The 53,110-nt window shown below is 41.7% G+C and overlaps 3 protein-coding genes across 4 annotated transcripts; 1 reads left to right on the forward strand and 2 right to left on the reverse strand.

Annotated features, from left to right (window-relative positions):
• Positions 1-5,966: 5,966 nt before the first annotated feature.
• On the reverse strand, positions 5,967-15,444 carry nfxl1 (nuclear transcription factor, X-box binding-like 1; the record flags this gene model as incomplete). The annotated part of the gene is made up of 13 exons (XM_034080271.1): positions 15,378-15,444; positions 13,520-13,719; positions 13,248-13,433; positions 12,541-12,650; positions 12,117-12,247; positions 11,992-12,036; positions 10,169-10,302; positions 9,748-9,833; positions 9,591-9,666; positions 9,101-9,198; positions 6,741-6,855; positions 6,379-6,503; positions 5,967-6,089 (listed from the first exon to the last, which is right to left on the reverse strand). Coding segments are annotated over exons 2-13 (1,410 nt in total), but the record flags the coding sequence as incomplete, so codon positions are not given.
• Positions 15,445-16,162: 718 nt separating this feature from the next.
• On the reverse strand, positions 16,163-28,968 carry cnga1b (cyclic nucleotide gated channel subunit alpha 1b). 2 transcript variants are annotated; one of them, XM_071202807.1, is made up of 15 exons: positions 28,884-28,968; positions 26,729-26,850; positions 21,844-21,912; positions 21,699-21,761; positions 21,481-21,600; positions 21,262-21,366; positions 21,021-21,127; positions 20,673-20,847; positions 19,439-19,575; positions 19,184-19,356; positions 18,952-19,077; positions 18,032-18,184; positions 17,725-17,956; positions 17,165-17,340; positions 16,163-16,470 (listed from the first exon to the last, which is right to left on the reverse strand). In XM_071202807.1, the coding sequence occupies exons 2-15, from the start codon at positions 26,824-26,826 to the stop codon at positions 16,261-16,263; spliced, it is 1,944 nt and encodes a 647-aa protein (XP_071058908.1). In that variant the 5' UTR covers positions 26,827-26,850; positions 28,884-28,968; the 3' UTR covers positions 16,163-16,260. The 2 variants fall into 2 exon arrangements, with proteins under 2 accessions (XP_071058908.1, XP_071058909.1); XM_071202808.1 differs by lacking the exon at positions 28,884-28,968 and adding an exon at positions 26,933-26,996 and having other exon boundaries at positions 26,729-26,846.
• On the forward strand, positions 28,927-50,289 carry LOC117444891 (mucin-2-like). The gene is made up of 5 exons (XM_034080272.2): positions 28,927-29,111; positions 31,281-31,955; positions 36,261-36,422; positions 42,253-42,457; positions 43,839-50,289. Exons 2-5 carry the CDS (start codon positions 31,811-31,813, stop codon positions 46,066-46,068), a joined length of 2,742 nt encoding a protein of 913 aa, XP_033936163.1. The 5' UTR covers positions 28,927-29,111; positions 31,281-31,810; the 3' UTR covers positions 46,069-50,289.
• The last annotated feature ends 2,821 nt before the right edge of the window (positions 50,290-53,110 follow it).

Here is a 53,110-nt window from a genome sequence, read left to right on the forward strand (position 1 = left end):
AATATAGGTGATGGTGCGTTCACTGACCCTCTACTGTAGAGTTAATATAGGTGATGGTGCGTTCACTGACCCTCTACTGTAGAGTTAATATAGGTGATGGTGCGTTCACTGACCCTCTACTGTAGAGTTAATATAGGTGATGGTGCGTTCACTGACCCTCTACTGTAGAGTTAATATAGGTGATGGTGCGTTCACTGACCCTCTACTGTAGAGTTAATATAGGTGATGGTGCGTTCACTGACCCTCTACTGTAGAGTTAATATAGGTGATGGTGCGTTCACTGACCCTCTACTGTAGAGTTAATATAGGTGATGGTGCGTTCACTGACCCTCTACCGTAGAGTTAATATAGGTGATGGTGCGTTCACTGACCCTCTACTGTAGAGTTAATATAGGTGACGGTGCGTTCAATGACCCTCTACTGTAGAGTTAATATAGGTGACGGTGCGTTCACTGACCCTCTACTGTAGAGTTAATATAGGTGATGGTGCGTTCAATGACCCTCTACTGTAGAGTTAATATAGGTGATGGTGCGTTCACTGACCCTCTACTGTAGAGTTAATATAGGTGATGGTGCGTTCACTGACCCTCTACTGTAGAGTTAATATAGGTGACGGTGCGTTCACTGACCCTCTACTGTAGAGTTAATATAGGTGACGGTGCGACTGACCCTCTACTGTAGAGTTAATATAGGTGATGGTGCGTTCAATGACCCTCTACTGTAGAGTTAACATAGGTGATGGTGCGTTCACTGACCCTCTACTGTAGAGTTAATATAGGTGATGGTGCGTTCAATGACCCTCTACTGTAGAGTTAATATAGGTGATGGTGCGTTCACTGACCCTCTACTGTAGAGTTAATATAGGTGATGGTGCGTTCACTGACCCTCTACTGTAGAGTTAATATAGGTGATGGTGCGTTCACTGACCCTCTACTGTAGAGTTAACATAGGTGATGGTGCGTTCACTGACCCTCTACTGTAGAGTTAATATAGGTGATGGTGCGTTCAATGACCCTCTACTGTAGAGTTAATATAGGTGATGGTACGTTCAATGACCCTCTACTGTAGAGTTAATATAGGTGATGGTGCGTTCAATGACCCTCTACTGTAGAGTTAATATAGGTGATGGTGCGTTCACTGACCCTCTACTGTAGAGTTAATATAGGTGATGGTGCGTTCACTGACCCTCTACTGTAGAGTTAATATAGGTGATGGTGCGTTCACTGACCCTCTACTGCAGAGTTAATATAGGTGATGGTGCGTTCACTGACCCTCTACTGTAGAGTTAATATAGGTGACGGTGCGTTCACTGACCCTCTACTGTAGAGTTAATATAGGTGATGGTGCGTTCACTGACCCTCTACTGCAGAGTTAATATAGGTGATGGTGCGTTCACTGACCCTCTACTGTAGAGTTAATATAGGTGATGGTGCGTTCACTGACCCTCTACTGTAGAGTTAATATAGGTGATGGTGCGTTCACTGACCCTCTACTGTAGAGTTAATATAGGTGATGGTGCGTTCACTGACCCTCTACTGTAGAGTTAATATAGGTGATGGTGCGTTCACTGACCCTCTACCGTAGAGTTAATATAGGTGATGGTGCGTTCACTGACCCTCTACTGTAGAGTTAATATAGGTGATGGTGCGTTCACTGACCCTCTACTGCAGAGTTAATATAGGTGATGGTGCGTTCACTGACCCTCTACTGTAGAGTTAATATAGGTGACGGTGCGTTCACTGACCCTCTACTGTAGAGTTAATATAGGTGATGGTGCGTTCACTGACCCTCTACCGTAGAGTTAATATAGGTGATGGTGCGTTCAATGACCCTCTACTGTAGAGTTAATATAGGTGATGGTGCGTTCACTGACCCTCTACTGTAGAGTTAATATAGGTGACGGTGCGTTCAATGACCCTCTACTGTAGAGTTAATATAGGTGATGGTGCGTTCACTGACCCTCTACTGTAGAGTTAATATAGGTGACGGTGCGTTCAATGACCCTCTACTGTAGAGTTAATATAGGTGACGGTGCGTTCACTGACCCTCTACTGTAGAGTTAATATAGGTGATGGTGCGTTCAATGACCCTCTACTGTAGAGTTAATATAGGTGACGGTGCGTTCACTGACCCTCTACTGTAGAGTTAATATAGGTGATGGTGCGTTCACTGACCCTCTACTGTAGAGTTAATATAGGTGATGGTGCGTTCACTGACCCTCTACCGTAGAGTTAATATAGGTGATGCGTTCACTGACCCTCTACTGTAGAGTTAATATAGGTGATGGTGCGTTCAATGACCCTCTACTGTAGAGTTAATATAGGTGATGGTGCGTTCAATGACCCTCTACTGTAGAGTTAATATAGGTGATGGTGCGTTCAATGACCCTCTACTGTAGAGTTAATATAGGTGATGCGTTCACTGACCCTCTACCGTAGAGTTAATATAGGTGATGGTGCGTTCACTGACCCTCTACTGTAGAGTTAATATAGGTGATGCGTTCACTGACCCTCTACTGTAGAGTTAATATAGGTGATGGTGCGTTCACTGACCCTCTACTGTAGAGTTAATATAGGTGATGGTGCGTTCACTGACCCTCTACTGTAGAGTTAATATAGGTGATGGTGCGTTCACTGACCCTCTACTGTAGAGTTAATATAGGTGATGGTGCGTTCACTGACCCTCTACTGTAGAGTTAATATAGGTGATGGTGCGTTCACTGACCCTCTACCGTAGAGTTAATATAGGTGATGGTGCGTTCACTGACCCTCTACTGTAGAGTTAATATAGGTGATGGTGCGTTCACTGACCCTCTACTGTAGAGTTAATATAGGTGATGGTGCGTTCACTGACCCTCTACCGTAGAGTTAATATAGGTGATGGTGCGTTCACTGACCCTCTACTGTAGAGTTAATATAGGTGACGGTGCGTTCAATGACCCTCTACTGTAGAGTTAATATAGGTGACGGTGCGTTCACTGACCCTCTACTGTAGAGTTAATATAGGTGATGGTGCGTTCAATGACCCTCTACTGTAGAGTTAATATAGGTGACGGTGCGTTCACTGACCCTCTACTGTAGAGTTAATATAGGTGATGGTGCGTTCACTGACCCTCTACTGTAGAGTTAATATAGGTGATGGTGCGTTCACTGACCCTCTACCGTAGAGTTAATATAGGTGATGCGTTCACTGACCCTCTACTGTAGAGTTAATATAGGTGATGGTGCGTTCAATGACCCTCTACTGTAGAGTTAATATAGGTGATGGTGCGTTCAATGACCCTCTACTGTAGAGTTAATATAGGTGATGGTGCGTTCAATGACCCTCTACTGTAGAGTTAATATAGGTGATGCGTTCACTGACCCTCTACCGTAGAGTTAATATAGGTGATGGTGCGTTCACTGACCCTCTACTGTAGAGTTAATATAGGTGATGGTGCGTTCAATGACCCTCTACTGTAGAGTTAATATAGGTGACGGTGCGTTCACTGACCCTCTACCGTAGAGTTAATATAGGTGATGGTGCGTTCACTGACCCTCTACTGTAGAGTTAATATAGGTGATGGCGTTCACTGACCCTCTACTGTAGAGTTAATATAGGTGATGGTGCGTTCACTGACCCTCTACTGTAGAGTTAATATAGGTGATGGTGCGTTCAATGACCCTCTACTGTAGAGTTAATATAGGTGATGGTGCGTTCACTGACCCTCTACCGTAGAGTTAATATAGGTGATGGTGCGTTCACTGACCCTCTACCGTAGAGTTAATATAGGTGACGGTGCGTTCACTGACCCTCTACCGTAGAGTTAATATAGGTGACGGTGCGTTCACTGACCCTCTACCGTAGAGTTAATATAGGTGATGGTGCGTTCACTGACCCTCTACTGTAGAGTTAATATAGGTGATGGTGCGTTCACTGACCCTCTACCGTAGAGTTAATATAGGTGACGGTGCGTTCACTGACCCTCTACCGTAGAGTTAATATAGGTGATGGTGCGTTCACTGACCCTCTACTGTAGAGTTAATATAGGTGATGGTGCGTTCACTGACCCTCTACTGTAGAGTTAATATAGGTGATGGTGCGTTCACTGACCCTCTACTGTAGAGTTAATATAGGTGATGGTGCGTTCACTGACCCTCTACTGTAGAGTTAATATAGGTGATGGTGCGTTCAATGACCCTCTACTGTAGAGTTAATATAGGTGATGGTGCGTTCACTGACCCTCTACTGTAGAGTTAATATAGGTGATGGTGCGTTCACTGACCCTCTACTGTAGAGTTAATATAGGTGATGGTGCGTTCAATGACCCTCTACTGTAGAGTTAATATAGGTGATGGTGCGTTCACTGACCCTCTACTGTAGAGTTAATATAGGTGATGGTGCGTTCACTGACCCTCTACTGTAGAGTTAATATAGGTGATGGTGCGTTCAATGACCCTCTACTGTAGAGTTAATATAGGTGATGGTGCGTTCACTGACCCTCTACTGTAGAGTTAATATAGGTGATGGTGCGTTCACTGACCCTCTACTGTAGAGTTAATATAGGTGATGGTGCGTTCACTGACCCTCTACTGTAGAGTTAATATAGGTGATGGTGCGTTCACTGACCCTCTACTGTAGAGTTAATATAGGTGATGGTGCGTTCACTGACCCTCTACTGTAGAGTTAATATAGGTGATGGTGCGTTCACTGACCCTCTACTGCAGAGTTAATATAGGTGATGGTGCGTTCACTGACCCTCTACTAGAGTAATAGGTGGGGTGCGTTCACTGACCCTCTACTGTAGAGTTAATATAGGTGATGGTGCGTTCACTGACCCTCTACTGTAGAGTTAATATAGGTGATGGTGCGTTCACTGACCCTCTACTGTAGAGTTAATATAGGTGATGGTGCGTTCACTGACCCTCTACTGTAGAGTTAATATAGGTGATGGTGCGTTCACTGACCCTCTACCGTAGAGTTAATATAGGTGATGGTGCGTTCACTGACCCTCTACCGTAGAGTTAATATAGGTGATGGTGCGTTCACTGACCCTCTACCGTAGAGTTAATATAGGTGATGGTGCGTTCACTGACCCTCTACTGTAGAGTTAATATAGGTGATGGTGCGTTCACTGACCCTCTACCGTAGAGTTAATATAGGTGATGGTGCGTTCACTGACCCTCTACTGTAGAGTTAATATAGGTGACGGTGCGTTCAATGACCCTCTACTGTAGAGTTAATATAGGTGATGGTGCGTTCACTGACCCTCTACTGTAGAGTTAATATAGGTGATGGTGCGTTCACTGACCCTCTACTGTAGAGTTAATATAGGTGATGCGTTCACTGACCCTCTACTGTAGAGTTAATATAGGTGACGGTGCGTTCAATGACCCTCTACTGCAGAGTTAATATAGGTGACGGTGCGTTCACTGACCCTCTACTGTAGAGTTAATATAGGTGACGGTGCGTTCACTGACCCTCTACCGTAGAGTTAATATAGGTGACGGTGCGTTCAATGACCCTCTACTGTAGAGTTAATATAGGTGATGGTGCGTTCACTGACCCTCTACTGTAGAGTTAATATAGGTGACGGTGCGTTCACTGACCCTCTACCGTAGAGTTAATATAGGTGATGGTGCGTTCACTGACCCTCTACTGTAGAGTTAATATAGGTGATGGTGCGTTCAATGACCCTCTACTGTAGAGTTAATATAGGTGACGGTGCGTTCACTGACCCTCTACCGTAGAGTTAATATAGGTGATGGTGCGTTCACTGACCCTCTACTGTAGAGTTAATATAGGTGATGCGTTCAATGACCCTCTACTGTAGAGTTAATATAGGTGATGGTGCGTTCACTGACCCTCTACTGTAGAGTTAATATAGGTGATGCGTTCACTGACCCTCTACCGTAGAGTTAATATAGGTGATGGTGCGTTCACTGACCCTCTACCGTAGAGTTAATATAGGTGATGCGTTCACTGACCTTTCTTCTGCACTGGTGCCTCTGGCAGCTCCTGGTTTTCGGACACTTCGAGTCACACAGGAAGTCTCTGTGACACGGCATCAACTTCCTGTATTTTCCACACCTGCACTCCTTCTCCACTTCCTGACACACACACACACACACACACACACACACACACACACACACACACACACACACACACACACACACACACACACACACACACACACACACACACACACACACACACACACACACACACACACACACACACACACACACACACACACACACACACACACACACACACACACACACACACAGGTCAGAGTGTGTTCAGCGTGTTCAGAATGTGTGTGTGTGTGTGTGTGTGTGTGTGTGTGTGTGTGTGTGTGTGTGTGTGTGTGTGTGTGTGTGTGTGTGTGTGTACCTGTCTGCAGGTCTCACAGCCCCCCCGATGGCACCTCATAGAGCAGGTGTGTTTCCCGCAGGAGAGACGGCGGTCACATGTGTCGCCGCACGGCAACACTTCCTCTGTACAGGGGAGAGTGGACTCTACACACACACACACACACACACACACACAGATTATTTGATTTATTTAGAGAAAGAACATCGCTATATTTTAAAGAATTCGGATGTAAAATCTTCAGATAAAGTCATTATATTGTGAGTGAGTGAGTGTGTGTGTATGTATGTATGTATGTGTGTGTGAATGTGAGTGAGTGAGTGAGTGAGTGAGTGAGTGAGTGAGTGAGTGAGTGAGTGAGTGTGTGTGTGTGTGTGTCTCACTGCTCTTTCCACAGGGACAGGACCTGCTGACGGAGCGAGGACAAGGAGGACATCTTCCAGTGTGACACAGAACCTCACAGGTGTGATTCCCGCAGGAGAGGGCGGAGCCACACGCCTGTGGGAGGGGCATAGGAAGCACGTTCAGGAGAGACACCACATCGTGTCCCTAAAGAGCAGAGCCTGAACGCACCGTACCTCCGGATGCTAAGCGCTAACAGCTAACGTCAACAACCTCTCCTAAAGATTCACATTTTAAAAGTGTGTGTGTCCAACATGGTTTACTTTGACACACACACATTCCTTCATCCAACAAGACGACCTTAGTTACCGTACACCAGGGGTCTTCAACTAAAATTCAACGAGGTCCAGTTAGAGAAAATGTCCCCATGCAAAGCTCCGGAACTTCAAAATGTCTAAGTTGCTTTATGAATTAGTGTGATATTGAAGTAGCTGCAGCTTTATCAACGTCTGCATGTAATCAACAACTGACTGCCAATCAAGTAAAGAAAGTACAATTCATAAACAACAATATTTATTGTCTATTAACATTAAATACTGTGGATGTGTGTAATATTCCTCTCGGGCTGCATTTACAAATAAAATAGAGAAAATAAATAAAATAGCTTTTGAAAATGTGTGCATCTTAAAAGTGCTTAATTTTAGATAAATAAATAAAGTGTAGCAGCAGCTTGAGTTTCCCTTTCTCTTTGTAACCGTTTCACATCATGACTCAACAGTTTCAGACGATTATAGAAGAATATCAGTCTTTACATCATAACGACTGAACAGTTTAAAGTTTCTCTTTCTGTCCCTCTTACATTGCAGTCCCTCTCTCACTTTGTTCTGTTCAGTGTGAGAATTGAGCTCGAGCTTGTCCTGCCAGGAGTTTAGATCTGGGCCGAAATGGAGTCAGGGCCGTTCTCACACACATGCAGGTGCTCATTGGTTACAGGGATGCAACACAGGGAAAAAAGAGAGAACTATTCGAAGCAGAAAGAACCAGCGTAATATACCATCTGACAAAGGCCTGCGCTATAACGCTTCAATTAACTGGCTGTTCTATAATATACTCAGATCAATAGGAGACAGAGGTGTTAAGTTAAAAATCAAGGGTTTTTATTATTATTTACAACATCCTCCGAGGGTCGTACAAATTATTGAACTCAACCTCTGCTTAAAAAAACTAAAATCACAGCCCATTCATTTGGCCTTTCTTGCATGCTGTGCAAAGAAAAAGCAACCAATCCAGATATCTCACCATGACTCACGCATACACGTGCACGGTGTGGCATGACCACCAACACAGAAAGATATGGACACAAGATGTGTGCAAATGCATTTAGTTTCCTATCCATGTGAACATGATTTAAGTGGGGGAGACCTAACCTCCTCTAGGGGGGTCCGGGGGCATGCTCGCCCGGGAAGATTTTTTTTTTTTTAAATATTGAAGTTAAAAGCATCAATCTGGTGCACTTTGAGAGCAACATGAGGAGATCTATGGAAACATCTCAAATGAAACAGAACTGTAAGCATATTTTCCTTTTTGGATATTTTACAAATCACACCCCTTTTAAACTCTATTCTTGTTGTTTTTAACAACTTTTTTGTTGCTGTCATATAGTATTTTATACCTGTTTTTCATTTGGTCTCATTAATAACTATAATGATCATATCAAGGTGTGCCTTAACCTCACTGAGCTGAGGTTATCTGAGCATCTCAGGAGAGAGCTCTCTTCCACCTGGTTGTAGAAAAGCTCTTTAAATTCGTTAGCATAGCTAGCTAACCAGATGCTAACAACAACAGATCGCCACTGTGCTTACATCTAAAGACACAGCCACGCAAACACTGCGGCATGTGTACGGCTCCTTATGGGTATTGCAATATTTGAAGGGCTGGAGCGGCGTTCCGGTGCTCAGCACTCCTTTCAGACGAGACATACCACGTGAAGACACCTTACGCTCTTGTTGTGTTCATGAACCTGTCCTTGGCCAGGAAAAACAGGTACTCGCTTGTTTAATTATTTTTGCGGTCTAGATTTCTTCTTCTTTTTTTAAGTGAGAAGTTGTCCGTCTGTCGGACTGACTCCCTCCCCCCCCCCCCCCCCACCCCCAAAACGAAAACTCTTCGGTTCTCCACGAATTACACCAAGTCAACCAAATCAGCGTTAAAAAAGCGGGAGGCGCCGAAAAATCCCCTTTTAATGTATTGATTATAGCTCCGGGTCCGTATAGGTCGGCGTCTGGGTCCGGATCCGGACCGCGGTTGCCGACCCCTGCCGTACAGTTTCTTTTTCAGAGTTTTGCTAATAATGATATATTTAATAATACACAACAATGAGTGTGTTGTTGTTGTTGTTTACCTGCTTGCAGTTCCACGTTGGGCTGGCACACGGTCTCTCTGCTTCCTCTCTGCCACACACACACCTCTGAACACTGACCCGGGGGCAGGGGGAGCACTCTGACACACACACACACACACACACAAACACACACACACACACACACACACACACACACACACACACACACACACACACACACACACACACACACACACACACACACACACACACACACACACACACACACACACACACACACACACACACACACACACACACACACACACACACACACACACACACACACACACACACACACACACACACACACACACACACACACACACACACACACACACACACACACACACACACACACACACACACAGATTACAGATACATGATTGCTAACTGAGAATATTAACAAGTGTTAATATTATGTGTGTGTGTGTGTGTGTGTGTGTGTGTGTGTGTGTGTGTGTGTGTGTGTGTGTGTGTGTGTGTTTACCTGTGTGGCAGGTGTGTGTGCAGGTGTGTTGTCTGCAGGGCAGCAGCTTGTTGCATTGCTTCTGACACGACCACGCCTGCAGACACACACACACGAAAAACATATTTATATTTCATTATGTTTTTTATGTTTTTTAATATATGCGTAAAGGTCGTACCTTGTTGCTACAGCGACGGGGGAGGGGCTTAGCTTTGCCGCACAAACAGGAAACAGAAACCATCTTCGGACACGGAGGACAGGGACCTGAAAACACACACACACACACACACACACACACACACACACACACACACACACACACACACACACACACACACACACACACACACACACACACACACACACACACACACACACACACACACACACACACACACACACACACACACACACACACACACACACACACACACAAGTTACATCTACACCTTGTATGAAATATAAAATTAATGCATGAGGATAAGCACTTTAAAAATCCCATGTGTGTGTGTGTGTGTGTGTGTTTCTGTGTGTGTGTGTGTGTGTGTGTGTGTGTGTGTGTGTGTGTGTGTGTGTGTGTGTGTGTGTGTGTGTGTTACCTGGGTGACAGAGCAGCAGACAGGTGTGTCCACAGGAAGGTTTGATGTCTTTCTGACACACGGAGCCGCAGGAGTGAGGAGCCAACCAGGGGTCAGGGGGCGGGTCCTGCTGTTTCCCACAGTAACACATGTACCTGAACACAACACAAACATTAATAAACCAGGGGGAGTCCTGCTGTTTCCCACAGTAACAGATGTACCTGAACACAACACACACCCTGGATTAAATGTCCCCATCACTAGTTTGACTCTGAAAAGACTCTTATTTTGAAAAACCCTGGAGTGTGGCGCCCTCTGCTGGCAGCCTGTACTTGTACAGGGTAGTAACGGGTGTTTCTGTGTACTTGTACATAGTAACAAGTGTTTCTGTGTACTTGTACAGGGTAGTAAAAGGTGTTTCAGTGTACTTGTACAGGGTAGTAACAGGTGTTTCAGTGTACTTGTACAGGGTAGTAACAGGTGTTTCTGTGTACTTGTACATAGTAACAAGTGTTTCTGTGTACTTGTACAGGGTAGTAAAAGGTGTTTCAGTGTACTTGTACAGGGTAGTAACAGGTGTTTCTGTGTACTTGTACAGGGTAGTAACAGGTGTTTCTGTGTACTTGTACAAGCTAGTAACAGGTGTGTCTGTGTACTTGTACAGGGTAGTAACAGGTGTTTCTGTGTACTTGTACAGGGTAGTAACAGGTGTTTCTGTGTACTTGTACAGAGTAGTAACAGGCGTTTCTGTGTACTTGTACAGGGTAGTAACAGGTGTTTCTGTGTACTTGTACAGGGTAGTAACAGGTGTGTCTGTGTACTTGTACAGGGTAGTAACAGGTGTTTCTGTGTACTTGTACAGGGTAGTAACAGGTGTTTCTGTGTACTTGTACAGGGTAGTAACAGGTGTTTCTGTGTACTAGTACAGAGTAGTAAAAGGTGTTTCTGTGTACTTGTACAGGGTAGTAACAGGTGTTTCTGTGTACTTGTACAGGGTAGTAACAGGTGTTTCTGTGTACTAGTACAGAGTAGTAAAAGGTGTTTCTGTGTACTTGTACAGGGTAGTAACAGGTGTTTCTGTGTACTTGTACAGAGTAGTAACAGGTGTTTCTGTGTACTAGTACAGAGTAGTAAAAGGTGTTTCTGTGTACTTGTACAGGGTAGTAACAGGTGTTTCTGTGTACTTGTACAGAGTAGTAAAAGGTGTTTCTGTGTACTTGTACAGGGTAGTAACAGGTGTTTCTGTGTACTAGTACAGAGTAGTAAAAGGTGTTTCTGTGTACTTGTACAGGGTAGTAACAGGTGTTTCTGTGTACTTGTACAGAGTAGTAAAAGGTGTTTCTGTGTACTTGTACAGGGTAGTAACAGGTGTTTCTGTGTACTTGTACAGGGTAGTAACAGGCGTTTCTGTGTACTTGTACAGGGGAGTAACAGGTGTTTCTGTGTACTTGTACAGGGTAGTAACAGGTGTGTCTGTGTACTTGTACAGGGTAGTAACAGGTGTTTCTGTGTACTTGTACAGGGTAGTAACAGGTGTTTCTGTGTACTTGTACAGGGTAGTAACAGGTGTTTCTGTGTACTAGTACAGAGTAGTAAAAGGTGTTTCTGTGTACTTGTACAGGGTAGTAACAGGTGTTTCTGTGTACTTGTACAGAGTAGTAAAAGGTGTTTCTGTGTACTTGTACAGGGTAGTAACAGGTGTTTCTGTGTACTTGTACAGGGTAGTAACAGGTGTTTCTGTGTACTTGTACAGGGTAGTAACAGGTGTGTCTGTGTACTTGTACAGGGTAGTAACAGGTGTGTCTGTGTACTTGTACAGGGTAGTAACAGGTGTGTCTGTGTACCTGTTGGGCGTCTCGCTCGGCTGATACTCGGCTCGACACTTCGGGCTGCGGAGAGGAAATGAGTATTTACTAAAGTATATATTATGGGATGTATGTTTGTTTGAAGGTGCGCTCGTTTTGCTCACCAGGGCCAGGGGTGCTGCTTCTGCCCGAAGTCTTCGTCGGTGACGGAGGAGACGAGGAAGACGGAGTCTCTCGCCCACTTCTGGATGCACGGCAGGTGGAAGAGAGAGAAACAGCTGCTGCAGCTCCACACCTGCACACACACACACACACACACACACACACACAGAGGTAATTATGAATAAAGATTAGCATTAGCATGAGTGTGTGTGTGAGAGAGAGAGAGAGAGAGAGAGAGAGAGAGAGAGAGAGAGAGAGAGAGAGAGAGAGAGTGTGTGTGTGTGTGTGTGTGTGTGTGTGTGTGTGTGTGTGTGTGTGTGTGCGTGCGCGTGTGCGTGCGCGTGTGTGCGCGCGTGTGTGTGTGCGTGTGTGTGTGTGTGTGTGTGTGTGTGTGCGCGTGCGTGTGAGTGTGTGTGTGTGTCTCACAGCTTGCACCCTCTTCACGGAGGCGATGCAGATCAGACAGGTCAGAGCTCCGGACTGAAACAGCTCGTTCACGTAGTGGCCGGTCCGCAGCAGAGCCGACGCGTCGCCTCCTAAAGACAGGAGCTACATTTCAATCCATACGTTTTTAAAAAGCGATACATAATGTAGGTATTAAAATAAAAATACGTACAACAAATATATTTATATAAAATCATTTCATTAATCTTCCAATTAAATGACTTTATATAAACATGTTTTTTTTATTTAGGGTTAAAATAAATAACTAAAATGTATCATTAAGGTATTTAAATACGTGGAAATACTTTTTTTTAAATAAAGACACATTTCAAGTAATTATTAGGAAACGCTAGTAGTACAAGTATGACTAAAAGTACATCGTAAATATGAAATATATATATATTAATTTAAAGTAGATATTTGAATAAATAAAAAAATACTTGTAGTATTAAAATAACGGGAAGTAAAAAATATATAATGAATGAATAGTAATTTAAATAAAGAGAAGTCATTATATTTAAATATTTAAAAAATAAGACATGGATAAATGACAAGTTATCGATTTTTTAATTATTAAATAAAAGTTTAAAAATAATAATAAATAAATAAAAATGTGTGTGGTGTAAAAAATAGCTTCTTCAGGGTATGACGTAACTGCTGCACTCGGGACCTCCAGGTGTGCGCCTCACCTGTCTGGTCGGTGTAGGTGGTGAAGGTCGAGGCCAGGATCTTCCCTCTCTTGCCATCTTTATTATCCACCTCCACACCTTCATCATCATCTTCATCCTCAGAGGAGGAACTGAGCTCCACCAATCGCTGAGCAGCAGCCTGGTTGGCCTTCTTGATCTCCTCGAACTTTGATTGGACCGTCGCACCTGTCAATCAAACACAGGGAGCGTGTGTCAGCCAATAGGAACGCTTCTTTTATTTTATTTCAAATGTGTTTTAATAGTTTTCTCACTTTGTGGAGGTTCAGGTGTCGCAGCGGTCTTCATCTTCCCTCCTCCTCCTCCTCTTCCTCCTCCTGCTCCTCCACCTCCTCCCGACCCCGGCCTCTCCCTCTCTTTTTCGGGGGGGCGGGGCCTATCTCCCTCCTGACCTCGGCCACGCCCCCTTCCCTGCTGTCGCCATGCAGGCTCCATGGCAACCGCCTCCCAAACTCTACGGGTGAGGAGACACAGACAGGAAGTAGGGATTAATGATTATGACAGGTTAGTAGATTTCTGAAAGAAACAACAATAAAGAGGTGAAGTCAATCAGGCCACATTTAAAAAGTGATATTTTTGTTGTATTTATATAATTTTCACTTTATTACTAAGTTTACTAGCATTTGTTGTGTCTTATTTTATGCTGTTATATATGTGAAATGTGGCATTTTATTTGTTTAACAAGTGCTAAGATATCAAGTTCTGTCTCATCATCACTTATTCTACTTTCAGGCACAATTTATATTTCATTTAATATTCCCTACACTCCCGTCAGGTGGTCAAGAGCAGGACGCGTTGTCTCGTGTGAACTAGTAGATTTCTGAATGAAGTCTGGTTTCCCAAAGCGGAGGAAGGTCCTTTAGTTCGTAGCTATCTGTCAGTCATTGAAGCACAGCAGCTACACTTCAGGAGGATGTGTTCTGTTGTAGTCAGAGCAGCAGAGCAACGGCAAATAAGCATGTTATGAATGGAGTCTGGTGGGCATGAAGGAGATACGGAAGTGTGTTAAAAAGAAAGCAAGCCAGATGCTTTTGGACTGAAGTCTGAACCAGAAAGCAGCTGCCTGACACTGAGGTTCGCTGACTGGAGGCGATGACATGTTTCTATCTGGGAGAAGATACTTCAGAAACATTGAACTCAATTCTGCGGACAGAGATGAAATCAGCAGTTCTTATTAATGCAGTCCGGCGTGGTTTCACCGGTTAGCTTTCTTTAGCACGGACCAGGCAACGAGCAGGGATCCGGCTGGAGGAGAACACAGCAGACATGTGTTGTACCCGGGAGGAGGGCTGTTGCTGCGCACTGACGTGAGCAGACCGTAGCTGACCTGGAGCTCGCTGTCGGGTCAGGAGGCGCTACTATAGCACAACATGCAGATTTATGAATGGGGTTTGCAGGTAAACATGTTTGTTATTGGAGCAGATCACTAAATCATCAGCTTTGTGTTTGAAATGTGCCTCTCTCTTCACAAGCCTGGAAATATACAATTACTGCTGATTGACGCAAAACAGACGGCACAGAGTTATTTGATATTGGTGTGTGTGCGTGTGTGTGGAACTAGCACAAACTGTACTTCCACTTTGTAAAGGTGGAGAACAGGAAGATAGCATTAAGTAGAAACATGTTTCTTTCGGCTCGGTGTAATCCCACAGCAGCCTGTAGATGATCGGGTTGCACCCTGCTGTGTGTTCATATATGGACTCTGAGCCACACACTGTATATACAGATCTGTGCATGGACAGCATGATTTTAACCCTTTAACACACGCTTTAAAATGTCACTTTGAGGCTTTAATGCTGATGTAGCAGCTCATAGCAACACACAGTAACACACAGCCGTATTATGCGCGTGATAATTTAACACACGATCTTCACTTTTAACCCTTTTTCAGGCAGAAATAAGCGATATCTGCAGAGCTAGCTGTTAGCCGGTTAGCTCCTGTAAGCTAACTGTCATTACATTAGCAGTACAAAAGAGGCGTAAACAGACGTCACATCCGGTCAGTAACACTTATTAGAATACAAAACATCACCTCAGTTGGTGTTAGTATAAGTTTCATAATGAAGTTCATACAGAAAAGTAATTTTAAAAGCTTTTATGTGTGAAACAAACCTCAGTAGTGTGAAGCTGCAGCAGTGGAGTCTGTTGCCTGGTTGTCATGCGCAGACCCGCCGCGGTGCATGCCGGTAATTGTAGTCTTTGATACGAATGCGTCTGAAGGTGGCTGATTTGGGTTTTGAGGGGATTAGAACTACAACTCCCAGAAAGCATTGGAGAGGCGCAGCAGTGCGACGTGTCAACGACAACAGCTGGACGTTTCATTCAAATTCTGGACTGAAAATAGAATATTATTTATTTGTACTCACATTTTTTATTTTTTAAATTCACAGTAAAATATTTATCACAAACTATAAAAATTAAGAAAAAAGCGTTGTATTTTACAGCTCATTAATTAAATGCAGTAAATGTTATATTTGTATTTAAAAATAATTGTGGTGATAAAATATATACAATGAAATAAATATATAAATACAATTAAATTAAAGTTTTAAAAATAGTTATTAAAGGTATTAAAATAAAAAAACGTTAAATTAGAAAAACTCCTAGTATATATACACATTTAAAAAAATAGATGGATAAATTGCAAGCAGTTATTTAAATTAGAAATACTTAATGAATTAAACATAGTAAATTAATAAAAGTAGTTTTTCATAGCTTTAATTTTGCAGCTAAAAATGTAGCTATTCTTATTTCTTTGATGCTAACTTGTGATTCCTCCCGTACCTTATTATTTTATCTAATAATAAACAATGCATTTTGTTTTTTTGATGATTTGGAATAAAAGAAGCCTTTTTGCGTTTTACTTTAAAAATATGTTTATTTCAGCGCAGTGCTTCCAGAATGAATTGCTTTCTAATTTGTGGCTTTAATGACTTTCTTACACAAAATATACATCTAATTTCTTTTGGAACATTTGAGTTTCTTCTTCGGTTCTTTAGGCGGTTCCAGCTCCTTCTTCTTCTGTGGTTCTCTCGGTTGTCACCAGCTTGCTCTCCAGGCGGTGGACTCGGTGCTTCAGTTTGCTCTGCGTGGCTTCGTGTTCGGCTAACAGTCGAGCGTATCGAGTCTGCAGGGCGTCCAGCGAGGTCGTCATCCTCTCCACCTTCTCCTCCATCTCCTTGGGATCCGGACCCTGTGCCGCCACCTGCAGGACAACAACAGGTATTACACCTTTGTGGTTTTATTAAAGCTCTCCTCTCATGCTATTTTTAGGCATATATTATGGGTCTCAGATATATACAAATATATAATTGTTCATGTTGGTGATCATCGAACTAACTGACGATGGTGGCAAAGATCAACACACCCACCTGGAGGACAATAAAACAACAAGTTCATCCATCAAAATATCAAAATATCTCTCCAACCTTGGGACACAGACTTGGTAGTCCGTTGAATCCTTTAAAGGTCTCCTATTAAACTATTTGTAGGCTTAAATTATAGGTCTCGGATATATAAAAAATATGTCTATGATGTGTTTTCCTCAAAATACCAAACAGATCATGCATTTTAGACAACCCTCATATCCCTCTATTTCAGCCCTGTTAGAGAAGTGCTGATTCTGGGTCTAAAGCTTAAAAAAAAAAAAAGAGTTTCTGATTGGCCCGTGGGTGTAAAGCCCGCCCACATTTCCAATATAACTTCATATCGGCAGCAAATCTGGATCAGCTCCGTCGTTCCCCCGTTTTTAGAGATGTGGGTACGGAGGAAAAGAGAGAGGGTTTTACTATCACTCTGTGAGTCTCCTGACACACCGGGGGTATTTATATATAAAATACATCAACAATGTTTATGTATAAAATACATACAAAAAAGTGCATTTTGCACGACAGGATTACCTCCAGGTCCAGCAGCCCGTCCTTCATCAGGATCTGCCGTCCCTTCTCCTCCAGTAGAGCTTTAGCGTCGGGGTACTCTGTTAGCGCCTCCATCAGGTCGTCTTTGGAGAGGCAGAAGAGGTCAGAGTACCCGATGCTCCGGATGTTCGCCGTCCTACGATTTCCTGCCTTACTGCCTGTGGAAGAACAACACTCGGGAATACAAACGATCTATATATCTAATATACAATGGCAAATAGCATTGCTCTTAGTTTTAGAGTTGTACGTTTTTTAATTGCCATATCTGCGCTGTAGCTAATGTGCTAATGACAATAAATACAACTACAATAAACGAGATGCTGTCTCTATTTGTATGTTTATTTACATTTTATTAGGTGAGAATAAAGTCAAAAGTTTGAATAAAGTCGACCTTTTGAGGATATCATTTTCATGTTGGGAATATGAAGGTGAAGAACATGACCAAAATGTTGAGAATAAAGTAAGACATTTGGGTAAAAAAGGCAAATGTCTTCCTCTCACTTTTCCCTAAACTCGGTACAGTTAAACCACTACTCTCTTACCTTTAATAGCCAGGATGCTGATCTCTCCGAAGTAGCTCCCATCGCTCAGAACCACAAACTGCTTGATGCCGTCGTCAGCGACCACAGCCAGCTTCCCCTCCTTGATGATGTACATCTCCCTGCCGATGTCGCCCTTCTTACAGATGTAATCTCCGGGACTGTAGACCTGAGGCTGCAGCTTCAGCACCAGCTCCACCAGCAGACCTGCCTCGCAGTCCGCAAAGATACGAACCTGACCAAAGAAACACGAGAAGATTATGTTTTTTGATACTTAGAGGGTTTTTAAGGTGCTGTTTGATGTGCCCACCTTCTTCAGGGTGTCCAGGTGGACGTTGATGGCGATTTCAGCTCTCAGTTTGTCTGGCAGGTACTTCAACACCTCCCTCTCATCCACTGCTTTCTTATTGGTCCACAGGAAATCAAACCATTTGATCACTCGCTTCTCCAGGTCCTTAGTTACCTGGAAGACAAGTCAAAGATAAAGGCCCTGACACACCAACCCGATTTTGGGAGTCAGAGGCCGTCAGAGGCTGTCGGGCATTCGCGGCGCCGTAGTCAGGTTGGTGTGTCCCGCACCGTCGACCGTGACACGCCTTATTTGGACTGCCAGACCCGATGCATGGCCGATTCAACATGTTGAATCGGCCATGCATCGGGTCTGGCAGTCAGACCAAATAATCACTCTGATTGGCTGTTCAGCTAGCGAATCAGTGCGATGAGAAGCGAAGCGGAAGTGAGGGACGTAAACAAACGATTTAAGAAGGCACACACAGACTGCTATTCATTTCATCTCATCATGGCGATCTGGAATGATGCAAACGAAGACCTGCTCATCACCTTGATCCAGGAGAGGCCAGCTCTGTATGATATTACGGAGAAAAGACACTCTTCTTCTTCTCTGTCTTCCGGTTGTTGCCTCTTTTGAATGACGAATACACACTACCGCCGCCTGCTGGTAAGGAGAGTTATTGCCACTCACGCACTGAAGTCGGTGCGGTGTGTTCCCGTGCGACACATGGCCAAAACGCAGGAGAACACGGCCAGGCAACAGCCGACTTCAGCGTCGGCTAGTCCTCTGGTGACTGCTTGGTGTGTCAGGGCCTTAAGACCCAAACTTACCAACCAACCATACAACCAAGCAAACAACTACACAACCAACTACCACAACATTCAACCAAATTACCGATCAAACAACCAACTACCCAACAAACCAACTTGCATACTAACCTTTCTGAAGGTCATGTACTGTTTGATTGCGTCGATGCGAGCCTGGAAGTTGGCTCTGGCAGCGTTCATGTTGGTGATCATCGAACCAACGTTACCGACGATGGTGGCAAAGATCAACACACCCACCTGGAGGACAATAAAACAACAAGTTCATCCATCAAAATATCAAGATATCTCTCCAACCCTAGGACACAAACGTGGTGGTCCATTGAACCCTTTAGGCCACATTTACCAGGAAGTCAGTGACGACGAAAAAGTACTCTGAGTTCTCCACAGGGGGCGGGGTCTCTCCTATGGTGGTGAGCGTTAGTGTGGACCAGTACATACTGTATGCGTACTTCCTTATCAGACGACCAAACTCTGGATTTGCCGTGTCGGGATACACAAATCTGTCGGCCCCGAAACCTGAAGGAAAAAAGAGGATGAGTCAGATGTTTCTATATGAACCAATCAAACAACCACTGGAGATTCGAACCAGCAACCGTACCGATAGCCTTGGAGAAGGAGTAGTAGAGGCAGGCGTTCCAGTGGATGATGATGACGATGTACATGACGAGGTTGAAGATTCGGAGAGCGTTTGGGTAGTTAGTCCTGGTCTCCGTCCTCTGGAAGAACTCTAGCATCCTGAAACAAAGAAAAACATTTGAATCTAACTTGCAGAAATCAGGAAGTTGTCAGCATTGATGTTTAAAGAAATACTTTTGATACACAAATATAATTTGTGTATCAAAAGTCACCTTGTGTTAACTTGAATTTGTGAGAAAAGCATTTTCAAGTAATTTTTTTAAGTACTTTTATGCTGCCTTTTACTTAAACTTCTACTCTACTTCTACAATATTATCCAACCAACACACTAACTTACCAACCACCAACCAACCAACTAACCATCCATCCAACCATCCATCCATCCAACCAACCAACCAACCAACAAACCATCCAACCAACCAACCAATCATCCAACCAACCAACCAATCATCCAACCAACCAACCAACAAACCATCCAACCAACCAACCAACAAACCATCCAACCAACCAACCAATCATCCAACCAACCTACCATTCAACCGTCCAACCAACCAACCAACCAACCAACCAACCAACCAACCAACCAACCAACTATCCATCCATCCGTCCAACCATCACCAACCAACCAACCAACCAACCAACCAACCACCAACCAACCAACCAACCAACCAACTATCCGTCCAACCAACCAACCAACCAACCAACCAACCAACCAACCAACCAACCAACCAACCAACCAACCAACCACCAACCAACCAATCATCCACCAACCCAACCACCAACCAACCACCAACCAACCAACCCAACCACCAACCAACCAACCAACCAACCATTCAGACCGTCCAACCAACCAACCAACCAACCACCAACCAACCAACCAACCAACCAACCAACCAACCAACCGTCCGTCCGTCCGTCCAACCAACCAACCAACCAACCAACCAACCAACCATCAACAACCAACCAACCAACCAACCAACCAACCAACCAACCAACCAACCACCAACCAACCAACCACCAACCAACCAACCAACCAACCAACCAACCAACCAACCAACCATCCACCAACCAACCAACCCAACCAACCAACCAACCAACCAACCAATCATCCAACCAACCAACCAACCAACCAACCAACCAACCAACCAACCAACCAACCAACCAATCATCCAACCAACTACCAATGTTGTGTGTACCTGTTGAATCGTAACAGCTTGTTGAGGCGTATCTCAGGGTATCTCAGTCCAAAGACGAAGTACAGGAGGTCGGTGGGGATCATGGAGACCATGTCCAGTTTGTACTGTAAGCTAACCAAGTAGCGCTCACGCAACTTCGGAACGTCCTTCACCAGCAGACCCTGCTCCAGGTAACCTGCAGGAACATGTCGTATCAAAGTTTAGTGTCATATTTCAGTGTGTGTGTGTGTGTGTGTGTGTGTGTGTGTGTGTGTGTGTGTGTGTGTGTGTGTGTGTGTGTGTGTGTGTGTGTGTGTGTGTGTGTGTGTGTGTGTGTGTGTGTGTGTGTGTGTGTGTGTGTGATCTGACCGGTCCTTGTTCTGAATATCATGTCAGCGATGTACAGGAGGTCGCATAGAAAATCCACGAAGAACCAAAAATACAAATAATCAGACTGTAGCTCCTCTAAGCACGCCCTGAAACACACAACGTTGGGGTTAGTCACTTTTAAACATGGTAAAATCTGTGTGTGTGTGTGTGTGTGTGTGTGTGTGTGTGTGTGTGTGTGTGTGTGTGTGTGTGTGTGTGTGTGTGTGTGTGTGTGTGTTACCTGGCTATGATCAAGGTCCAGTTGTACATGACAGGGATGGTGATGAGACCCAGCCAGTGGTAGTAGAGGTTACTCGCCGGGTCGATGACTGTGAGCTCTTTAGGACTGAAACATATATGAATTAGAAGAACTCACATTTTAAGATCAATGCTAAGTTTTTTCAGAAAAATCAAAGCCTTGTATTTTGTGATTCGGTGGATAATAAACAACCAAACCTACGCCTCGTCTTTGGCCTTCTTCTCTTTCTCCTTTTCCTCTTTCTCCTTCTTCTCCTTCTCCTTTTCCTCTTTCTCCTTTAGCTTGTTCTCCTTCCTCTCCTTTCTCTCCTGCCTCTCCTTCCTGAGAATAAAGACCAACGTCGCATTGAGGAAAACTCATAATATAGTGATCTCGGTGGGTTTTGTATCCGGTAAGGCCTCAGAAAGCTTTTAACGTACTCCTTCTTCTCCTTCTTCTCCTTCCTCTCCTTCTTGTCTTTCTTCTTCTTTGTCTTTTCCTTCCTAGAAGACAAAAGGGAATCCATCAGTAAACACCGTGTGAGTAATTATGTTGATGTTCTGTGTGCTGAAGAAAAAAACATACTCTTCTTCTTCGTTGTTGTTGCTGTTGTTGGCGTTAAACAGAACTCCTGGTCCGGCTTGTTGATCGGTTCTGAAACGATGACAGGACTGGTTTACCAAGATCATCAGTTCTAGTTGGGAACTCTCACAAGGATCCCTAATATATGTTTAAAGGATCTTCACAGGGCCCTTAGATCTCTTTACAGACTCCTCGATCCTTGAGAAAAACCAGGACCAGTGAAATCTCTTTAAGTAACTCAAGAAATGGACCTTCTTGCGTATCGGTTGAACCTGCCCATGGACTCCAGGAACCTTTTTAAAGGACCATTAGAACATCTTAAAGGCACTATATAACATCCTTAAGGAAGCTTAGAGTCTTTAGAACTGCCTCAAAACCACATTAAACCTTGTCAAGCAACAAGGACCTCAAGAACTTCCTAAATCAACCATCGATCCTTAAGAGGACTCCTAAAACCTACAACAACATTTTAAAGGACCATTAGAACATCTTTAAGACTCCTTAGAACTGCCACAAAACCCCATTAAACTTCATCAAGCAACTTTGAGACCACCTAAAGGACCTCAAGAACTTCCTAAATCAACCATCGATCCTTAAGAGGACCCCTATAACCTACAACAACATTTTAAAGGACCAGTAGAACATCTTTAAGACTCTTTAGAACCGCCTCAACACCCCATTAAACTTCATCAAGCACCGTTGAGACCTCCTAAAGGACCTCAAGAACTTCCTAAAGAAACCATCGATCCTTAAGAGGACCCCTAAAACCTGCAGAAACATTTTAAAGGACCATTAGAACATCTTTAAGACTCTTTAGAACCGCCACAACACCCCATTAAACTTCATCAAGCACCGTTGAGACCTCCTAAAGGACCTCTAGAACTTCCTAAAGAAACCATCGATCCTTAAGAGGAACCCTAAAACCTGCAGAAACATTTTAAAGGACCATTAGAACATCTTTAAGGCTCTTTAGAACCACCTCAACACCCCATTAAACTTCATCAAGCACCGTTGAGACCTCCTAAAGGACCTCTAGAACTTCCTAAAGAAACCATCGATCCTTAAGAGGAACCCTAAAACTACAAAAACATTTTAAAGGACCATTAGAACATCGTTAAGACTCTTTAGAACCGCCTCAACACCCCATTAAACTTCATCAAGCACCGTTGAGACCTCCTAAAGGACCTCAAGAACTTCCTAAAGAAACCATCGATCCTTAAGAGGAACCCTAAAACCTGCAGAAACATTTTAAAGGACCATTAGAACATCGTTAAGACTCTTTAGAACCGCCTCAACACCCCATTAAACTTCATCAAGCAACTTTGAGACCTCCTAAACGACCTCAAGAACTTCCTAAAGAAACCATCGATCCTTAAGAGGAACCCTAAAACCTACAAAAACATTTTAAAGGACCATTAGAACATCTTTAAGACTCTTTAGAACCGCCTCAACACCCCATTAAACTTCATCAAGCACCGTTGAGACCTCCTAAAGGACCTCAAGAACTTCCTAAAGAAACCATCGATCCTTAAGAGGAACCCTAGAACTACAAAAACATTTTAAAGGACCATTAGAACATCTTTAAGACTCTTTAGAACCGCCACAACACCCCATTAAACTTCATCAAGCAACTTTGAGACCTCCTAAAGGACCTCTAGAACTTCCTAAAGAAACCATCGATCCTTAAGAGGAACCCTAAAACTACAAAAACATTTTAAAGGACCAGTAGAACATCTTTAAGACTCTTTAGAACCGCCTCAACACCCCATTAAACTTCATCAAGCACCGTTGAGACCTCCTAAAGGACCTCAAGAACTTCCTAAAGAAACCATCGATCCTTAAGAGGCACCCTATAACCTACAAAAACATTTTAAAGGACCATTAGAACATCTTTAAGACTCTTTAGAACCGCCTCAACACCCCATTAAACTTCATCAAGCAACTTTGAGACCACCTAAAGGACCTCAAGAACTTCCTAAAGAAACCATCGATCCTTAAGAGGAACCCTAAAACCTGCAGAAACATTTTAAAGGACCATTAGAACATCTTTAAGACTCTTTAGAACCGCCTCAACACCCCATTAAACTTCATCAAGCACCGTTGAGACCTCCTAAAGGACCTCAAGAACTTCCTAAAGAAACCATCGATCCTTAAGAGGAACCCTAAAACCTACAAAAACATTTTAAAGGACCATTAGAACATCTTTAAGACTCTTTAGAACCGCCTCAACACCCCATTAAACTTCATCAAGCACCGTTGAGACCTCCTAAAGGACCTCAAGAACTTCCTAAAGAAACCATCGATCCTTAAGAGGAACCCTAGAACTACAAAACATTTTAAAGGACCATTAGAACATCTTTAAGACTCTTTAGAACCGCCACAACACCCCATTAAACTTCATCAAGCAACTTTGAGACCTCCTAAAGGACCTCTAGAACTTCCTAAAGAAACCATCGATCCTTAAGAGGAACCCTAGAACTACAAAAACATTTTAAAGGACCAGTAGAACATCTTTAAGACTCTTTAGAACCGCCTCAACACCCCATTAAACTTCATCAAGCACCGTTGAGACCTCCTAAAGGACCTCAAGAACTTCCTAAAGAAACCATCGATCCTTAAGAGGAACCCTATAACCTACAAAAACATTTTAAAGGACCATTAGAACATCTTTAAGACTCTTTAGAACCGCCTCAACACCCCATTAAACTTCATCAAGCAACTTTGAGACCACCTAAAGGACCTCAAGAACTTCCTAAAGAAACCATCGATCCTTAAGAGGAACCCTAAAACCTGCAGAAACATTTTAAAGGACCATTAGAACATCGTTAAGACTCTTTAGAACCGCCTCAACACCCCATTAAACTTCATCAAGCACCGTTGAGACCTCCTAAAGGACCTCAAGAACTTCCTAAAGAAACCATCGATCCTTAAGAGGAACCCTAAAACCTACAAAAACATTTTAAAGGACCATTAGAACATTTTAAGACTCCTTAGAACCGCCTCAACACCCCATTAAACTTCATCAAGCAACTTTGAGACCTCCTAAAGGACCTCAAGAACTTCCTAAAGAAACCATCGATCCTTAAGAGGAACCCTATAACCTGCAGAAACATTTTAAAGGACCATTAGAACATCTTTAAGACTCTTTAGAACCGCCTCAACACCCCATTAAATGTCATCAAGCACCGTTGAGACCTCCTAAAGGACCTCAAGAACTTCCTAAAGAAACCATCGATCCTTAAGAGGAACCCTAAAACCTACAAAAACATTTTAAAGGACCATTAGAACATTTTAAGACTCCTTAGAACCGCCTCAACACCCCATTAAACTTCATCAAGCAACTTTGAGACCTCCTAAAGGACCTCAAGAACTTCCTAAAGAAACCATCGATCCTTAAGAGGAACCCTATAACCTGCAGAAACATTTTAAAGGACCATTAGAACATCTTTAAGACTCTTTAGAACCGCCTCAACACCCCATTAAACTTCATCAAGCAACTTTGAGACCACCTAAAGGACCTCGAGAACTTCCTAAAGAAACGATCGATCCTTAAGAGGAACCCTAAAACCTACAACAACATTTTAAAGGACCATTAGAACATCTTTAAGACTCTTTAGAACCGCCTCAACACCCCATTAAACTTCATCAAGCACCGTTGAGACCTCCTAAAGGACCTCAAGAACTTCCTAAAGAAACCATCGATCCTTAAGAGGACCCCTAAAACCTACAAAAACATTTTAAAGGACCATTAGAACATCTTAAAGGCACTATATAACATCCTTAAGGAAGCTTAGCGTCTTTAGAACTGCCTCAAAACCACATTAAACCTTATCAAGTAACAAGGACCTCAAGAACTTCCTAAAGAAACCATCGATCCTTAAGAGGACCCCTATAAACTACAAAAACATTTTAAAGGACCATTAGAACATCTTTAAGACTCTTTAGAACCGCCTCAACACCCCATTAAACTTCATCAAGCAACTTTGAGACCTCCTAAAGGACCTCAAGAACTTCCTAAAGAAACCATCGATCCTTAAGAGGAACCCTAAAACCTACAAAAACATTTTAAAGGACCATTAGAACATCTTTAAGACTCCTTAGAACCGCCTCAACACCCCATTAAACTTCATCAAGCACAGTTGAGACCTCCTAAAGGACCTCAAGAACTTCCTAAAGAAACCATCGATCCTTAAGAGGACTCCTAAAACCTACAAAAACATTTTAAAGGACCAGTAGAACATCTTTAAGACTCTTTAGAACCGCCTCAACACCCCATTAAACTTCATCAAGCACCGCTGAGACCTCCTAAAGGACCTCTAGAACTTCCTAAAGAAACCATCGATCCTTAAGAGGAACCCTAAAACTACAAAAACATTTTAAAGGACCATTAGAACATCTTTAAGACTCTTTAGAACCGCCTCAACACCCCATTAAACTTCATCAAGCACCGCTGAGACCTCCTAAAGGACCTCTAGAACTTCCTAAAGAAACCATCGATCCTTAAGAGGAACCCTAAAACTACAAAAACATTTTAAAGGACCATTAGAACATCTTTAAGACTCTTTAGAACCGCCTCTACACCGCATTAAACTTCATCGAGCACCGTTGAGACCTCCTAAAGGACCTCAAGAACTTCCTAAAGAAACCATCGATCCTTAAGAGGAACCCTATAACCTACAAAAACATTTTAAAGGACCATTAGAACATCTTTAAGACTCTTTAGAACCGCCTCAACACCCCATTAAACTTCATCAAGCAACTTTGAGACCTCCTAAAGGACCTCAAGGACTTCCTGAAAGACCCCTTGACGTTCCCCCTGGATTGTTGGACTCATTCAATCATCTTTTGCATTGATCGTTCGTTAGCCTTTGAGTGTTGGCCCTCTCACCTGTCCCTCTCCATGTCTTCACCTGGATCGTCCTGCAGAGCGACGGTGGGCGATGTCGACCTGTTTGGAGACCGGACTGACGGAGCTACTTTGGCCATGCAGGTATCCTTTCCTCGGACTTCCTGGTGACAAAGAGAAAGAGTTCTAGTAATAGTCCTGAAGTTTTGGTTTGACTAAACTCAACTCTGAATATTAAAACGTTACCCTGGTTAAATCCTTTATAGTTTGCAAAGAGAGAGAGAGAGTAATACACGCAGAAGAGGTGAGGTGTGTGTAGACGGAGAGATTGACCCTGATGGGGATTAAGAGATTACAGGAGATGATACTGTCTCTCACACACACACACACACACACACACACACACACACACACACACACACACACACACACACACACACACACACACACACACACACACACACACACACACACACACACACACACACACACTTATACGATATTAGGAATTGCACATCAGTGTGTGTGTGTGTGTGTGTGTGTGTGTGTGTGTGTGTGTGTGTGTGTGTGTGTGTGTGTGTGTGTGTGTGTGTGTGTGTGTGTGTGTGTGTGTGTGTGTGTGTGTGTGTGTGTGTGTGTGTGTGTGCATGTGTGTGAACATGATAACACTAAGCAGGTATGGCTTTATACATTTGAGAAACACGGTTGCATTTGAATAAATACATGGTCATTAAAAATCTAATTTAAGTGGATTTAATGTAAAGAAAGATTAAGTGACAATCTTGTAAATTATTTTATATATTTATTTGTATTTATTTAAATCAAATATTTGAGAAATAAACTACATTAAAAAATATGTATCTTATGCATTGGATATTCTTCTTAAATAATGAAATAAACAATAATTTCCTCCATTTATTCTGGGCTAGAATTACTTAATGAATTACTTATTAATATTTTTCAAATTGCTTTATTATTTAATTAATAATTGTATTTACTTTGTTTTGTTTATTTGTTTAACTACTTATTTCTGTTTTTTTCAATTAATAATATGATTTAAATATTTTTTTTTTGAAGGTATTATTTTCTTTACTCATTCATTTAATCATTCAATTAAAATATAATTTAACTTACTTTATTGTTCATTTGTAAAGTATTAATTGACATAGCACTATTTAATATTTACTTTATATTAAAAAATATTAAAACAAATATTTCAAATCCTCGCTTCTCTCCTAAGAATAATAATTGGATCCATCATAGCCCTCTCTTACAGGCTCATAAATCCCGTAAACAACATATAAATTAATACAAATATGTATAAAATAAGGCCTATATTTAAAGGCAATCCCTCGTGAGTTATGTTAATATGACATGTGGGGGTTAAAGTGTTGAAACCCAGATCTACAGCATTACAGCAGCTGTTGTAATAAAATAAATAAATAATCCCTCTTGTTGCTAGGAGCGGCAGCCTCCCGCAGCGCGTCTTCTGATTGGCCCGCAGCTCGTCCCCGCGGGCCAATCAGAAGCGAGTGCGTCCGCCATGAGAATCCATAATCCCCATTCTTCTTTATTATCATCAATACTACGATTTATAACCGACAGGACGTCAAAATAAACGCCTCTGTGTCACTAAGTCTTCCTTTTGTCGATCTTTCCACGCAGGAATGTGGAGATACATGAGTGTTTTTGTCACATTTTGCTAAATAAACATGTTTTTTTTACAAAATGGATGTAACATTGGAATACAATAGGAAATGTTGTGTTGTTTTGTGGTTTATTTAGTGTGTTCCTCCCCTGGTTTCTCCACACACAGATGACCCTAAACCGCTGCTGCTGTTACCGGCTGCTGCTGTAATGGCGGGGCTGTCAATGGTACCAAAACAAGTACACACTCTTCTTCCGGTTTGAGTACAGGCCTACAAAATAAAAGCTTTGCAATCTGCTAATTATTTTTTCTATATTTATATATTAGTTGTATGCTTTGTATAAAAACGAACCTATGCTGTATTTTATATAATTTTAGATTAACTTCTGGTCTATTTCATTGTTTAGATTATTAAAGTGCATTTAGTTGGGTTTTTCAAGCATATGTATTACATCTATACACATAACTAAATCGAAGGTTTTGTATGGGGGAAATAGCACCCATCTTTCACATCGATCCTGCTTTTATTTTGAATTCCCCCCCTCTCACCAGGGCGGAAGTGAGTGCTGCGGCTTTGCTTGCTTCACGAGCCGCTGGAGCTGATGGCGGCTGGCGGAGGGAGAGGAGGGAGAAAGAGAGAAAGAGAGAGAGGAGAACCGAGAGGAGAGAGAGAGGAGGCCGACCACCGAGCACTGAACACCGACCCCTGCTCCCTCACCAGGCCGACCACCGAGCACCGCAGCCCGGCACACAGACGCGCAACACCCCGGTGCAGCGGTGCGTTGTTTTTGTTTATTATCGCTGCCAAAAAGGGGGTGGGATTTCACCGGAGGGTCGGTGTGCAGGTTGTGCATGTACACACTGTTAATAGACTGCATCTCGGGTGCTGCAATGTGTGTATTTGTATCATAATGTGTGTTATTATACATGTGAAGTGTACATATGTGTTTTTTTGTTATCAGACGCGTGTATTTTGGGGGGTTTGAGGGGGGCTAGGGCCCGGATTCAACAACAGTCCTTATTAGGATTGCACCGTACTTCCTACTATAATTAAATACCACTGGTGTATCTGACTGCTGCGATGGCGTTTTAGGGCCAATGGAGAGTTAACAAATGAAGTAGAATTGGAGCCACATTGTAATATCATGAGAAAAAACTACATAGTTGTGATTTTATTGAATTATTTTCAGATATAAAATCTATAATTCATCAGGATTATATTAAAAAAAAGGGATATTCTTGTATACTTAAATGGTAAATCAACGATAAAAAACCATTACAAAATATTCTATAATGTATTTATATCTGAGATGACAAAATATTACACGTACCATCAACGAACACAATCTGATATATTTTGGTTTTAAACTCATTTATTTTTAAAAATGATTTGAAATGTGCACGAAATAAGAAAAAAAAATATGAACCAATTCAACATAAAATAAAATATGGTCTGAGATGACAAAATAATACATTTGCAAGAAAAAAACCTGACATTTCTCCGTATTAAAGCCATAGTTTACAAGAAAAAGTGGATATTTACAGAAATAAAACACATTCCCTCGACATTATGAGTTGATTACTTTGAGAGTAAAAAAAGGAGAATCCAACGTTATTAAAGTCGTAATTTAACAAAAATAAACTCTGATATTATCTGAAAAGTGGCGAATTCTTGCCTGTTTTCGACTCACTTTTGGATATTCTTTGAGGTTGAAATAACACATTTTCAAATGAAAAACAAATTCTCCAAGATTAGGAATTTAATTAGCGAGAATGAAATCGGGAAATATCTTCAGAGATTAAAGTGGAAAATTCGCTAATTTAGTAAAATAAAAGCCAAACATTTGCTCAAAAAATCTCTAAATATTATGAATTAATCTCACTAATTTACTAGATATATTTTCTTAAATTGGATCAACGACACCACAGCAACCACCTGTGCATTCAGATAAAAGTTGATAAACTAATCAAATAATACTTTCTAAAGGGGTTTTCAATCCTGGTCATTTTAGCCTAAAATCGATTCATTACATATAAGCTACTAAGATGCAAAGGGGTATAATAGGAATATTGTAGGTATGGTTATTTCTATTATATGTATATTTGAGGTATTAGTGTTATATGTGTGTGTGTGTGTGCGTGTGCGTGTGTGTGTGTGTGTGTGTGTGTGTGTGTGTGTGTACTGACCCTCACACCGTCCTTTAATAGTGTTTCCCCAGTATGTGTGCAGGAACTCTTTACATACCACCTACATTTCCTGCAGTGTGTGTGTGTGTGTGCGTGTGCGTGTGTGGCCTTGGGATTAAGGACATCTCTGCAAAGTGAGGGTCGTTCCTCTTGTTGGTTTAATGTTCAGGGTTTCCCTTACTAGTCAATACTGGCTTTAAAAAATAACATGTTTTTTAAACGGGTAATTATTTGTGTTTAAAGAACTGCACTGATTTAATGGTGAACATAAGAAAGGTATTTGAGTTGTTTATTTGTTGAGTAATTCTCTCTATGTGGATGCAGATGATGCCAATCTTTGAATATTTCTTTACCTTTAAAAAAATATTTCAAACCTTTTTCCTGACAAACAGCTGTGTGCAATTCAAATGCAAATTAATAAGTATAAATTAAAGAATTCCAGAAAAGGGATCTTTCTTTCTGAGAGGACCTTCAGTACGCAAGGACAGGGACGTGTTTGTTTTTTATGTCGGACTGGAATTTGTTTTTGACCCTCTTTAAGGTCAGGGTCCTTGGATTGCACCCTGTCGTTAACAGTTCTCAGAAGTACACAAAAACAAGCGTGTGTGTGTGTTGTGGATAGAGAGGCAGCTTTGTGTCGGGTTGTGGTTTGAGTTCTGCGGGGATGAATATCAAACAGGCCTGTAGTAGTGTGTGTGTGACGTGCTGTCTTGTTGTCTGTCAATAAACTATTGTCTTTTCTCTCTCTCTCCGGTGCAGGACCTCGTATCGGCCGTCATCCCGTCTCGCTCGGAAACTACAGCTGCAGTTCTTGTAGTATTTAGTTGCAGTAGTCAGCACTTCTACCTGTGAAACATCAGAGGGGTTTTAGTCAGAGAGGTGACCTCTAAAGTGGATTACAGCAGCTTTAAAGTCTTTTAATTGAAGCATTTTGATGCTAATGAGCCTGGAAAGACTAGCTTAGCTTGTTAGCTTGCAGGGGGTTCTACTTTGTTGTCTGAAATCTGACAAAACTGGCAGGGTAGCAGCTCCTTCACTGTGAAAATAAAAAAAAGGCTCTTAAAAATGTAGATTATCTTAATTATTAAGATACTTGCAGTTATCAGATAACAGCTAGTGCAGCAGTTCCAAACCAAACACTCTTCAGAAAACAAATTCAGATTTTGAAAGGAAAATGTAGTTGGGACTTGGACCACAGTGAAGTGTTTGGCAAGCTAACGGCTTGTTAGCGGCTAGTGGTGAGCGTGCAGCGGTGGCGCGGGGCTAGCTCCGGGCAGAGCGGGGGTGCGATGGAGTACCACTCTAGTGGCAGCCTGCCCCTGCTGGGGAGACCGCGGTACTGCCCCGGAGCTAACGCTAATGGAGGCTACCTGTGTGAGACGGGACACTGCTGCGGGGAGACCGGATGCTGCACCTACTACTACGAACTTTGGTGTAAGTGGGTTTTACTGTGTTTCAAGTCAAGTAAAGGAACTACATTAAAGTAAAAAGCTAATGTTAGGCTATAAAGGAACTACAGCAAGGTCACATGACTTCACGTCACCACCGCTAAGCTAAAGGCGGCTAATGTTGAGCTATAAAGGAACTACAGCAAGGTCACATGACTTCACGTCACTACCGCTAAGCTAAAGGTGGCTAATGTTGGTCTATAAAGGAACTACAGCACGGTCACATGACTTCACGTCACCACCGCTAAGCTAAAGGTGGCTAATGTTGGGCTATAAAAGAACTACAGCATGGTCACATGACTTCACGTCACCACCGCTAAGCTAAAGGTGGCTAATGTTGGGCTATAAAAGAACTACAGCACGGTCACATGACTTCACGTCACCACCGCTAAGCTAAAGGTGGCTAATGTTGGGCTATAAAGGAACTACAGCACGGTCACATGACTTCACGTCACCACCGCTAAGCTAAAGGCAGCTAATGTTGTGCTATAAAGGAACTACAGCACGGTCACATGACTTCACGTCACCACCGCTAAGCTAAAGGTGGCTAATGTTGGGCTATAAAAGAACTACAGCACGGTCACATGACTTCACGTCACCACCGCTAAGCTAAAGGTGGCTAATGTTGGGCTATAAAAGAACTACAGCACGGTAGTGTTGCACGGTGTACCGATACTTGAAAGGTACCGCGATACCCTTTCGTTAAAAACGGTACGATTCCTCCGTTTCATTAGTATCGGTACTTTAAGAATGACGAGGAAAAGTACTCCCGTGAAAAAGCGCCGTTTTAATAAGAGCCGCGTGTGTTCAGCGCTCTGCTTCCACTCCCTGCTCTGCAGCCGTGCCTGCAGTCCCGCTTCTCTCAAGCACGTTCTAAGTCCCTCCCCTCTCTTGTGCACGCGGCCACGCGCTAGCTGCCAGAGCATGTGAGAAAACGAGAAGCATGGCTGCAAGTGGGAGTGCAACTGCCGCTGCGCCTCGGCTTGTTGACAAAAAAGACGCCAGAAGTCTGTGAACGGGCCGTTCAGGTGTTCAGAGCAGAGCTCCCTGTCGGAGCGCAGAGCGTGATGTGCACTGAAAAGTGTTTCTGTCGCAATATTATCGTTGAGCAAACTTAACTAGCAAACTAGCATTACTATCTGCTAACGTTAGCTTTAGCCTTCGTTTTCTATTAGTTTTTTTCATAGGCTATAAACGGAGGTGGTATAAGTATATATCTTGTACTTGAGTAAAAGTAGAAGTACCCGGGTCTTGTACTTGAGTTAAAGTAGAAGTACCAGAATGTACGAACAATCCTGCAATCAAAATGTTCCTCAAATAAAAGTACAAAAGTATTATCATCAAAATATAGTTAAAGTAGCGACAGTAAAAGTAGAAGTACTCGGGTCTTGTACTAGAAGCACCAGAGTGTAGGAATACTCTGTTACAGTAAAAGTACTGCATTCAAAATGTTCCTCAAGTAAAAGTATTAAAGTAGCGACAGTAAAAGTAGTCATTGTGCAGATTGGTCCATTTCAGAATAATATATATGATGTGTTTTATAATGATTGATCATGAAAGTGTTCTCAAAGCTGGTGAAGGTGCAGCTAGTTTGAATCTTGTGGATTTACTCCAAGTGGAACTAAAGTCTGATTTAACACTTGATTATATTTCACATCATTCATCTGTGAAGTAACTAAAGGGATTAATACATGTAGTGGAGTAAAAGTACACCATGTACCTCTGAACTGTAGTGGATTAGAAGTACAAAGTAGCAAAAGAAACATTGAAATACTTAAATAAAGTACAAGTATCTCAAAATTGTACCCAAGTAGTACTTGAGTTTATGAATTTAGTTACTTTACACCAGTGGCTATAAAGATAGAAAGACTAAGCCTTGCACAGAGGCATGAAAATACATTTTCAAAATGCTCAACAGTGCTGCCAAAATGTTAAACTCACTGCTACACAATTAAAATAAATGCTTTTATATATATTTATATTAGATGTGACTCTTTGGCGTTTCTGTTCTTAGTAACACTGCTGCTTTAGTTGTTCTGACTGCTAAAATCATCTGTTATTCCTAATTTTAAAGCCGATATTCCGTGTTTCCCTTTTTTTAAGAAAAGTATCGAAAAAGAATCGGAATCGCAATTCTTGACTTGGTATCGGTATCGAAAACAAAATGTTGGTATCGTGACAACACTACAGCACGGTCACATGACTTCACGTCACCACCGCTAAGCTAAAGGAGGCTAATATTGGGCTATAAAAGAACTACAGCACGGTCACATGACTTCACGTCACCACCGCTAAGCTAAAGGTGGCTAATGTTGGGCTATAAAAGAACTACAGCACGGTCACATGACTTCACGTCACCACCGCTAAGCTAAAGGCAGCTAATGTTGTGCTATAAAGGAACTACAGCACGGTCACATGACTTCACGTCACCACCGCTAAGCTAAAGGTGGCTAATGTTGGGCTATAAAAGAACTACAGCACGGTCACATGACTTCACGTCACCACCGCTAAGCTAAAGGTGGCTAATGTTGGGCTATAAAAGAACTACAGCACGGTCACATGACTTCACGTCACCACCGCTAAGCTAAAGGTGGCTAATGTTGGGCTATAAAGGAACTACAGCACGGTCACATGACTTCACGTCACCACCGCTAAGCTAAAGGAAGCTAATGTTGGGCTATAAAGGAACTACAGCACGGTCACATGACTTCACGTCACCACCGCTAAGCTAAAGGCGGCTAATGTTGGGCTATAAAGGAACTACAGCACGGTCACATGACTTCACGTCACCACCGCTAAGCTAAAGGAGGCTAATGTTGGGCTATAAAGGAACTACAGCACGGTCACATGACTTCACGTCACCACCGCTAAGCTAAAGGAGGCTAATGTTGGGCTATAAAGGAACTACAGCACGGTCACATGACTTCACGTCACCACCGCTAAGCTAAAGGTGGCTAATGTTGGGCTATAAAGGAACTACAGCACGGTCACATGACTTCACGTCACCACCGCTAAGCTAAAGGTGGCTAATGTTGGGCTATAAAGGAACTACAGCACGGTCACATGACTTCACGTCACCACCGCTAAGCTAAAGGTGGCTAATGTTGGGCTATAAAGGAACTACAGCACGGTCACATGACTTCACGTCACCACCGCTAAGCTAAAGGCTAAAGGTGGCTAATGTTGGGCTATAAAGGAACTACAGCACGGTCACATGACTTCACGTCACCACCGCTAAGCTAAAGGTGGCTAATGTTGGGCTATAAAGGAACTACAGCACGGTCACATGACTTCACGTCACCACCGCTAAGCTAAAGGAGGCTAATGTTGGGCTATAAAGGAACTACAGCACGGTCACATGACTTCACGTCACCACCGCTAAGCTAAAGGTGGCTAATGTTGGGCTATAAAGGAACTACAGCACGGTCACATGACTTCACGTCACCACCGCTAAGCTAAAGGAGGCTAATGTTGGGCTATAAAGGAACTACAGCTCGGTCACATGACTTCACGTCACCACCGCTAAGCTAAAGGCGGCTAATGTTGAGCTATAAAGGAACTACAGCACGGTCACATGACTTCACGTCACCACCGCTAAGCTAAAGGCGGCTAATGTTGAGCGTGAGGACGTTTAGTAGTTTCATTTGCAGTGATGGAAAGTAACTAACTAAATGTATTCAAGTACTGTACTTAAGTACACATTTTAGGTACTTGTACTTTACCTTTACTTTATAAATTCAGTTTTTGCCACAAAAAACCTTTAAAATATTATGATTTGGTATTGATTGAACCATCCAGCATTATATTTAAGTAACTGAAACCATGAGTTGGCAACATTTTTGCTAATAACTGTTTTTTTCAAAAATATTTAATAGTTCCAGCTTCTTAAATGTTTTGAAAGATTTGCTGCTTTTGCTTTTAAATATAAAACAATATTCAATTTTAGTTTTTCCTGAGTACGTTTTATTTGTTAACATTATATGTATCGGGTTTTTTAACATAGAAAGAACATACAGTCACACATTGGGAAAATAACCCTCAACATCTAACATTCAGGGAAACCTCACCGATTGAAATGAAACACAATAAATACACGAAACAAGAATACAAAAAATATATGAAAGAATAACTCGCTTCTATATTTAGAGATAGTTACTATTATTATAATAATCAGCATTATTTGTATTCCTTATCCTTGTATCAGTGTTTGATAGCGATATTCATACATGTTCTCTTACTTCCACAGTACTTGTATTCCTTGTACTCAGTACGTCGGTGTGTTTGTGCTCAGGGTTCTGGCTGCTGTGGACGGTCCTCATCCTGTTCAGCTGCTGCTGTGCGTATCGACACCGAAGAGCCAAGCAGAGAGTCCAGCAGCAGCAGAGACAGCGAGAGATCAGCCTGCTGGCGTATCATGGAGCCAACTCGTACCCATCCTCCATGCTGGACCTCAGTAAGAGCCCGTCACCCTGCGATGCACTTCAGTGGCCGACCAACAGAGAAGTTATCAAGGCTTCGGTCACAGGCTCCTCCCACAGAGCAGCACGATAAAACAGATAACAAGTGCAAGTAAATACAAATACAATAGAATATAAATAGTGCAAGGAGAGTCTATCTACAAGTCACTGGATATAATATATTAGATAAATAATTTGTAAGTTGCAAACCGATGAATGTTATGGATGCTCTTTTCAAAAGTTCAGGTGTTTAACCGTCTTATGGCCAAATAGATAAGATCAAAAGTACTTTGATCGATCCCTATTTGTAAATGCTTGCATTGCAGCTCATAAAGAGACAAGGCATAAGAGAAGTTAAACGACTAGAAATAAACAATCCAAAACATCTCAAATAGAAATAAAATAGCCTTAAAAAAGTAAAAAATATACATGTGGAAATACTAAGTTACAGTAACAACATATAAAGCAGGATATTATAAATACATTAATTGTGCAAGGAATGGATTATTAAATATTAGATTGAATATAAATGTAAAGGTCCAGTTGGAGCCGAGAGTTCTCGTCCAGCCAGAGGAGATTTGTTAAACAGAGTTATTGCAGTCGGCAGGAATGTATCGGTTCTTGTTAAGATACATTTCAAACTCATCGTGATACTTATACTGTCTGTTATGTGTGATCGGGAATGCTTTGTGAGTACTCTGAGCAGTGACAATAAAGGAGTCTAATCTTATCTTGGTTCCAGAGATGGCAAAAGTACACACATCCTGTACTCAAGTAGAAGTGCACATCCTGTACTCAAGTAGAAGTACAGATACTCGTGTTTAAAAATACTCTGGTGAAAGTAGAAGTACTGACTAAACTTCTTTACTGAAGTCAAAGTAAAGAGGCTTTGAAGTGTGCTTAACTAAAAAGTACCCATAACTAGCAGCTGCTTTAAAGAGTACCTGACCTCCCTTTATATTAATAGAACATGTCATTGTTAGCTAATGAATGTTTCCATGGTGACCAACGGCAACATGACAACGTTTCCATTGGTCCCTCTTCTTTAGAGAAGACCAGGAAGTGATGGATACACGGATCGTGTTCCAACCAATAGGCACGCAGTGACTCTAAAGAATAATGATCACGCACCAACACACATTCAGACTAAAGGAACCAGCTGTTTGGGAAATGAGAGAAGTAGAAAGTACAGGTATTTGAGTTCAACATGTAAGAAGTAGAAAGTACAGGTATTTGAGTTCAGCATGTGAGAAGTAGAAAGTACAGGTATTTGAGTTCAACATGTAAGAAGTAGAAAGTACAGGTATTTGAGTTCAACATGTAAGAAGTAGAAAGTACAGGTATTTGAGTTCAACATGTGAGAAGTAGAAAGTACAGGTATTTGAGTTCAACATGTGAGAAGTAGAAAGTACAGGTATTTTAGTTCAACATGTAAGAAGTAGAAAGTACAGGTATTTTAGTTCAACGTGTAAGAAGTAGAAAGTACAGGTATTTGAGTTCAACATGTGAGAAGTAGAAAGTACAGGTATTTGAGTTCAACATGTGAGAAGTAGAAAGTACAGGTATTTGAGTTCAACATGTAAGAAGTAGAAAGTACAGGTATTTGAGTTCAACATGTAAGAAGTAGAAAGTACAGGTATTTGAGTTCAACATGTAAGAAGTAGAAAGTACAGGTATTTTAGTTCAACATGTAAGAAGTAGAAAGTACAGGTATTTGAGTTCAACATGTAAGAAGTAGAAAGTACAGGTATTTTAGTTCAACATGTAAGAAGTAGAAAGTACAGGTATTTTAGTTCAACATGTAAGAAGTAGAAAGTACAGGTATTTGAGTTCAACATGTAAGAAGTAGAAAGTACAGGTATTTTAGTTCAACATGTAAGAAGTAGAAAGTACAGGTATTTGAGTTCAACATGTAAGAAGTAGAAAGTACAGGTATTTTAGTTCAACATGTAAGAAGTAGAAAGTACAGGTATTTGAGTTCAACATGAGAGAAGTAGAAAGTACAGGTATTTGAGTTCAACATGTGAGAAGTAGAAAGTACAGGTATTTGAGTTCAACATGTAAGAAGTAGAAAGTACAGGTATTTGAGTTCAACATGTGAGAAGTAGAAAGTACAGGTATTTGAGTTCAACATGTAAGAAGTAGAAAGTACAGGTATTTGGGTTCAACATGTAACAAGTAGAAAGTACAGGTATTTCGGTTCAACATGTAAGAAGTAGAAAGTACAGGTAATTGAGTTCAACATGTAAGAAGTAGAAAGTACAGGTATTTTAGTTCAACATGAGAGAAGTAGAAAGTACAGGTATTTGAGTTCAACATGTGAGAAGTAGAAAGTACAGGTATTTGAGTTCAACATGTGAGAAGTAGAAAGTACAGGTATTTGTGTTCAACATGTAAGAAGTAGAAAGTACAGGTATTTGTGTTCAACATGTAAGAAGTAGAAAGTACAGGTATTTGGGTTCAACATGTAACAAGTAGAAAGTACAGGTATTTCGGTTCAACATGTAAGAAGTAGAAAGTACAGGTATTTGAGTTCAACATGTAAGAAGTAGAAAGTACAGGTATTTGAGTTCAACATGAGAGAAGTAGAAAGTACAGGTATTTGTGTTCAACATGTAACAAGTAGAAAGTACAGGTATTTGGGTTCAACATGTAAGAAGTAGAAAGTACAGGTATTTGTGTTCAACATGTAAGAAGTAGAAAGTACAGGTATTTGAGTACAACATGGGAGAAGTAGAAAGTACAGGTATTTGAGTTCAACATGGGAGAAGTAGAAAGTACAGGTATTTGAGTTCAACATGGGAGAAGTAGAAAGTACAGGTATTTGTGTTCAACATGTAAGAAGTAGAAAGTACAGGTATTTGGGTTCAACATGTAAGAAGTAAAAAGTACAGGTATTTGTGTTCAACGTGTAAGAAGTAGAAAGTACAGGTATTTGGGTTCAACATGTAAGAAGTAGAAAGTACAGGTATTTGAGTTCAACATGTAAGAAGTAGAAAGTACAGGTATTTGGGTTCAACATGTGAGAAGTAGAAAGTACAGGTATTTAAGTCACATGTAAGAGTATTAGGTATTTGAGTTCAACATGTAAGAAGTAGAAAGTACAGGTATTTGAGTTCAACATGTAAGAAGTAGAAAGTACAGGTATTTGTGTTCAACATGAGAGAAGTAGAAAGTACAGGTATTTGAGTTCAACATGAGAGAAGTACAAAGTACAGGTATTTGAGTTCAACATGTAAGAAGTAGAAAGTACAGGTATTTGAGTTCAACATGTAAGAAGTAGAAAGTACAGGTATTTGAGTTCACATGTAAGAAGTAGAAAGTACAGGTATTTGTGTTCAACATGAGAGAAGTAGAAAGTACAGGTATTTGAGTTCAACATGAGAGAAGTACAAAGTACAGGTATTTGAGTTCAACATGTAAGAAGTACAAAGTACAGGTATTTGAGTTCAACATGTAAGAAGTACAAAGTACAGGTATTTGAGTTCAACATGAGAGAAGTAGAAAGTACAGGTATTTGAGTTCAACATGGGAGAAGTAGAAAGTACAGGTATTTGTGTTCAACATGTAAGAAGTAGAAAGTACAGGTATTTGAGTACAACATGGGAGAAGTAGAAAGTACAGGTATTTGAGTTCAACATGTAAGAAGTAGAAAGTACAGGTATTTGAGTTCAACATGGGAGAAGTAGAAAGTACAGGTATTTGTGTTCAACATGTAAGAAGTAGAAAGTACAGGTATTTGGGTTCAACATGTAAGAAGTAGAAAGTACAGGTATTTGTGTTCAACATGTAAGAAGTAGAAAGTACAGGTATTTGAGTTCAACATGAGAGAAGTAGAAAGTACAGGTATTTGAGTTCAACATGTAAGAAGTAGAAAGTACAGGTATTTGAGTTCAACATGAGAGAAGTAGAAAGTACAGGTATTTGTGTTCAACATGTAACAAGTAGAAAGTACAGGTATTTGGGTTCAACATGTAAGAAGTAGAAAGTACAGGTATTTGGGTTCAACATGTAAGAAGTAGAAAGTACATGTATTTGTGTTCAACATGTAAGAAGTAGAAAGTACAGGTATTTGAGTACAACATGGGAGAAGTAGAAAGTACAGGTATTTGAGTTCAACATGTAAGAAGTAGAAAGTACAGGTATTTGAGTTCAACATGGGAGAAGTAGAAAGTACAGGTATTTGTGTTCAACATGTAAGAAGTAGAAAGTACAGGTATTTGGGTTCAACATGTAAGAAGTAAAAAGTACAGGTATTTGTGTTCAACGTGTAAGAAGTAGAAAGTACAGGTATTTGGGTTCAACATGTAAGAAGTAGAAAGTACAGGTATTTGAGTTCAACATGTAAGAAGTAGAAAGTACAGGTATTTGGGTTCAACATGTGAGAAGTAGAAAGTACAGGTATTTAAGTTCAACATGTAAGAAGTAGAAAGTACAGGTATTTGAGTTCAACATGTAAGAAGTAGAAAGTACAGGTATTTGAGTTCAACATGTAAGAAGTAGAAAGTACAGGTATTTAAGTTCAACATGTAAGAAGTAGAAAGTACAGGTATTTGTGTTCAACATGTAAGAAGTAGAAAGTACAGGTATTTGAGTTCAACATGTAAGAAGTAGAAAGTACAGGTATTTGAGTTCAACATGTAAGAAGTAGAAAGTACAGGTATTTGTGTTCAACATGAGAGAAGTAGAAAGTACAGGTATTTGAGTTCAACATGAGAGAAGTACAAAGTACAGGTATTTGAGTTCAACATGTAAGAAGTACAAAGTACAGGTATTTGAGTTCAACATGTAAGAAGTACAAAGTACAGGTATTTGAGTTCAACATGAGAGAAGTAGAAAGTACAGGTATTTGAGTTCAACATGGGAGAAGTAGAAAGTACAGGTATTTGTGTTCAACATGTAAGAAGTAGAAAGTACAGGTATTTGAGTACAACATGGGAGAAGTAGAAAGTACAGGTATTTGAGTTCAACATGTAAGAAGTAGAAAGTACAGGTATTTGGGTTCAACATGTGAGAAGTAGAAAGTACAGGTATTTGAGTTCAACATGTAAGAAGTAGAAAGTACAGGTATTTGTGTTCAACATGAGAGAAGTAGAAAGTACAGGTATTTGAGTTCAACATGAGAGAAGTACAAAGTACAGGTATTTGAGTTCAACATGTAAGAAGTACAAAGTACAGGTATTTGAGTTCAACATGTAAGAAGTACAAAGTACAGGTATTTGAGTTCAACATGAGAGAAGTAGAAAGTACAGGTATTTGAGTTCAACATGAGAGAAGTAGAAAGTACAGGTATTTGAGTTCAACATGAGAGAAGTATTAAGTACAGGTATTTGAGTTCAACATGTGAGAAGTAGAAAGTACAGGTATTTGAGTTCAACATGAGAGAAGTAGAAAGTACAGGTATTTGAGTTCAACATGAGAGAAGTAGAAAGTACAGGTATTTGTGTTCAACATGAGAGAAGTAGAAAGTACAGGTATTTGAGTTCAACATGAGAGAAGTAGAAAGTACAGGTATTTGTGTTCAACATGAGTGAAGTAGAAAGTACAGGTATTTGAGTTCAACATGTGAGAAGTAGAAAGTACAGGTATTTGAGTTCAACATGTAAGAAGTAGAAAGTACAGGTGTTTGTGTTCAACATGTGAGAAGTAGAAAGTACAGGTATTTGAGTTCAACATGAGAGAAGTAGAAAGTACAGGTATTTGAGTTCAACATGTGAGAAGTAAAAGTAAAAAGTCGTCAGAAAAATAAGTAGTGGAGTAAAGTACTGATACCATAAAAATGTACTTAAGTACAGTAACAAAGTATTTGTACTCCACTTGTTCCAGGTTTCTTGGCGTCTCTGAAGCTGCCGTCCTACGAGGAGGTTGCAGCTCAGCCCTCAACTCCTCCCCCTCCATACAGCTCGGTGTTCACCACCCCTCGTTACCCTCAGCCCCCCAGAACCAGCGACCCCCATCTGCTCACGCAGCACGACCCACTCCTTCATCGCCCGCTCAGCGACGGACCCTCCTCCCTCAGCTCAGACAACAGGTAACAACGATGCTAACTGTGAAGGAAACGTCTGAAGCAACGGAGCCGAGACTCCGAGAGACACGGATAGTTTATTACAGAGATACAGCCGGAGAATTTCACAAGACATGTTCTGCCGCCACGAGGGGACACGGCCACTTCCTAACCAATCCTGAAGATCTCGTCTTCTAGCTTTGAACTAGTTTGGAGTGTAATGATCAACATTCCTCATCAGTGAGACTGAACATATACGGGTCCTGAATCGACACACCTACCCGATTTTGGGAGTCACAGGCCGTCAGAGGCAGTCGGGCATTCGCGGCGCCCTACTCAGGTCGGTGTGTCCCGCACCGTCGTTGCTTTACGGCACATTTTCACACCTCCCGCGAGAAGGGTCGAGCTGCGGCCGCGGCCAGTACACGGCGGTACACGACACGCCCACCTGACACGACACTACGGTGGCTGAGAAGGGTCAAGCTGCGGCCGCGGACAGTGGAGGTTGAACCAAGCCCCCAGGAGTGCGCCGGAGTCTTGTGGCCAAACGGCGGTACTACACTTCCTTTGTGGTCTCTAACTCGTTGGATACTTTTTTTTAAACTAAATAAACTACCCAGTGTGAACGTTCCCGGGTAGCAGTTCCCTTAGCCCCATCCTAACCCTGACCACTCCCTACCTTTTTACCTAATCCTAATCTTCCTTCCTCCCTCCTAAACCCCAAAACCTCTCCTACTGTAAGAAATTTAAATCAATGTTTATACTACATGGGCTGTTTGATGTAAATCTCGTCAATTCGCTTTTAACGGTGGTGCCTCTCAGCCACCGTAGTGTCGTGTCAGGTGGGCGTGTCGTGTACCATCGTGTACTGCCGTGTACTGGCCGCGGCCGCAGCTAGACCGTATTGCCTCCCGCGGCCAAAGAAATCACTCCGATTGGCTGTTGCCTCTTTTGAATGACGAATACACACTACCGCTGCCTGCTGGTAAGGACAGTTATTGCCACTCGTCGCCTGAAGTCTTTGCGGTGTGTTCATTAGGCGGGCGGCGTAGCCGACGTAGCGGAACGTAAAAGTCGAGACGCCTTCGATACGCGTTCTTTGGTTTCAGGTTGGTGTGTAGCGGCCTTAAGAGAGATAGCAGCAAAACCCAAGGCCGTAGACTATGCCGTGGGAACAGAGAAAGTGAAAGGAGAAAACGATGAATCAGCAAGGTGCAATATTTGTAACTATAGAAAAATATTGTATTAGATATCGGATGCCTGTTTCTTGAATGAAAACACTCACTCATACGCTCCTCTCTCCAGTCTATGTCTTGAGATATCTACATTATTATTACACAACACAAGCTATTGCCACCTCGTCATTTCATAAATCTCAATGAATAATAAATGTATGTCTTCCCTTCAGCTCCAGTTGTTCCTGCGACTCCTGCTGCCCGTCCTCTCCATGTAGCTCCTCTTTATCGGCGGCCGTCACGTACGAAACCGACACCAGCCACGCCACGACGCCCAGCGAAGCCCCGCCTCTAATGCTCGACGTCACCATGGAGACCATCACAGCCGCAGCATCTCGTTTGGAGATCGACGAGACACGAATTCTGGTTTCCGAGAGGATGTTGGGCTCCGTGGCCGTTGACATCGGAGATGAAGTCGCTTCCGGAGAACGGCAAGCTGTTGTTGACTCATCGGTTCCCAACCGGGATGTTACGGTGGCGGTTGTTACCAGGGCGGTCTCCCCTCTGACCTCCCCCTGCTTAGAGGTGGTTCTTCCTGTTGGAACTACATCTCCCATCATGCAACAGCTTGACCTAGTACCATGTACCCCAACACTCAGCACCAGTAGTACTTTCCCTAGTCCAAGTGAAGTCCAAATAATAAGCATTGATGGTCCAACTGATGAAAATACCCTTACCCCAAAAACCACCTCATTGTCGGGCCCTTCTACCCCAACAGCTAGCACTTCGGACCACAACCCCGATCCAACAAGAACTTTTGATACAGCCAACGTTCCCAGTAGCCCAACCTCGGCACCAGGATCAGATGTTGGAATGACTTTGGCCTTGATAAGTGAAGCGTCTAATCTCCCAAGCCAGGACCCAAATCCTAGCCTCGTGCCAATCCCAGCACCTTCAAACCTTCCCCAAGCCAAAGTACCTTCAACCCAAGTTCCAGAACCAGTTCCCACAGAACCATTACCCATAAGCCTTCCCCAAACTCCAGACCCTTCACCTTCAAACCTTAACCTAGTTTCGAACCTACAACCTAAACCCACCATAGTCCACGACTGTGAATCTAACCCTATCCTAAAACCAGTACCTGCAAACCTTACCCTTGCGAACCACACCCCGGATCTAACAAGAACTTTTGATACAGCCAACGTTCCCAGTAGCCCAACCTCAGTACCGGCATCAGATGTTGAAATGACTTTGGCCTTGAAAAAAGACGCAACTAAATCTCCAAATCCAGACCTAAATCCTAGCCTTGTGCCAATCCCAGCGACTTCAAACCTTACCCAGGCTCCAGAGCCAGTACCCACAAACCTAAACGCCTTTCCAGACCCAATGCCCACAAGCCTTCCCAAAACTCCAGACTCTTTGCCTTTAATCCATACCACCAATCCAAATCTACGACCTAACATCAACATAGCTCCAGACTGTGAATCCAACCCTATTGTAAAACCAGTACCCCAAAACCTTCTCCTTCCGACAGAAGCACCGAAATTAGCACATTTCCTGATACAAGAACCGTCACCTGGGTCACCTGGGTCTGGTCTAGCCTCGGTTCCTCCCAACCCGAACCCAAACCACGGTTCCGTTGCTATTCTGGTTTCTTGTCAAGATCCAGCCCCAGAATCCGCCGATGTAACGGAACAAGACCTTATCAGTCCGTTGCCATCAAATATCCAGGCTGGATTTAGTTCTGGATCTTGTACAAGTGCTGGTTCTAGAACAAGTCCAATATCGGTTCCTGCTCCAGTGCTTACGTTGACAACACCGGCATCCTCCCCTTCCTCTTGCCCAGCAATAACTATAGAATCATCTTGTACGCCTGTAGCCCTCTCCCCATCCTCACCCCTTTCCTTGTCTTCAACGTTTCTCCCGGCCCCAGCTTTACTCCTGGACCCCCTCACTGCAATGCACCAGTCCAACAAAAGTGGATCTTCTTCTGGCCACGCCTCCTCTCTTTCCCCCTCGCCTCGTGCTACCCAGTCGCCGCCGAAACAGACCTTATTTTCCCCCTGTGTGGATATCTTTGAACCGGGACCTCCAAACTGGGAGGACGGGGAGGACGACCAGGAAACCGAGGACAACGACGATGAGGAGGATGAGGACATGGGAGCGGATGAAAGCCAGTATAGACACCGGCGACTTACCGGCGACTCTGGCATCGAGGTGTGTAGGTGTCGGGTGGAGGATGAGGATGAGGAAGAGGAGGAAACGAAGGAGGATGGGATTCAAGAAGGAGGTGGAGAAAGGGATAAAAAAGGAGGAGGAAATGGTGATCTTCATGACAGTGTGGACTGCCCGGCACGAGGTCAGATCACCACAGGGGAAGGACTTGTACTGTGCACCTCCACCGATACTCCAATATCTGAGGAAGGCGCCTCCGAAGTCGTCATTGTCGTGGAGTCCGTGTGATGGACAGGAAGTGGGCGGAACAAACCATTCATCATCCAGGCAAGGGTTGAAGTTAATGATGGCCTTCACCCCTTAGAACTGTTATTTGAGATTGTCCTGATAGATGATTGTGATTGCGGTTACGTCATGTGATGTTTGTTCGGCAATGGTTTGTCAGATCAGCAAAGGGTGTCGGACTTTAGGAGGAGATTCAACAGGATGCTCACGAGGAAAGGTTTTAGTCCGATGTGGTTTGGAGGTTTCTGCATGGAGAGGCATTTTCTTAAATTGCATCCAGGGTTGATCCAATTGGACAAATACTGCACTACAGCATTCACGACATACTGGGGTCGAGGTTCGGCCAAGTCGTATTTACAAATGAAAGATAGCAATTCTTCTGAAATTACCCTCGGTGCAATTTTATTGGAGATAACCCAATCTGTCCACCCATAGTATTTTACCCTAACAACCATTTCTAATATTATACTTGCGTGGTCCGATGACGCTCGCTAGATGTAAACATCATTCCTCTTATCTACGTCTGTCCAAATGAAACACGGGCCCCAGAAATGACGTTTTCTTTCTTGCGTTTGTCACCGATGATAACAACTTTAAATAGTTTAGCAGTAGACACCTGGCGTGTCTGGGGCGATGACGTCTGGTTTTGAAACAAGTCAAACTGTCCGCTTTGGACACGAAAACCGACTAATGTGGGAGGATGATTCACTCTGACTGACAGAGGGACGACTGATTCATCAGAAAGCTTACTTCGATGTACAAGTCAGTCAAGGGAAGGGAAATTAGGGAGACAGTTTCTCAGATTTGATATTTTCATGACAACTTGATCCTGTATGGAAGATTCCTGTTTTTTTCCTGTGCGTCAGTGGACAAAAGCTTTTTGCATAAATAGGAACAAACAATAGACACTTTTAGACGGAAACAAAGCCCCAAACAAAAGGGATGTGAACACGTCATCGCTATCGTCTTTGTCTCTGGATTTGAGGACGGATACAACAAAACGTTGTAGAAACCAAACAATCTAGGGCAGGGGTGTCAAACTCAATTTCATCGTGGGCCACATCAGCATTATGGTTGCACTCAAAGGGCCGGTTGTAACTTTAAGACTATATAAAAATACATATATAAATATATCATATATATAAAATAATGTATTATATTACATCATTGCCTCTGCATTGGATTATCATGGGATAGGGGAATAACTTCATAATTAACTACGTCTGAAAGCAGAAGTCGAGGGCAAGTCTCTTCAGTGCGTATGTCCCAAAATGATTTTAAAAGAAAAGCCAAATTCTGGAGAAATAGAAGTGACATTTTGAAACAAAAATCTAATTCTGAGAAAAAGGAATTCTATGAAAAAAATGCATATTTTGAAGAAAAAAGGCAAATTCTGAGAAAAAAGTCATATTTGAGATGCATTGTGGGACATGTAGTTTATGGGCAACGTGCTTCTGTAGCATGTAACCGTATAATAAACATATTATATTCTTTGCAAACTCTTGTGGGGCCACATAAAATGAAGTCGCGGGCCGAATGTGGCCCCCGGGCCTTGAGTTTGACACCCCTGATCTAGAGTCGTATCTCTAAAATATTCTCTTTCTGCATCCCTCCATAGCCATCTTCCTTTTTATCATTCAGAACCCTCGATTATATTTTATTCTGATGGATAAATCAACAAAGTCAAGCTATTTTAGGACCCGAAATGACGGGAATCTGAGTCGTGTTAAAGAATTGGAGAATATATCATTTGTTTTAAGGACTTATGGACGTGTGGATATTGATATTTTGTGACAGAAAGACATAAAGTATATTTTGTCAATGATAGAAAAAACATTTTTGTTGTACATGCTGGTGTATGTCCAATTAGTGAAGAGCAATATTTTTCATCAGCAAGAGTCTGTATATAAACGACGCCCCCTAAAAAAAAGGAAAGAAGCTAAAGCAATGTTTTGGTAAAAACTTACCCCAGATATAAGTGGACTTTAATTTTAAATATAACTCACTGTTTCCAATGAATACCTCCCCAAATCGCTAAGAACTCAAAATGCATCTAGAAATCGCGACTTTCACCCAACAGCAGTGCAACGATTGTAAGTCATTTCCAACACACTTTACGGAGGAATGCCAACACACATTTGTTAAGCTCGATAAGTAGTAGAAGTCCAAATGAATGTGATGATAATACACTGACAGTTGGTTGTACATTTTGGTTAAAAAGTTAATATACATTTACAACAAAAAAGGCAGGAAAACAAGATGAGGAAAAGGCGGTAAAAAGTTTCCCCAAATACACTGCATTGTTGTAGCAGGAAGTATTCTCAAATCTTTAAGACTAAAAAGATCCCTACAAGTTAAATGGAGTGCGAAAATGTAATGTTTTACCCATTTCACGTCACCTTTCCACATCCGCTGCCAACAAGTGCACTTTTTACTGCCGTTAACGTAAGCTGTTTCAGTTTCAAGTTTACCAAACGTGTGTTGGTCCAAACCAGACGTCAGACTGTTGGAAGAGTCACCAGAGAGTAAAGTCTGACCTTTAGCTAATGAGAGACTGAGTGTACCGAAACCTGAAGTGTTCAAAGAAGCAGGAAAATCCCATTGGAGGTGGTCACCTGACAATATATCATTAACGCAACCTTCTTCGAAGTCTGACCCACAAACCCTGTTTCCATGCTGCATCACGACCGGACTTCACTACCCATTTCTCGCAAAAAGACGACGGGTGTACCTTTGCAGACAATGCTACGTCGGACCTCCTTACGACAAAAGCAATGTCCTGCCATGGAAAAGGACTCGCGTGGACTTCAAATGGCAGCAACAGAGCGCACAGTTTCTACGTCTAAATCTGGGTGTTTTGGTAGTCAGATTGGAAACCAACGTGCACAAGATTGGATTCACTCGTGGATGGATTCATTAATCCAATCTTTTGTTTTTTAAACCTATTGCGGAGCTGAATTCACAGAAATATGGTTCTGAGTAAACGTGGATGTCAAAGAGAGCTCAAGCAGATGGCGGATCGGCGTCGAAAACTACACCTTCGATTGAGTGTAGGCCGACTATTCGCCTGTTGACCGTAAGAGTTCGTAGAGGCTTAAAGGACCTTTTCTCGAGGGTCATACCTAGCCATTGATGTTGTGGTTGATGGTGTTTTTTGTTTACCTGAACTAATAAGGTTATATATCTCCATGGTTAAAAGAGTGCCATTTCTACTTGACCACTGTTACTACTTAGCGTTAGATGGAGCGGCTCTCGCTCTGCGTGGGTGTGGACTTTCGACCTGAGTGACTGGGAAAATGTTCGGTCCAAAATCTGTCTGTTGTAGCTCGAGTTCCCAAAGGCTCTGCCGCTCTGAAATCAGCCTTGTGAAAAAAGGGAAATTTCCGCCAAACAATGTGGGATTTTACCCACATTTCCTTCCAGAGATCGGAGGTGACTTACAGATAAAACCCTGGAGAATCACCATGACAACGAGCTGATGTTAGGGCGTTGAAAGCATTTGGAAAACTCCTATTTATCCTTTTTTGTTGAGTCAAACCGGGGCAAGTTTTTCATCAAATGTTGGTGGGCAAAGAATCTCTGATAGATCGTTTCACACTGACTGGATTCACATTGATAAGATGAGACTTTAGTGCATTTAATTAAAGATTGGTAAAGTCCCCAAAGAAGTAAAAGGTTCTAGACTTATTTGGGGAATTTTTACCGCCATCTCTTACGGTAGCTTTGGAAAACTAACTCGCTTTTTATTTTACATAAATCATCATTTGGGAAAGTTTTTAGCCGTTGACTGATGTTTAATTACACATTTCTTGAGACACAACTGGTCCCGATGTAATGTGAACCCAGTCACACAATTCTGGCCTCTTTAAAGAACTTCCACTTGTTCCACGAGGATATTGGATTTAGCTTCACCTGTGGTGTTTGACAAATTATTTAATTTACTAAAAGCGTCCGTATGTTCCTCCGTCTAAATAATGTTTTTATCTCGTTGTTTCTTGTCTGCTGTCCTTCCTGTTTGCATGAGGTTTCCGTCGGAGGAGTGGAAGGAAGCAGAGGAGAGACTGGTCTTTAAAATCCCTTAATATTACGATGATAACGATGATAATTATTAGAAATACTAAATTATTAGTGAGTGTGTATGTGTGGATGTATGTGTGTGACCTAACTAAACCAGCCTGTTCTAAAAGTGTGTGAAGATATACTGAATAAAAACTGTCAAATCTACTAAAAGTCTGTCTTTATTCACTGGTACTAATAATTACAACAAAACTGGAGATTAATCATTATTTATTTATTAAAACATTATTAATGTCAAGTTACACTCAAAAAACAAAAAGGAAGTTAATCATAAAAACACAATATTTATATGGCTTAAATCTAACTTACACTTTGTTTAAATTACAAGCAAATCATTTAAACTAGCTTAGCATTAGCCTAGCATTAGCTTATATTTATACTTTTTTATTGTAAGATGTTTTTAAGTAGAGGTTAAGCTAACTTTCTCTAATTTTACTGTAAATGTAAATATGTTGAAAATCAAGGTCGACAAATAACATGTCCTAATCCAAAAACCGCTACTTTTTGATTAAATGGAGTTATAATAAAACAAAATGTGCCGTTTTCATGACCTATTACAAATTATATTTTATTATAATCAGAATAATAAAGGACTATTAGTGTGCATATTAACACAGTCATAGTTTAAGGTTAGTTTTCACGTCAGCATTTGAATGTTACATCATGTCAAATGTGATCTTAATCACAAAATTATAGTTTTATGATTGTAAACTCCGCCCCTTTCACTTGGCCCCACCTCCTTTTCATTAAGCCCCACCCTCCCACCCATCCCTGGGAGTGACCACGACCTTATAAGGCAGCGGCTGAAGGACGACGCCCAGTCGCCCCTGCAGGTTGGGCGGGGAAGCCCCGTCCGGCAGGTTGAAGCTCATTCGCTGGAGCAGAGACGACAGGAAGAGGAACAGCTCCAGCCTGGCCAGTGATTCGCCGACGCAGACTCGAGGCCCCGCCCCAAACGGCATGAAGCAGGGAGGCGTCACCCGGTGGCCCCGGTCGTCAAGGAAACGGTCTGGAAAGGCGGGAAAAAGTGTGTTCAGGTGCATTTTTTTAAGTAGGATTTTTCCGATTAGGTAGTTGTATTTTGTGTTTTACCTGGGTTAAAGAGGTCCGGTGTGTCCCAGTGTTCGGGGTCGTGGTGAATCGCCCACATGTTCACCAAAACTCGAGTCCCACGACGGACCGGGTGACCTCCAATACTACGAGAGAGAGAGAGTTTTAAACATTTCTGCAGCTTATAGCTATTTCCATTATTGTTAAAACTGTCAGTTATTTCCTGACAAATGGTCACAAAAAATTGCTGTTCTTCTGAGAAACTCATGAAAAGTTGACTGTAGTTAAAGAAGTTCAAAAGACAACCAAGCGGCGGCAAAATGCTTAAAAAATACATTTAAAAAGTCTGAGAAAAAGTGAGAAAAAGTGAAACATTTAGATTATTCTGTGCAAAATGTGCTGGATTTAAGTTGTAGTATTTAAGGTGTAGTATTTAAGTTGTAGGATTTAAGGTGTAGGATTTAAGGTGCTGTATTTAAGGTGCTGTATTTAAGGTGTAGGATTTAAGGTGCTGTATTTAAGGTGTAGGATTTAAGGTGCTGTATTTAAGGTGTAGGATTTAAGGTGCTGTATTTAAGGTGTAGGATTTAAGGTGTAGGATTTAAGGTGCTGTATTTAAGGTGTAGTATTTAAGGTGCTGTATTTAAGGTGTAGGATTTAAGGTGCTGTATTTAAGGTGTAGTATTTAAGGTGCTGTATTTAAGGTGCTGTATTTAAGGTGTAGGATTTGAGGTGCTGTATTTAAGGTGTAGGATTTAAGGTGTAGGATTTAAGGTGCTGTATTTAAGGTGTAGGATTTAAGGTGTAGGATTTAAGGTGCTGTATTTAAGGTGTAGGATTTAAGGTGTAGTATTTAAGGTGTAGGATTTAAGGTGTAGGATTTAAGGTGCTGTATTTAAGGTGTAGGATTTAAGGTGTAGGATTTAAGGTGCTGTATTTAAGGTGTAGTATTTAAGGTGCTGTATTTAAGGTGTAGGATTTAAGGTGCTGTATTTAAGGTGTAGGATTTGAGGTGCTGTATTTAAGGTGTAGTATTTAAGGTGCAGTATTTAAGGTGCTGTATTTAAGGTGTAGGATTTGAGGTGTAGTATTTAAGGTGTAGGATTTAAGGTGCTGTATTTAAGGTGTATTTAAGGTGCTGTATTTAAGGTGTAGGATTTAAGGTGCTGTATTTAAGGTGTAGTATTTAAGGTGCTGTATTTAAGGTGCTGTATTTAAGGTGTAGGATTTGAGGTGCTGTATTTAAGGTGTAGGATTTAAGGTGTAGGATTTAAGGTGCTGTATTTAAGGTGTAGGATTTAAGGTGCTGTATTTAAGGTGTAGGATTTAAGGCGCTGTATTTAAGGTGTAGGATTTAAGGTGTAGGATTTAAGGTGCTGTATTTAAGGTGTAGGATTTAAGGTGTAGGATTTAAGGTGCTGTATTTAAGGTGTAGTATTTAAGGTGCTGTATTTAAGGTGTAGGATTTAAGGTGCTGTATTTAAGGTGTAGGATTTGAGGTGCTGTATTTAAGGTGTAGTATTTAAGGTGCAGTATTTAAGGTGCTGTATTTAAGGTGTAGGATTTGAGGTGTAGTATTTAAGGTGTAGGATTTAAGGTGCTGTATTTAAGGTACAGTATTTAAGGTGTAGTATTTAAGGTGTAGTATTTAAGGTGTAGTATTTAAGGTGCAGTATTTAAGGTTCTGTATTTAAGGTGCTTTATTTAAGGTGTAGGATTTAAGGTGTAGGATTTAAGGTGCTGTATTTAAGGTGTAGGATTTAAGGTGTAGGATTTAAGGTGTAGTATTTAAGGTGCAGTATTTAAGGTGCAGTATTTAAGGTGTAGTATTTAAGGTGTAGGATTTAAGGTGCTGTATTTAAGGTGTAGGATTTAAGGTGCTAGTATTTAAGGTGCTGTATTTAAGGTGTAGGATTTA

The sequence above is a fragment of the Pseudochaenichthys georgianus genome, unplaced genomic scaffold (genome assembly GCF_902827115.2).
Source record: "Pseudochaenichthys georgianus unplaced genomic scaffold, fPseGeo1.2 scaffold_984_arrow_ctg1, whole genome shotgun sequence".
In the NCBI taxonomy this organism is placed as follows: Eukaryota; Metazoa; Chordata; class Actinopteri; order Perciformes; family Channichthyidae; genus Pseudochaenichthys; species Pseudochaenichthys georgianus.

What these genes read in the sequence shown, in the direction of transcription:
- cnga1b (XM_071202807.1), bottom strand. Translation starts at nt 26,826, where the DNA reads ATGGCCAAAGTAGCTCCGTCAGTCCGGTCTCCAAACAGGTCGACATCG. An exon ending in TCGTCGTCACTGACTTCCTG is followed by an intron (nt 19,078 to 19,183) that starts GTAAATGTGGCC and finishes ATTGTCCTCCAG; the next exon opens with GTGGGTGTGTTGATCTTTGC. An exon ending in ACCTGGACACCCTGAAGAAG is followed by an intron (nt 17,957 to 18,031) that starts GTGGGCACATCA and finishes TTCTTTGGTCAG; the next exon opens with GTTCGTATCTTTGCGGACTG.
- LOC117444891 (XM_034080272.2), top strand. Translation starts at nt 31,811, where the DNA reads ATGGAGTACCACTCTAGTGGCAGCCTGCCCCTGCTGGGGAGACCGCGG. An exon ending in CTACTACTACGAACTTTGGT is followed by an intron (nt 31,956 to 36,260) that starts GTAAGTGGGTTT and finishes GTTTGTGCTCAG; the next exon opens with GGTTCTGGCTGCTGTGGACG. An exon ending in TCCCTCAGCTCAGACAACAG is followed by an intron (nt 42,458 to 43,838) that starts GTAACAACGATG and finishes TCTTCCCTTCAG; the next exon opens with CTCCAGTTGTTCCTGCGACT.